Here is a 69,129-nt window from a genome sequence, read left to right on the forward strand (position 1 = left end):
GATCATGGAATCCAGCCCCTTGTGCTGAGACAGGATCAAGCAAACCTAGATTATATCCAACAGGTGTTTGTCCAACCTGTTCTTAAAAACCTCCAATGATGAGGGTTCCACTAAAGCTACACACCCTCCCCTGGAAGCTGCTCCAGAGTTTAGCTACTCTGATAGATAAAGAGTTTTTTCTAATATTCGATCTAAAGCTCCCTTGCTGCAATGAAGCCCTTCCCTTCTTGTCCTGCCTTCAGTGAACATGGAGAACAATTGATCCTCTTTAAAATAGCCCTTTGCACACTGGGAGTTCTCACGTCTCTTCAGTCTTCTGAAGACCGTAGTGTAGACATACCCTAAACATGCCCAGTTTTTAAACCTGTCCTCACTGCTCAGCTTTTCTAAACCTTTTGTCATTTTTGTTGTTCTCTTCTGGATTCTCTCCAGTTTGTTCACATCTTTCCTGAGCATGTGGTGCCCAGAACTGGATCCTGCCTATGAGCTGAGGCCTACCCAGGGCCGAGCAGAGCGGGACAATTATGTCTGGTGTCTTGCATACAACATTCCTGGTGATACACCCCAGAATGATATTAGCCTATTTCGCAACTGCATCCCATTGTTGGCTCATATTCACTTTTTATGATCCACTAGAACCCCTGGATCCTGTCCAGCAGCACGACCACCTCGCCAGGCCCAGGTGAACCCAGATCTGGGACTTTGCTGGCCTCAGACAAGTGGTGCATGGGATAAGGGAATGGGGAATGGTGTGTTGAAGGGACATTCTCCTGTTGGACTTTCATGCTGCAAGGTGGGAAACTGAGGCAAGGGGCACTGCCCAAGGTACTGAGGGTGGGAGTGGAGGGGTTACTTATTGTTTGTGTGCCTTTTGAATCTGTGTTGCTGTGTTTTCCCAGATGACTGCAGCATTCCCTCTACACGGACTCAGTGCTTGTGAGCGAGGACGTCTTATTTCTAGTTTTCCCAGATCTCTGGGTGACAGCTGGAGTTAAGAGGACCCCTTAGATTGAACCCAGCCCTGATTGCTGCCCACCCCACCTGGCAGGAGGGTCCCATGTAGGTGGCAGATGGACTTTTCCCCTGAATGATCTTACAGTGGGATCACACAGCCTCTCCAAGCCCCCCTGCAGTTACAGCAGAGTGGAACCACATGAGTGGGTTGCATTTGGTAGTAATTAAGCTAAGTAATTAGTGATTGTTGTACGGAATTGTCCTGTTATCGCCTGTCGGCAGGGCCAGTGCTGCCACCTCCAAGACACAAAAGAGCAGGACATCAGGACGATCCGGAGCCAGTACATCTGGCTAGCTGGGCACCCTCCCAGATTCCCCAGGGCAGCTGCCTCCAAAAAGGGGTGCTTGGGAAAGGCTGGACAGGTGACACCCTTGGGGGGGCCAGGGGCTCAGCTCAGGCAAAGCCCAACACCACCAGCGCTGGCAGAACGGTGAGCACCTTTGGTGCAAGGGCTTGTAGGGCTAATGGTCATTTTATTCTTATTTTTCATCATGGCAAGTTAGCAACAAGAAGAAGGTCAGGGAAAGTGTGGGCCCCTTACTGAATGGGGAGGGGGCAACCTAATGACATGTGATGTGGCAAAAGCTGAAGTACTCAATGCTTTTTTTGCCTCGGTCTTCACAGACGAGGTCAGGTCCCAGACCGCTGCGCTGGGCCGCACAGTATGGGGAGGAGGTGAGCAGCCCTCAGTGGTGAAAGAACAGGTTATGGACTATTTAGAAAAGCTGGACATGCACAAGTCCATGGGAGCGGATGTAATGCATCAGAGAGTGTTAAGGGAGTTGGTAGATGTGATTGCAGAGCCACTGGCCATTATCTTTGACAATTCGTGGCGATCGGGATTTTTCCAACCTGACATCTGCAGGAGCGTTGAATAGGGCCCAGACAGGGTGAGAGGAGGGGGAAAGCTCTGCTTACAAGTACATGTGAATCACTGGTCATCAATCCTTGGGAAATTAATGTAGGATTTAATCACCCCCAACCGCCTTTGAAAGCAAACACCTTTATTTAATAGAATGAATTTATAACTAGAACTGGACAAAATTTCTCAGACAGATCATTTTCACCGACGAATACAGCCTGGGGTCAACGAAACTGTTTGTAAATTCGGGTTGAATTTGGTGACTAGTTTCAGCCAAAAGAGAAATGAAAACAAAAAGTCAAAACATGGAGTTAATTTTGAAACAGGATGTTTTGAAACGATGTTTCATTTAGCCATTTAGCTGGATTTAGTTTTTTAAAATGCCCTTTTAAAAAAAGGTATAAAGACCATAACCTGGAAAAAACCGAACAAACATTGCAGTATCCGGTTGACTCGAGGCATTTTCCCCGGATCTTTCACTTGGCTCGTTGCCTAGTTGATGCTTCACTCAGCTCCCTTTGTAACAGATTCTGAGATTCGGCAGAGTGCTCAAGCACCCTGGACTCTTGGAATTTATCCAGAAAAGAAGAGGGACCGTGTGTGAAGAAGGAAGTCAGAGTGTCTGCCGTGGCAGGGGCATGCCCGGGGCTGAGCGAGAGACTCCCTCTCTGGAGCTGTTCAGAGGGAAAACTGATGGGACTAGCGCAGAGACTGTGCAAAGAGCAACCCAGGCTACAGAGGGACAGTGGAGCCCTGTTCTTGCCCTAAGAGAATCTGACTGTGTGTGAAGGATTCGGATTTAATAAATAAAACTAAGTTCGGTTTAAACCTTTGTCTTCACCTGCCTTGCAGAGCTGAAAAGCAGCCAGCAGGAAATAGGGCCTGACCGTCCCGTGGAAAGGGCTGGATAATGTCTCAGGGCAGGATGTCCCCGTGGGCGACGGGAGCAGGTGCTGCCTCATGGGCTGAGCAATGGGGATGAGCAGGGACCAAACCACAGTCGAGAACCTCCTCAAACCCAGGGCCGGCTCCAGCTTTTCTGCCACCCCAAGTGGCAAAAGAAAAGATGAGCAGCAGCACCTCTCTTCAGCGGCAATGCGACGACAGGTCAAAGAGCAAGAGAGGGAACGAGGGACCCGCCGCCTAAGACCCGGATGTGCTGCCTCGATACTGGACGGAGTGCCGGAGCCGCCCCTTTGAACTGGCCGCCCCAAGCACCTGCTTTCTATGCTGGTGCCGGAGCCAGCCCTGCTCAAACTAGCAACCCCATCTGAGCTCTGGGAAGCCGCTCCAGTCCCCTGGAGAGCCCCCAGCCCAGACTCGCCCCGGTGTCACTCCGCTGGGATATGTGTGGCCCAGGTGCCCTGGGATCACTGTTTGATGGGTGTCAATGGCTGTGAAGTCAGGGGGGTCCCCTCGTCTGAACCCAGAGCTGCGCTGGGACACATCAAGCCTCTTTTCCCATTGATGGGAGGTGGAGATCAGCGTCTGCTGCCATTGTAGAGGCTCTGCAGAGGAGCCTGGGCTCTGCAGAAGGGAACTGCTTTCGGCTCGTCGCCCCACCTGCCGCCGGGGCTGTGGACTGCCCCTGGAAAAGTGTCCGGAGGGATCTGATGGGCACCTGCAGTGTCACGCAGCCAAACCAGCTCACACACTCCGCGGTGGCAGGGCCTTCCCGGCACAGGGTCCAGGTGGCGGCGCTGGGCTCCCAGCAGTACACAGTGTTCAGCCAACGGGCCGAATCCTCGCCACCCACCACGTAGACCCTTCCCCGCCAGCAGACGGCCCCAGCAGACGCGATGGCTCGGGGAAGCGCCGGGATGGCCACCTCCTGCCTCACTTTGCCATCCTCACCAAGGAAGAAGCACGCCCGGGAGGCCTGGATGTTTCCCAGGCAAGAAGCCCCCTCTCCCTCCTCCCCGAGGTCTTCGTCTCTGCAGCCCCCCACAACACAGATCCCGCCAACCGTGGCAGCAGCGCCCGCGTGGCAGAGTCCCACGCCCAGCGGCACCTGAGCCCAGCTGTCCGAGCTGATGTGGTAGATCAGCAGCCCCCGGTGGGGGGCCAGGGCCCCCGCCACATGCTTCTTCCCACCTATCAGGTAGAGCTTGTTGTGGAGCGCGGCCGAGGCGAAGTAGCTGAGAGGAAAGGGCAGGCGGGCGGCAGGAGTCCATTGCTTCTGCTCCAGATCAAAGGTCTCTGCCGAATCCAGCTTGCCAGCTGCCTCCGTGCAGCCCCCCATGGCGTAGAACCGCCGGCTGCAGACCAGGAAGCCGTGGGGGTCCAGGGGCCAGGACATGGAGGGGAGCTGTGCCCACTGCCCAGAGCAGGCGTCGTATTCGTGCAGGCTGGTTGAAAAGCAGCCGTCCGGGCCGCAGCCCCCAGCCACATAGAGCTTGTGGCCCAGGGCAGCGAAACCGGGGAACCGCACCGGAACCGAGCCCAGTGGTGCCCCCCACCTCTCTGTGCGGGGGTCAAAACAGTCCAGGGGAGAATCCGAGTCCTCACCCTTGGCATGGCCCCTCCGCCCCACGCACACGATCACCTCCTCATACATGCCCCGCCGGAGGCCCCCGCTCTCCTGCAACATCCGCTCCCCAACCAGCTCCTTCCACCCCAGCCGAGCAGCCCCAGAGAGCTCTGCAACGTCTGCCTGCACCTCGGCCAGCTCCTCGGGGGTCAGCAAGGCCAGGCGGAGGTGCCCCAGCAGCTCTGGGAGAAGCGGCAGGCGGCCGGCGGGGTCAGCCCTCACCCAGCGCCCCACAGCCCAGTAGACAGTCTGTTCGGAAGCCACCGCAAGGCCGTCTGAGGTGATGATGTCGATCAAAGTGCCGGGGTCCAGGCGCAGGAAGGTGTCGTGCTCGCACAGGAACCTGAAGTGCAGGCTGACATAGCACCCGGCCGCACGGAGCAAACCTGGGTGCTGGTGGGTGTGAGCCAGCGCATACAGCCTGAGGCAGGTCTCCAGGGAAATGCTCTCCACGAGGAACCTGGCAGGGAGAGCCAAGGGGACACAGGCGCTGACTCCATGGGTGGTCCAGGGCTGGAGCACCCATGGAAAAAAACAAGTGGTTGCTCAGCACTCACAAGCCACCTGCTGATCAGATGTTTGGCAGAGGGTGGGAGGTCCTGGGAGGAGGGGGCAGAGCAGGGGCAGGAGTGGGGATGGGGCCTCAGGATGGAGTGGGTATGGAGCACCCACCCAGGTAGAAGAAAGTCAGCATCTGTGCAAGGGGACACCTGTCATGGGGAGCCCCGGACAGAGCCCAGTTAGCATTTTCCTTAACCTGGCCAGGCTGCTCAGCAGATCTGCAATGCAGTGAGGGCCCTTCCACAGGCCGGGGCTCTCAGGAGACCACCGGGTGTGATGGTGCACCCCATAAGGCTTTATGGAAATATACATGAATGTATATATGCCATAACTGGAATATGTTTTATGCTATATATGCCATGAAACCTCAATTCCACCTCCTTACAGAATATCAGGGTTAAAAGGGACCTCAGGAGGTTACCTAGTCTAACTTCCTGCTCAAAGCAGGACCAATTACCAGACAGATTTTTATCCCAGTTCCCTAAATGGGCCCCCTTGAGGACTGAGTTCACAACCCAGGGTTCAGCAGGCCAATGCACAAACCACTGAGCTATCCCTCCCCAGGGCAGGTGCAAACAGATTTTCAGTCTTAGACTGTGCCCAGATGTGGGCGGATTTTCAAAGGGCTCACCCCTGAGCCCAGGCAAGCTCCCTGTAAAACTGCAAGTCCCTGCTCCAGGCAGGCATTCGAGCTTCCCAGCAGAATGGTTTGAGAGCTTTAAGCAGATCTCATCCCAAGACAGATGACTGGCCTGGGACATCTCAGCCCAAAGGGTTAAAGTCTGGTAAAGTTACAAAGAGCTGAAAACTAGGGGCTTATAATGGAAAGTGTTGGGGGACCATTAACCCAGGGGGTGCTCCCATCTCTGCCTGTAGAACTAGGGCACTCTGGGGCTGTTTGGACAAGACCCAGTGCTGCGAGACTGTGCTGAGACACAGGGGCTCTCATTCATTTTGACGTTCCTTTTTTTATCCACAGACCACAAGAGTGGCCAGAATGGGTCAGACCAAAGATCCATCTAGCCCAGTATCCTGTCCCTGACAGTGGCCTTTGCCAGGTGCCCCAGAGGAAGTGAACAAAGCAGGGCAATTATCGAGTGATCCATCCCGTCGTCCAGTCCCAGGTTCTATCAGTCAGAGGTTTAGGGACACCCAGAGCTTGGGGTTGTGGCCCTGGCCATCTTGACTAACAGCCATCAATGGCCCTATCCTCCATGAACTTTTCTCATGCTTTTTTTGAACCCAGTTATGCTTTTGTCCCTCACAACATCCCCTGGCAGTGAGTTTCACAGGTTGACTGGGCATTGGCTACAGAAATACTTCCTTGTGTTTGTTTTAAACCTGCTGCATCTGCCCCGGCACTGCAAGATACCTCCCCCTCCCTGGCTGCCTGAGCCCACTCCTAGGTGTAACAGTAGGGTGAGTCTCCATGGGGGCAGGTGGTGGGGTGCACACATCTGTCCCACTCAGTGCTGGAATGAGCCCCCCCCCCCAGCCTCTTTCCCCAGAGGCCAACAAAGCGCTGCTGATGCGAGGACCCCGCCAGGGGAGCTGGAGGTTGATGGCCGGGGTTTCTCAGGTGACTGGGGTCCCCGTTTGGAACCCGTTACGAGCCTGATTCTCAGAGGGCGTGTTCCGAGCCAGGCCCCTTTGAGGTGTGTCAAATAGGACCCCAGAATTGCTAGTTGCTTTGGGTCCTGTCGGTCCCATTTCCAACTCCTCATGGCCCCCAGCCGTGTGGCCGCAGAGACCCTTTGTGCTTATGTGGCAGGTTCATGGAACCGATTGCGGCCTGGCTCTGGTGTGTTTCCTAGTAGCCAGGGAATACACCCAGCCCCTCGCCATAGCTCCCCCCACCCCACCCTCTGTCACCATAGGTCTGTGTCACCTGCCAACCGTCTCCAGGAGTGGGGGGATCTGGAGCCTGCTGGCCGTGATGAACAGCTCCTGGGCGCACTCGGCCGTCAGCGCCAGCTCCCCCGTGTACAGATAGTGCAGGATGCTCTGGAGGATGGAGGGCGACACATCCTGCAGCTGAACCTCCCCACCCTGGGACTCCGCGGAGGCCATCCGGTCCCGTAAGTAAGGGCTGACTGAGCCCAACACCAACCTGCAGGGAGAGAGGTGAGGGCAGCTCAGCTGGCTCCTGGCGTGGCACCATCCAGAGCCTCCGTGTGCTGGTCACCGCACATGCCGGCATGGCGTCCCCTGGAGAGCCTGCAATCCCACCGGGGCAGCTGGGGTGTGGCTGGGGGGCGGGAATAAAGGGCCATCTAGTGTGTAGTGAGATGGGTTCAAATCATCTCACAAAAATACACCAGTGTCCCCTTATCTCCCCAGCCACAGTGCCTTGATCAGTACTGTGATCCCGATGCACCTCTGGCCCAGGTGGCAGCAGGAGGGCCCTATGGAGTCATTCTGGGAGCGGCATCCCATACAGCGGGTCGGGACCAGTCTCAGCGAATGTCACTGTTTGGATGGGAGATGGTCAAAGGAAAGCCCAGGGGCTGGCTGTGGAGAGCAGGGCGTCCGCCGTACTGCAAGGAACCAGGTTCTCTCGGGAGACATCCAAGGCCCTGACCAGGTGTGGGCTCCACAGGCAACAGCCAGCAGGAACCAGCTTCGCTCTCCAACCCCAGTGCAGTTTGTGGCACCGGCAGATGGGGGGAAATGCTCCACATTTTCCCTTGGAAATGGGGCAGATCTCACCAGCAAAGAGCCAGAATTTCTGGGACCCCACAGGGCCAGCATGGCAGGTACTTTTCAGAAGCAAAATTTTGCTTTAAAACCTAAAGCCCCTTGTCTGCCTTGCACAGGTATCACAGATCCCAGGCGTCAGAGGGAACATTTTAGCCAAAGACACAGAGACAATCTGCTGTGGCAGGGCCGAGTGCTTTGCACCCGTCAGCTGCTGCCCTCCACCCCAGAGGTGGCTGCATTTCCGCTCTGGGTGAAGCAATCCCTGCAGAACCCTTGGGCCCCACCCCTGTGCTGCTCTGGGCTCTCTGCACCAGGCCAGTCAGTGTCAACTTCCCAGGCAAATAGCCCCTGCTGCCCCAGAGCCCACACGGGGTGTCTGGCTCTCCTGCCCAACTCCTTCTAGCAAAGGGGAGCGCGGAGCAGAAACCCACCTGTGAGAGATGAAGCGCCGTCCTGCAGCCACCAAGGCAACATCGCAGAGCTGCTGGGCCTGGTACAGCTCCTGGAAACCTGCAGGGATGAGGGGACAGAGCCCAGGCTCCTGTTAGACCTGGGGGGCGGGGGGCAGCAGGGAGACAGCGCCATCAAGAGGAGTTTAATGGGGTGGGGGCATTGTCTCAGGGAGAGAGATAGATGGTGCCACCACTGCCCCAGAGGAGCCAGGGGTGGTCGTTCCTGTCCAAAGGGCCGTGTATGTGATGACTTTGGGAGGCCAAGCCAGGAGAGGGTCACGTGGCTCATGCTGGTCTTCTCCTGTCTGTAGCAGAGCCCTCCAGACTCCAGGGCCACCAGCCCAGCTCCAGCACAAGGTCCAGGGGGGAAACAACCCCTGGAAATGCTGTTCCCCTCCCAGCAGCTCCAGCCTCTCCCCTGCCACGAAGGAGCCCACGGGGTACTACTGCAATGCTCCAGAGCAGGGACCCGTCCCCATTCCCGTTTCCCTGGACAGCAGCCAACCTACCCTGCCGCATGCAGTGCCCCAGGGACACAGGTGTCGCTCTGGGGTTGGCCTCCGGCCCAGCCATCGGGAATCCGGGATCTCAGCCACAGAACCAGGCTCCAGAGTTTCCAGGAACGAGATCAGCCTCAGGGGGATGCTCCGAATTGGGGCCAGTCCTGCAGAAGAGTCCCGTCACCCTGCCTGGCCCCAGGACAGACAGCTCCTTTGACACCCCCTGAAGGCAGGTGGACACGGCAGCAGGTGTCCTCAGTACCCCCCTTCCTTCCTCAGTCCCATCAACTCGTTCCCTGCGCCTGCCCATGGGCTCAGCCCCCGCCTGTCCCCAGGGATCTCGCACGGTAACGGGCAGCTCCTTTCATTCAGGACCGGACATCAACTCACATAGCAACTGGCCTGTGCCTGGGCCTTGCTCAGGTCAATCCCCGGCTCCACAACACTCTCGCCCAGTAGGCACCCCGACCCCTTTGGGCGCAGACCCCGCACCCGCACTCAGGTGTTGCTGAGGGGCGGTGCCCGAGCTGAGTCAGGTGCTCTGGGTTTGCCCATGGGGCTCTGGCGTCTGTGCCCATATCGCCCCTCAGGGCCACTCGAGTGATTGATTCTGGAGTTTGGGGTGAATTTGTCGGGCACCCACCACCTGTTCCCTTTGCACCCACACTTGCGCCGTCCCTGCTCGCTGGTACGAGGGCGTTGGGAGCCTGGACTGAATTTGCTTTCTGACGCTCCACCCCTGTCCTGCGGCAGGCGGGCAGCGTGTGCCCATGTGCGGCCCTGGCGGAAGACCCAGCGATCCAGCCGGTAGCAGGGATAGTCCCAAAGCGGGTGCCCCTGCACCCTGTCTGGGCCCCTCCGTCAGGATTGGGGGTGATGGGTGCTAGGCCTGACCCCAGACCTTGCCCCCTTACCCAGCCCCAGCAGTTGCCTGTCTCTGCTGGGCCCCCCGCACCACCTCCCTCTAGCGCAGGAGGGGACGTAACTGCCCGTCGCAGGCAGGTTCCAACTGCCCCCAGTGGAGCCCCCAGCCTCATGTTGCCTGGGCAGCTCTTAAAGCGACAGGACCTCCCCCATGACCCCCCCCACTGAGATCGCCAGGCACTGCCCAACCATCATAAGAGATGCCCCTGCCCCACACAGCCTGGACAGACATGGCAGAGAGAAGGGGGGAGCATGACCACCCCCTTTCCTCACAGCCCTTGGTGAAAGGGTTTGGGGGCCCTGAGGAGGGGATTGTTGCAGGGTGGGATGGCCCCAGGCCCTCACAACTCTACACACTTGCCGCTCCCCCCAGGGGGGCTTTTAATTCATGTTATCCCCCAGACATGGATCCATAGCCGCACACCAGCCACTGGGTCGGAGCAGTCCAGGGTACCCCAGGTGGCTCCAGCCCAGCAGATACCTGCCCCTAAGGAAAAGGAGAGCAAGGAGGGAGTGGCAGAGGGGGAAAGAGAGGGGAGATGCCTCTCCCACCATGCCCAGTGCAGGGGAGTGAGGGGAGATGATCCCCACCCATAGCAGGCCTAAATGATATCATGTTAGTTTGACAGGCTCTATTTTCCATATCCTCTGCTGACTGGCACTGATTATATCACCCTCCTTTAGTCCTTCATTAACTAAGTCCTGCATCGGCTGCTCCATTATCTTGCTCAGGATCAATGTCAGGTTGACAGGCCTATAATTACCCAGGCTACCCCATTTGCCTTTTCTAAATATTGGCACGAGATTCACTTTCTTCCAATCTCCTGGAATTTCCCCAGTGCGCCAAGACTCACTGCAAATCCACATTACTGGTCCAGGGAGCTCCTCAGCCAGCTCTTTTAAAACTCTTGGATGTAAGTTAGCTGGACTTTTTGATTTAAAGATGACTAATTATAGTAGCTGTTGCTTTAACACCCTCCAGAGATACAAGTGAAATGAGACTGTATCATCTGTTTCCCCCCCTGGATACAGAACAGAAACACTGATTGAACATGGGGTCTGCCTTTTCTGCATTATTACTGATATTTCTACCAGGTTCCCTCAATATTCCCCACCTCTCTCCCCGTCTCACCAACTCACTCACCACTCCCTTCTCTCCTACCCCCAAGTGGCTCAGTCCAGGGGTCGCAGCCACCTGGGCTAAAAACTCACTTGGTTTTACTAAACAAGAGCAGAGAATCCTAAGCCTGCGTGAGCTGCAGGGGCCACATAATTACAAAGCTGTTCGCTTCGTTAATATCTAGGTATAGAACTTCAAAGTGCAGTTCTGATTTTAGAAGTTTATTGGCAGGAGACACCTGTTGCACCATCTGTGTGGGAATGAAATATGATAAATAAAACCCTGCTGTTTAGGTTGTTTTCTTTTTAGGTCCACAGCATCACCAGAACCTTGAACAGCGCAGTGTGATAGTTATAGAACAAATATGGTTTAAACTCAATCGTTAATAGCATGGCTTATTGAGAAGGTTAATTGGTGACTTAAGTACGTGGAGAGAGAAATTCTGACAGTCGAAGACGGTTTAATCTGCAAGACAAAGATATAAGGAGATCCAGTGGCTGGAAGCAAAAGCAAAACAAGTTCTGATTAGGAATAAAGCCCTTGTTTAAAGCCAGGGTAATTAACCACCAGAACAACTTCCCAAGGGGCATAATTGATTCTCCATTCCTTGCAATGTTAAAGTCAACCTTGGGCTCCCCTTCAACCCTAAGTTAAGGACTTGGTGCAGGAATAAAGGTGAAATCCTACAGACTGCCCTGCAGTAGGTCAGATTAGATGGCCATATGCTCCCTTCCGGTGTTCAAATCTATGAAAAATACTATGAAAATCAGCTGTCGCGAGACTCCCAGGACCACAGGGAGTGGCAGCATGACACCCCCAGCAGTCATGGGCAGGGCTGGGTTGGGACTAGCCCCGTGCCCCAGAGGCAGATCGCCCCAAGAGAGTTGTGAAGCCAGGCACCAGCATTTTAGCAGCCAGGGGTTATTGCTGTTCTTTGGCAGCAAAGGAGGGAGGGGCCATTGGAGATCCTGGAGCTGCTGCTGCGGCTGTTTGTTGGCAGAAGAGAATCTATGTGCTGGGGAGAGGGGGTGAAACCCATAACAAATTCTCTAATTCCATTTACTGTGGGGAGCCTGGAGTCTCCAGCTGGACCCAGTGCCAGGCAAACCTCCAATGGTGTGCTGGGACATATTCAGCCAAGTATGCAATTGTACATTTTGCATGCAAAATAGCATCCTCTGCACAGCATGACCCCACATTCCCTATCCATGTGAGGTCATGTTGTGCAGAAGTGTCACAATGGGGTGCAATCCAGACTGGCGAAGATTGAGTCACTGCCTGCCCTGCAACCCTGGGTGCCTTAATTGCTCTGCTGGTGCAGCTCCCTGTCTGGATGCTCCCAGCCAGCAGATGAGCATGCACCGAGTGTCTGTATGATAAGTAACCTTGGACCAGCAACTTCGATACCAGCAGCCTGCTTGTTACATCCCAGCCACACTCTGGTATCCTCCAGCTTTTTGGTTATACCTGGCAAGGTGACCCCAGCACCACCTAGTCCTGATTGTTCCCCAAACCCTGTGTTCTGCAGTGTCCAGCCCTCTCCTGGACTAATCAGAGGAATAATTTGTTTCATTTGCTCCTCTAAAGAGACAAACTGCACAATTTAGCACTGTAACTGGAGTTCGCTATCATTCGCTTCAAACCCAGCACTGGGCTGGTTTCGATTAAAAATAAGATAGGATGTGAAGCGAGTTCAGGTATGAAGGGCAGAGTTCGAAATGGTCACGAGCATCATTAAAGTGAAAGACACTTTCTAGAGACTAAGACAGAACAAAACCACAGTCCTGGTTCAAGGTAAGATCCTTACCACATCTCCAGCAAGATGGCTGATCAGCCTCACAAAGTTCCTTTGTCAGCTGAGGTGAAAGATAACTTGGGGAGGGAGAGGGTTGTTGTCTCTCTCTTTTAGAACCCAGTGAAGCTCTGAAATGGATTCTTCGGAAGCTTATCCCTACACAAGAGTAAAGTTCATTCAAGCTGTGAGGGAGGAGACATGGAGTCTCCGGGTGAAGGAAGTTCCAGGCTGGTTTCCTTCTCGCTGGTGTTCATTAAAATGCAAAATGATTTGTTCCTGCAGTCTCCCTCTGCTGCTGTGATGCTGACTGGTGATCTCCTTCCCTTGTTAGCTTGATGATTTTGTTTGCCATTTCTGTAAATGCATCCCCATTGCCTCTTAATGTATCTTGAAAGGTACCTTCAAGGGGGCAGAACCAGAACCATATTTCTTTGTCTAGGGTGGGGTAACTTCAGCCCTGCCTGGCGGACTTACTGTAAGAACATAATTTCCACTATGTTTGTAATTTTGTATTGGTCCCTGGTGCCCACACCACACAAGAATAGTAATGATCAGTGTGATATTAGCTTGTTACCCGCACAAAATTCTCTGTTACTCACACATTCTAAGGGCAGTCACCTTTACCCAGTTCCTAGGGCTCAAGGCGTAACCCTCTTAATTTAGGGACCACCCTCACCCTTCTGTGGGCTCAGATGTAACCTTATACTCTAGGGCACCCACCCTTACCCAGTTTCTGGGACTCAGGTGTAACCCTGTCAATTTAGACACTCATTCCCTCCGGGCAAACACCCATTCTCTCCAGGCTCCAGGCAAACACTCATTGGCTCCAGGCTTAATCTTTTGCGGGTTTACAGGGTCTTTTACCAGTGAAAAAACCTTACACAGTAATATCCTACTTAACCTCTGTTTATTAACAATCACCAAAACAGACAGCACATGCTACACATACAGTGCTCACCACTCCCAGTAAGACAGATGAACTTTTTCCTGCTGGCCACTCAGGATCAGGTCCATCTGGGGGAACTCCAGTTTCTGCACCATGTCAGTGGCAGAGTGTTGAGGTCTGGCAGCTCTGTTCTTGGGCTGTGTCCTGGAGTTGGTTCCCAAAGAGCTGCCTTTTGGACCCCAGTTTATATAGTGAAACTTGAGGTCTGCTTAGCTATTCCTTAACCAATCATTATACTAAAATTTTACTAACCAACCCTAACACAGTGTAACAAAATTCTCTAACCAATCCTACCCCACCACCTTAATTCATTTACACCCTGCAAAATTAATTATGTAACTGATAGAAACAATCAAAAAACCGGACAGATCCCATACAGACAAACAATAGGGAAGTGGGGACCATAAAGACAAAACAATAAAGAAATGAGAATTTCACAACCACAGCTATTGATAAGTGATTTCTTACCGGACAGGATGTTATCAAACTAAGTTTCCTTTAACCATCTTAAGATCTGTTTCTTTATCTGGTGATAGTGGGTGCTATTAGGAGGGGGTGTCCTTCTTAACAGCCTGATATTACATTGTTTTATTGTAATTTAGATGGAATGTGAGGTTGTGACTTCCTGCTTCTCAGCTAATGGCTGCTGCTCTTGAAATCTGGCTGCAGACAAAGGCCTTAGGTTTAAGGCCTTACAACATGGCTACAGGAAAAGGCCGGATTCTTCTAAGCTTTCTATTGATTTTTTTACATGATACTGTTTAGATACAGGTTATGACATTATGTTGGGGTACACTGAACGGGTCAGGCCAGTTTAGACTCACTAGCCAATGGCAGAGAGCCCCTTGCCCTCTTGCATTAGGATGCTGCTAGGGTCACAGGAGGACACCATTTTGTTTGTGCATTCAGGGGCCAGACAGAATCGTCCTGTGGGCATGACCAGTCCTGGAGTGTGCAGCACATGCCTTGCATACGACAGCATCCCTGTTGTAGTTGAGGGCTCGTACACAGCTGGGGACACTGGCAGGGTTGGGTGTGTGGCAGCCTGCAGAACATAAAAGCACAACCCAAAGGCCACCCGTAGCTGTTGTAGTTTCCGATGTGGCAGAGAGCTCGCTGTGCTCCAGCGACACTCGCAGGCAGCACTGAGATGCCTTCCTAGAGATAATCTCTTCCTGTAGAGAATATCTGCCCTTCCTACCATGGGTCTGTTCCCTAGGCTGCATTTGAAATGGAGATATAGCCCATCGCATCTGCCAAGGATAAACCTATCCCCATGTGTTGATAGTGGTTTTATCTCCTCTAGAGCCTTTAATTAAAGGATCCAGGTTTGGTTTTCCTCTTCCAACCTCCCTACTTCCATTCTTCCTCCCCCCGTTTGACAGGACAAGAGGTAATGCATTAAATTCTCTCTGGCGTAACTGCCGTGAATCACCAGAGGTGAACTTAGCCCAGTGTTCCCTAGGAGATAGCTTTGCTTCCCCTTGTCAGTGTAATTCTGTCTCTTGAAATGATTGCTGATAGCATCTGCCAGCTGCTCCCTGCCGCACCTTGTAGCTCTTGGGCCAGGGCAATGTCTGCTCCCAAGTGCTGTTGAGGATTCTGCTGCCCTGAGATATAACGTCCTTCCTCATAACAGTCAGAGATAAGGGTCTGGCAGGACCTGCTGCTGCTGCAAGGAGGAAGCTGAATAAAGAACATTTTCAAACAAATCTAATGGCGGTGTCTTTATTTAAATCACAGCATTTTGGTAACAAGAGTTGGAGCCCTGCAGGACATACATCCTGTGTGTGCATGAATCACAAGGACTGAACTGGTCATAAAGGCCAAAACCTCTTTCCTGGCCTCTGCAGCATGCCCTGCAGGCTGGCTCCATGGGAATACGAGGTCCACCAAGCAACAGCACACCCCACAGTACCTCAGAAGGGGGATGGCCCGTGGCTGCAGGGCCACACCTACAGAGGCCCTGGGAAGAGACATGGCGGGTGCTGTCTACTCAGGGCTGGCCAGCAGCTTCATGGAGCACAGGGTCTGGGGGACCAGGAGAATTGGATGCATAGGGGACCAGGAGAGTTGGGTGCATAGGGGAAGTTGGAGTGTATAGGAGAGTTGGGGCATAGAGGAGAGTTGAGTGCATGGGGGAAGTTGGAGCATAGAGGAGAGTTGGGTGCATGGGGGAAGTTGGGGCATATAGGTGAGTTGGGTGCATGGGGGAAGTTGGGGTGTATAGGAGAGTTGGGGGTGCATGGGGGAAGTTGGGGTGTATAGGAGAGTTGGGTGAATGGGGGAAGTTGGGGTGTATAGGAGAGTTGGGGTGCATGGGGGAAGTTGGGGCGTATAGGAGAGTTGGGGGTGCATGGGGGAAGTTGGGGTGTATAGGAGAGTTGGGGGTGGGTGCCGGGTACTGGTCCTGGCAGAGGTGTAGGGGAGAGCTGGGGAAGGTGTGTGTGATCTTGGGGCTGTTGGGTATTTTGGGGATTCTGTGGGGGAGGGGCAATGTGGGGGGAGTTTCTGGGGTGCTGTGGGGAGGGAAATGCAGGAGGGACTGGGGGGGGTCTTGGGTGCGAGGGGGAGGGGCAGGGGGGTCCCTGGCCCCGCCGAACCCCTCCGAGCCTGGCGGACCCACTCCGCTACGGAGAGTGCGTCTGGCCCTTTAAGAGCCGGCGCAAAGGCCGGGCTAAGCCCCGCCCAGGCTGAGCCTGACTGGCAGCCGGTCGCTCCAATCGGGAGCTGGGATCCGAGCAACGCGTGGCCATTGGGGCCGAGGCGGGGAGGCCCCCCTGCCCCCAGCATGGAGCCGGCCGCCCGCGCGGGCCCTCGCGCAGGTGAGAGAGCGGCCGGGGGCTGCGCTGCGCGGCAGCGTGACGTCACGCACACGATAGAGTGACGTGCGGTGGGGAGGGGCGGGGCCGGGGTAGACAGGTAGTGACCCAGGGGCAGGTGTGGCTGGGGAGGGGCAGGCAGGGGCATGTGGGGATAGGACATAAGGGCTGGCAGGGGCTATGGGGCAGGAGTAGGTGGGGATAGGGGCAGGGGGGATTAGGGGCAGGCAGGGGCATGTGGGGATAGGACATAGGGGCTGGCAGGGGCTATGGGGTAGGAGTAGGTGGGGATAGGGGCAGGGGGGATTAGGGGCAGGCAGGGGCATGTGGGGATAGGACATAGGGGCTGGCAGGGGCTATGGGGTAGGAGTAGGTGGGGATGGGGCAGAGGGGATTAGGAGCAGGCAGGGGCATGTGGGGATAGGCTATAAGGGCTGGCAGGGGCTATGGGGTAGGAGTAGGTGGGGATAGGGGCAGGCAGGGGCATGTGGGGATAGGGGCTATGGGGTAGTACTCGAAGTAGGTGGGGATGGGGCAGGCAGGGGGAGGGGGAGGCATAGGCATTAGGGGATGGGGCTGGGGCTGGTATGGGGCTATGGGGTAGTACTTGGAGTAGGTGGGGATGGGGCAGGTAGGACATGAGGTTAGGGACAAGGGCATATGGGGCTAGGAGCTGGCAGAGGCTCAGGGGTAGCAGCAGGTGGGGATGGGGCAGGCATTGGTGGGGTTAGGGGCAGGGGTAGGTAGGGGCATGTGGGGATAGGATATAGGGGCTGGCAGGGGGTTTGGGGTAGGAGTAGGTGGGGATAGGGGCAGGCAGGGGCATGTGGGGATTGTGGATAGGGGCTATGGGGTAGTACTCGGAGTAGGTGGGGATGGGGCAGGTAGGACATGAGGTTAGGGACAGGGGCATATGGGGCTAGGAGCTGGCAGAGGCTCAGGGGTAGCAGCAGGTGGGGATGGGGCAGGCATTGGTGGGGTTAGGGGCAGGGGTAGGTAGGGGCATGTGGGGATAGGATATAGGGGCTGGCAGGGGCTTTGGGGTAGGAATAGGTGGGGATAGGGGCAGGAAGGAGATGAGGTTGGGGCAGAAGCCAGTGGGATTAGGGGCAGGCAGGGGCACATGGGAATAGAGGATAGGGCTGGCAGGGGCTATGGGGTAGGAGTAGGTGGGGGATAGGGGCAGGCAGGAGATGGGGTTAGGGGTAGGGACATGTGAGGATAAGGGCTAGCGGGGGCTCAGGGGTAGGAGCAGGTATGGATGGGGCAGGCAGGCGGTGGGGTTCAGGCAGGTGGTGACATGTGGGGATAGGGGTTGGCATGGGCTCGAGGGTAGGAGCAGGTAAGGATAGGGGCAGAAGGAATAGGGGCTGGACGGGGCCCCGCCCAGGAGTAGGGTTGGTGGGGGAGGAGGCAGGGGCCCAGGGGTAGGTCAGCATGGGGCAAGGCCCAGGGGGATACTGGTGGTCTCTGCAGTGGCTGTGCAGTGACCAAGGGGCGGCGCAGGGCTCCCTGCCAATGACCCAGGGATGGTGCTTCTCCCTGGGCTGAGTCTGTCCCCCTTGGAACACCAGCTCAGCACCGGCCTCTGTGTGTAGCCCTCTCTTAGTGAGCTCCGAATCTCTTGGACAGCAGCATCTGTAGGGGTTACATATGCCCTGTGCACTTCTGAGATCATAAAGGGTAAAGTGGCTGCAATTGTTCCTCAGTTCCCTCTTCCCATCTGTGGCAGCGAGAAAGAGCTGTTGAGTTCGCCTGCTACCCTGTAACAATTTTTCTCTGAGCTCTCTTTGGATCAAGACCTATCCTGTATTTTGTCTTATGTTAACTATTTGAATTTTGTTTTACTCTTTCTTTCTTTTTATTTAAAAAACAAAACAAACAAAAAAAGCCCTGTCCGCATCTAATGGCAGACTTGCAGGCTTTGGGCTACAAGGCCTGTCCATCCTGTGAGGGACTCATCCTGTTAGCTGACAGCCACAGCCTGTCTTTTTTGCCTCAGGGAAATACATATTCCTGGCTGGTGCTCAGTCTGAGTATGAAAATCCCATGACACCTGCCTCGAGTTTTACCTGCTGGAGAAATCCATATGGATCATCTCAGTTCCAGAAGAGAGAGGATCTTCCTCTAGATCGTACCAGGCTCCCATGAAGTCATCCTCTGCTAGTGCCCATACTAGCTGGTGCACCACTGCTAAAACCAATGTGGACAAGAAGTTGATACCAGAGGAAGACTCAGTACTAGTGACCTCTGCATTTGTGACCTGGTTTCAAATCCAGCGCCAAGAAACGAGGGATGTCAGAACACCGAGGCAGACACGGATCCAGGAACCACTCAGCGTCCTTCCATAAGGAGAGGTGGAGACAAGGATCAGCCCTCCAGGGAGAAGACTGCCTAAGCTCTCTACAGTTGCAAAGACTAGTGATCCTCTCTCAATCATGAGCTTGGCTCTGGAGAAACATGTCCCGGTACTGATCTTAACACCATCTGTAGGACTGGTACTGATGTCAGCAACACAGGTGTGAATGGAACCTGCGGACTCCTTATTAGAGGAACCAGTACTGACGATGTCCCAGGTACCACTGCCTCGATTGGCAGCAATGCATGTTCCCATCACAGCACTGAAATCGCCGTACAAGTTGGCACTAATCATTGAGGACATTTCTTCATCATCCCTATCTCCAGGGCACTCATTGCTGATCTCTAGCAGAGAACCCTTTCCTCTGAAAACAAGGGAAGATTCTGTAGAATGGATTAGAGGCTTGTCCCTCCAACCTCTCTGTGGGTGGCACTGGACTGGTCAACCACAAGCAAGCCAGCCATTTCTATATAACATGCTGCCATGGATATACTGGAGACCCCCATCCCATGCCTCTGGGAGCTGTTCTTCCCATCCTAGAAAGAGAAGATTACGGTTCGCCTATGCTTAGTCAGATTTCCATCATCTGTCTTGGGAAAACAGAAGCAGGGAGTTGAGGTGAGTGCATCTGAATGGGGGCACCCTCTCTTCATGTCCAGATGAAGCTGTCATCTCTGCCAGCCTCAGCTCTGGACAACTTCAGGGCTTTCCAGGGCCTGCTTTCCAGAATTGCAGAGACCTTGAATACAGAAACCTCTGTGGTAGAGGAAGAGGCACATATGCTGTTTGACAACCTGTGCTTAGCTACACCGGCCAGAGTCACTCTTCTGATTAACGATAGTATCCTAGAAGTCGCAAAGTCACTGCGACAACACTCGCCTACAGCCAAACAAGCAGAAAGGCACCACGAGGTGCCACAAAAGGGTTTTGAACGGTACTTTATGCACACAATGCAGTGACCTGGGCCTCAGCTAGACTGTGCCTACTGTGAGGTGAGCAGAGGCAAACCAACACGCTGGAGGTTACCTTAAATTTTAAACTGTCCAACTGAAAAATCCCAGAAAGTTGGCAGGAACACTAATAATATAATATAAATAATGTAAAATAGCATCAAATACTTGCTCAGGAAAATAATAAACTTTAAATTACCATCACAGTAAAAGAAGAGGTTTTTTTACAACACGCTGTGTCACCCCGAGAGGGAACTGATGACTCCTCTCCCTGGCTGCAAAGTCCAGCTTCACCCCAGCTGTCCCATCTTCTCCTCTCTCTGGCTTTTGATGCTCCATTACTTCGATGCTCCGATGACTGCATCTCTTTCCAACAGATGCACCTGCTCCTCAGCTAGAGGGCCATACCCCTTCCCAGGTGCCCAAACTGTATTCCTCTGTCAGTGTCTCAGTGATCACCTCACTGGCCATACGCTCTGTGCCCCTCGTGGCCAGGCTCCTTGTACACTGCCTTTCGTGGTCCAACTTCCTCAGCAGATCTCCTGTGTGGCTCAGTGTAGTCTCTTTTTACCTCCTCCTTCTTGAAGTGCTTTCCCACTACCTATTCTATGGCAGATTCCGAGCCCCCTATCCAGCTTGAGCTGCCCTCTCGTTGACTGTCTCTCCTCCTAGGACAGCACTCTATGCTGCTGCGTTACATATGCAGGCTCTAACATTACCCCTTTGGTCAAAACTGAAGCAGGTGCTAGTGCCAAGGCCAGGATTATTACATCCAGCACTAGGCTCACTGGTTGCATCTACTATTCGCGAAAAAATCAAAACAAACAAAAAGTACCCCCCAAGATGAGGATCCAAAACAACTAGACCTTTTTGGGAGGAAGGAGCATAGCTCTGCCTCACTCCAACTTCATATTTCAAACTGCCACGCTGTCAGGGGTTCCCTCCACACGCACTCTGAACTCTGGGATTCAGATGTGGGGACTCGCATGAAAGACCCCCTAAGATTATTTTCTACCAGCTTAGGTTAAAACTTCCTCCAGGCACAAATTCCTTTTCTTCTCCTTGGATGGTATTGCTGCTGCCACCAAGTGATTTGCACAAAAATTCAGGGAAGAGTCACATGGAATCCTTATCCCCCCAAAATATCCCCGCAAGTCCCTTCACCCCCTGTCCTGGGAAGGCTTGAAACTAATGTGAACACAGACCGGATCCTTTGTCTTCAGGACACTGAAAATCAATCAGGTTCTTAAAAGAAGAACTTTATTATAAAGAAAGAAGTAAAAGAATCGCACCTGCAAAATCAGAATGGAAGGTACCTTTACAGGGTAATAAAAAGATTTAAAACACAGAGCATTCCTCTCTAGACTCAGCTTCACAGTTACAAAAACAGGAATAAAACCACCTCTGTAGCATAGGAAAAATTTACAAGCTAAAACAAAAGATAACCTAATACATTTCCTTGCCCTACTTACAATTTCTGTGATTTTTTTAGATGGATTATTCTAGGTATATTTTCAGGAGATGTTGTACCTGTTTGGCTTCTCTCTCTGTCCAGAGATGGAACAAAACAAAGAGAACAACAAACAAATTCTTCCCCCCAGATTTGAAAGTATCTTCTTCCCTCATTGGTCCTTCTGATCAGGTGCCAGGTTATCTGAACTGTTTAATTCCTTGCAGCAGGGGTTCTAAGACTTTTATACTGGTGACCTCTTTCACATAGCAAACCTCTGAGTGCGACCCCCCCTTATACATTAAAAACACTTTTTTATATATATATTTAATGCCATTATAAATGTTGGAGGCAAAGCGGGGTTTGAGGTGGAGGCTGACAGCTCGCGACCCCCCATGTAATAACCTCACGACCCCCTGAGGGGTCCTGACCCCTAGTTTGAGAACCCCTGCTTTACAGGTAAGGCAATTCAGTACAGCTGCCAAGGAGGGATTTTAGCCTTCTTGGCAAAGTACAACTACCTAAGCTGGGAAAGGGTCACCCCATTTGTCTTGAATCTCCCAGGAGTTCAAGGATATTATTATTATGGTAGGTCAGCTCAGGCCAGATTGTCCCTCCAGGCCACTATAGACACATCAGACACAGCAGCTAGGTCCATGGCCACTGCTGGGACCATCAGGAGAACCTTGTGGTTGCAAGCTGCGGGCCTCCCTAAAGAGGTACTGCAGGTAATTGAAGATCTGCTGTTTGATGCCATGAATTATTTAATGTGTGTGCAGATGATGCTCTCCACTCCCTCAAGGACTAGAGGGCCACATTGCACTCACTACAAGTTTACACTCCAGTCTCAAACTTTAAACCTTATAAATACTTGGGGTAGCCTTGACAGAGGCCATCCTACTCAGAATAGACCCACCAAATATCTACCACAGAAGTGACCAGGATACTCCAGGTGGACACCCTCATGGCCATCTAGCATTGGTCACTCCACACTTGGTACCAGGCAACAGGTTTGAAATGAGAGTTGAGTGCCACATTCACACCAGTGGAGAGTTAACCCCTCCTTTGGATGTCACTTTTCCCCATTCCATTGAGTTTGGGCTGCCATAGCAACAGACAGATGGATACCAGATGTAATTGCCTGTGGCCACCCTGTCCAATTCCAACCTCTGTCCCTTTCCCTGTCCTTCAGGGACCCATCTCATAAGAATACTGGGGGAAAAAACCCAACAAGTTGCTTCCTGGTTTATCTAGAAGCCATAGAGGAAGTACCTCAGGAGTACAGGGGAAGAAGCTGCTATTCCTGGTATTTTCTTATCCTGAAGAAGAAAGGGGAGGTCTTTGTCCTACCCTAGGCTAGAGAAGATTCAGGATGGTGTAATACTTGCCTTCATCAGCCCATCCTTTGAGACTCAAGATTGGTTCATGGCTCTGTCACAGTGTGGTCTTGGTCCATGACTACAGCATCTAGGTGCTACCATAAAACAAATTTATTATAATACTTATGGGATTCGTACTTCATGCTGCCTTCCACCTGGCTCACAGGAAGTACCTAGGGAGCCTAGTCATTACATGTGAAAGGGGCCAATTTTATGGCTTTGCTGAGGTGGCAGGTAGGTGTTAAAGCTCAAGTCTAACCAATTAGATTTGCCAATTTGATAAATATTATAGCCAATATTTTAATGGAATTTAATAACGATAACCCCTTTTCATTGAGTCTGGGGTTTACTAAGTTACCATGTATGGTACTTTTCAATCAGGACACTTAGTTATTCTTAACCAATCAACAAGTTCATTAATTCACCAAGAACCACATAGATATGCAATCAGTAATTTTATAGATTAAGTTCAGATAGCAGACGTTCTAGGCAGGTACTGAATAAAATGGACTCTCCTGCAAATGATTTACATAAACAGCATTGAGGCCAAGCAGTTATAGTACAGAACAATACAAATGGCTAAGATTTCTTATCACATATATTTATCAGCAATCAGTTCTTTAGTATCTCTAATATGTTTATCACACTTAAAGTAGTTCTCCAAGGACTAAGGATGCACTTGTCTTAGGGCACTCTTATAAGTGAGGTCCTGGCTATTTCGAGTGTTTGGTTTGAAAGGGACTAGTATAAAACATCAAAAGCAATTACTTAAAGTTATTGTTTGTGTCTTTTGGTCCAATTTACTTGGTCTTACAGAGAAGATACATGTATAGCATTACTTAATTAAAATCAACATATGGTTCCTTAGGGTCTTACTTGAAAGAGAACTTATGGCAGCCTGCATATATGTGATGCTGCTTGGCAGTCTTCACTCGAGGCCGTTGCAGGCCTGGCTGAGATCTGCCTATTCTCCTACTAAGCACAGCATGAGCAAAAGTTGTTCCCCCACATGTCTTGAATTGGTGATTAGACCCCAGAATTGTTTGAAGAAGGCCATTCTCCTACACATACACCCTCTGGAGGTAATGCCAGTCATGGATGCCTCAGGAACTGGTTGGGGAGCCTGACTGAATCCCCTGTAGATTTAAGGGACCTGCTCCAAAAAGGACATGGCTCTTAGCTTGCATGGCATTCCAGCCTATTCTGTGCCATACCACAGTGCTGATACTAACAAACCACACATCTACAATGTACTTTATCTCCCAGCAGTCAGCAACAATCTGGCAGATTTCTCAAGCAGATGATTCATTCCCAACCAGGAGTGGTCAGTGATGGAGGTCTCCTTAACAGACAAGGCTGTTCTGGCTAGTGGGCCTGCTCCTGATGTGTGTTCAGTCTCCCACTTCCGGGTTGTCTGGACATTTTGTTGCAGGGTCACGGTCAGACATTCCCCCTAGATCTGAAATAATTGCATCTGCCAGCCTGGATGGTGGTTGGTTGAGTGGCATGGACACAGACTGCTCCCTACTGGTGCAAGAGTTGTGCAAAGCAAGGAAAACTTCCCTGAGAATTTGTTCCTCAAAATGGCAGTTCAAAAAGTTTTAAAAAATTCTCTTTGGGGAAAAAAGGTGTTTTGGAAAAATTCAGAATTTCACTTTGGAATTTAAAAATTTTATTTCTATTTTTTTTCATTTTTATATTTTGATTATTTTGACATGATTTCATGACCTGTCAGCAGTAATGTGTGCTATTGCTACTGACCTAGATTAATAGATGGGCAGGCCAGAAGGGACCATTGTTATCATTTATTCTGATCTCCTGTATAACATGGCCAGAGAACTTCCCCAAATAATTCCTAGAGCAGCTGTTTTAGAACAACATCCAATCTTGATTATAAAATTGCCAGTGGAGGAAGGGGTTGGAATAGGGGCGGAGCGTGAGCACCTACCAGCGCCAGGAGACATTGACGCCTGTGGGTCTTATAGTTAGGAAGTTTCACAGCTGGAGCCGTGAAATTGACAAGAATGACAGCCAACAGCCCATATAAGTAACGCAATGTCTACACGGACACTGCATCGCCCAAACTACACCGATATAAGCCTTACGCCTCTCGTGGAGGTGAAGTTATGATGTCAGTGGAGGAGGGCACTTACATCAGCAGGAGAAGGCTGTAGCATGGGCACTGACATAATTAGGTCAATGTAAATGACCTTACATCAACCTACCTGTAGTGTCGACCAAGCCTGAGTCTAAAACTGCTGTGCTGTAGTTTGAACCCAATGCTTCATCCTGCCCTCTAGCAAGAGAGAATAATTTTTCTGCATCTTTTTTATTGTAGCCTTTCAAATACTTGAAGACCGCTATCATGTCCCCTCTTAATCTCCTCTTTTCAAGACTAAACATACCCAGTTCCTTCAGTCTTTGCTGATCTGTTTTGCATTCCATCCCTCTGATCATCTTTGTTTCTCTGCATCCTTTCTATACATTGGTGACCAAAATTGGATACAGTACTGCAGCTGAGGCCTAACCAGCACCTAGTAGAGAGATACTATCACCTCCCATGACTTGCAGGCTATGCCTCTGTTAATGCAATTCAAAACTGCATTTGCTTTTTTTGCAACAGCTGACTCACGTTGAGATTGGGATCCACCACAACTCCCAGGTCCTTCTCAGCAGTGCTGCTGCCGCCAAACCAGTTATCCCCTATTCTGTATTTGTGCATTTGGTTTTTCTTCCCTAAGTGTAGCACCTTACAGTGGTCTTTGTTGAATTTCATTTTGTTGTCTGTAGCCCAGTTTCCAATTTATCAAGATCCCTTTGAATTTTAGCTCTATCCTCCAAAGTGTTTGCAACTCTCCTTAGCTTTGTGTCATCTGCAGATTTGATCAGTGTGCTCTTTAGTCCTACATCCAGGTCGTTAAGAAAGAAAAGATATTAAACAACATCAGGCCCAGAACAGATCCCTGTGGAACCCTGCTTGAGACCTCATAGAATATCAGGGTTGGAAGGGACCTCAGGAGGTCATCTAGTTCAACCCCCTGCTCAGACAGATTTTTGCCCCAGATCTCTAAATGGATTGAGTTCACAACCCTGGGTTTAGCAGGCTAATGCTGAAACCACTGAGCTATCCCTCCCCCTTTCAGTCTGATGTCATTCCAGTAATAGTTATTCTTTGTTTGTTATTGTTTAACCAATTAACTTAATGATAGTTCTACTGAGCCTGCATTTCTCCAGCTTACTTATCAGAATGTCATGTGGGACTGCATCAAAGGCCTTGCTAAATCCAGGTATATTATATCCACTGCATTCCCCATGTCCACCAAACCAGTTACGCTGTCGAAGAAGGAAATTAAGCTGGTTTGACATGATTTGTTCTTAGTAAATCCAGGCTGGTTGCTAGTCATCACCCCTTCAGCCTCTGGGTATTTGCAAATGAGATGTTTTATACATTGCTCTAGTAGATCCCAGCTATCCAGGTCAGGCTGAGTGGTCTGTAGTTCCCCGGCTCCTCCTTTCCCCCCATTTTAAAGATGGGGGAACCACATTAGCTCTTCTCCTGTTTTCAGGACCTCTCCTGTCATGAGTTTACAAATATTATTGCCAGTGGCTCCGAGATTTCTCCAGCTTTTTCCTTCAGCACCCTAGGGTGAATAACCTCAGGCCCTGCTGACTTGAATTCATTCAAATGAATCAGAAGATCTCTGACGTGTTCTTTACTTATCTCGACCTGCCTCTCTTTCTCTTTATTGTCTATGATAACTTCACTGGTCATCCAGTCACATTATGTTTTGTGTGACGACTGGAGAAAAGTAGGCATTGAGCAGCTGTGCCATCCTGTCCTCTTCCATTACCAGCTCACCTTTTCCATTGAGGAGTGGGCCCACACCATCACTGATCTTTCTTTCTGTCTGAGATAATTTGTAGAACCCCTTCTTGTTGTCGCTAATATTCCTTGCCAGCTGTAACTCATTCTTTGCCTTGGCTTTCCTGATTTTTTTCCCTATATGCTCATGCTGTTCCCATATATACATCCTTGGTGACATGCCCCTCCATTTCCTGTAAGCATCCCTTTTGGATTTCAGATAGCTAAAAAGCTCCTTGGGCAGCCACATTGGTCTCCTGTAGCTCTTCTTATCTTTCCTTTGCATTGGACTAGCTTGCTGTTGAGCCTTCAGGATTACATATTTTAGAAACTGCCAGCCCCCCTCTTTGACTCCTTTTTTTCCTAATTGATCTTTCCTATTTCTCTGAGTTGGTTGAAATCTGCCTTTCTGAAGTCCAGTATCCTTGTTTTGCTGTTTTCATGTCTTCCTTTCCTTGAGGATCTTGAATTCCATCAGATCATGATCACTTCCTCCCAAGTTCCTGACCACCTTTGCGTTCACAACTAATTCATCAATGTTGGTCAAAACCAGATCCAAAACGGATGACTCCCTAGTTGTGTTCTCAACTTTCTGAATCAGAAAGTTGTCTGCTATCTTCCTCTGCCAGATTGAAGAGCCCATTATCAAATACTCGTTCCTTGTTAGTTCTCTCATACTTTTGTTCCAGGGACTCGGTGGTTTTTACTGCTCAGTATGAGGTCAACATAGATTAGTTATGTTGCTGTCGTATCATGACATAATATAATTGAAATATTCTTGTTTATTTTAATTTTATTTTTTAAATTGTTATGGGCAACTCCTACTTATTACTGCTTGAAATGTTGTATCTTTTTTAAATCAAAAGGCCTCCTGTTTGTGTTGTAACAAAATAGTTTTACACTTAGACACAAATGCAACACAGTTGCAATAGATCTTGTACAGAGTAGGCCTTGTAAAGTATCAGTGGGAATATTATAGTCTGCTAAGTATTATTACCCTGTTTATATGAGTGTATTATCATTGTATATGAAGTTATGAATCTTTGCTATGTGTTTGTATCTCAAACATGTTGTGTTCCTGCGTAACACCCACAAGACAGATTTACATCAAGACCAGCCAGCCATGGTTGATGAGCCATCAAGAAGAATCAACTCTTCCAATGGGCCCCTCCTGAGTATGTCTTAGAGAGCACATGGACAATGGAGGCCCAGTGTTTCAACAGGGCACATAAGACATGTGATCCGTGACTCCATATTGGAGACAGTAACTTTCCACGTGCATGTGCTGAAGCTATAAATGGAGACTTTTTCCTACTCCACATCTGTGGACTATACATTCTAACAAAGGGAAGCTTTGAACAATTGACTGAGAACCCCCAGTCTTTTGCGTGATCAGGAGAGACTTACTGCAGGCCAGCAGATTTAACATCACTGCTATTATCCTGATCTACAAACTCTGAAATCAACTGTAATGTATATAATTCATTTGAACCTTTTAATAACTCTCTTCTTTTATTATAGTAATAAACATTTCGTTTTTAATTTACTAAAGGATTGGCTATCAGCATGGTTTTTGGGTAAGATCTGAAATAGATTTTAACCGGGGGTGAGTGTCTGTTTTTCTGGAACTGGAAGAATCTAATACCCGTGATTTCTGGTTTTAATCATAATTTATCACAGAAGTCTGATTTGTCTGGGTAGTGCACGAGGGCTAGAGGGCCTGAAGGGTCTGTCTGTGGCTCCATAGTAACTAGCAGAGTATTTGGAAGCGGATATTTGTTACTGGCTTGGTGAAATCTTACGATAGCATATCCACCAGTCTGGGGTCTATGCCCCGTATTCCAGCAGTCTGACCTGAGATAGGTGCTCTTAGCTGTGTCCCATGCGAGGCAGCATGATGTTGGATTTGTGTCAAAGAGTAAAACTATCGAATTACAACACAAAGAGGAGACATTTTAATTATGCACTACTTCTGTATGCGTATGTGAAATAATGTAGAAAGAAATTTCCCAATGAAAACCAAAAGTTATTGAAATTTTGTTACATGGGACGTTGCGTTGAAATTGGCATGTTTTAGCATAAATAAAATTGTTGAAGTAACTTTTTCTGGCAAAAAACTGACAAATGTCTAGCCAAGCTCTTATCTTCTGTGCTGTACCAGAGGACAGTCCAGACCAGTGGTCCCCAACCTTTTTCGTCTGGCGGGTGCCAGATGAAGGACCGTGGCCATTTCGGCGGCAAGCGGCATCATCCAGAGGCATCACCGCCGAAATGCCGCCAAATTTTGGCGTCATCCAGAGGCGTCACCGCCGAAATGCCACTGAATTTCCGTGGCATTTCAGCGGATGCTCATCCGCCGGCCAGTACACAGGCACATTTAGATGCCCCCGCGGGTGCCATGGCGTCCGCGGACACCGCGTTGGGGACCCCTGGTCCAGACTAATAAACAGCTCTGTCACTCCAGCCCAGTAATGTTGTGCGTCTTACAGTGCTTGACTGAAGTAGCCCCCACTTGGGCCGCTCTCAAACAGTCTTCCAGTAAGCAAGCCACGCCCTGGCTCTCAGCAGCCTGCAAGTGACCCCAACACACCCCCAGTCTTAAATTTCCCCCTAGAAATATATGTCCTGTACTGCCCTGCCTTCTCCTGGACAATACAAATTATATTAATCTGCTATTTCTTTAATAGAAATAATATGCGCATAATTTGCCACCCCAAATGCAGATTCCCAGACACTTCAATTTAAATACACTGGATTAGACAAAATGATAAAACAAGTTTATTAACTACAAAGAGTATAAGTAATGAGGCATAAAAGTCAGAAATGGTTATAAGAAAAATAAAGATAAAATGTTCACTAATATCTAAATTAACAAACTATCAGATTCAAGCAGTTTCTCACCATACGCTGTCCGCAATCTTACTGGCCAAATTCTGCAGGTTAGAACCCCTCCCCCAGACTCCAATGAAGGCTTCCTTTGTTGTTTCAGATGCATTGAATATGATGGGAAGGGAGAGAGAAAGGGGGGTGCCTTGGTGTATTTGACTCTTTTTTATAGTTTCAGCCCCTCTCTTGAGAGTCATTTCCAGCTGGGCTCCAGGAGCAGTGTTCCCTCTAAGCTGCGCAGCTGCCCAAGAATCAATCAAGTGCCGCACACTGATTAGTAGAGCCGCGCACATCCAGCATGTGAGTTCAAGTGCACCTCCCCTCGCTGCTCTGCAGCCGCGCTGCTCCTGACCTCTGCCTTGGAGCCCTGGCCAGCTGATCCCTGGGACCCTCTTGAGGGCTGTGCAGAACAGGGGCAGGGGGAGGGAGGCGCTGATGTCAGGGTGTTCCTCTCCCTCTGTCTATGTACCCCATCTCTGCAGAGTAGGGGAGGAGGGACAGGACTCAGGAGCAGGATGGAGCTCCTGTGATCTGAACTAGCCTTCTGGTGAGTGTCTCTGTGCTTAAAGACACAGTGCACAATCTCTCATAGACTTCCCCAGCAGCCAGTGCGCGTACCCACCCACCCACACACACACACACATAGTCTCTTGCTCTCTCTCTCTCTCTCTCTCTCTCTCTCACACACACACACACACACACACACACACACACACACACACACACACAGAGTCTGTGTCTCACACACACTGTCTCTCTCTCACACACAAACACAGTCTCTGTCTCTCTCACTCACACACAAACTCTGCCTCACACATACACACACACTCTGTCTCTGAATTAAGAACAAGAACATAAGAATGGCCGTACTGGATCAGACCAAAGGTCCGTGTAGCCCAGTATCCTGTTGACCGACAGTGGCCAATGCCAGGTGCCCCACTCTCTCTCTCTTTCTCTCACACACACACACTCTCTCTCTTTCACACTCACCTCCTAACACATACTTGTGTTGTTACTTCTTGGGTACTTCCTTCAGTGCATATATATTCTGTGTAATTTTATTCTTTCAAGGTGCTGTTGGTTTAGTTTTTTGATTGGTCTGTGCATTTCATAATTTTATTTCTCTCTTACGCTTAAATTTAATTCTTTGAGTAGTGAGTTCTAAAATGCCTCCTCTGTCCTGCCTGGAGTAATTATCCCTATCGGTAACTTTTTCAAAAATGTATATTATATCAAGGTTTTCTGTTTCTACTGGTGGCACGTAAACCAGGAGCGAAATAATCTATGTGGAAGGATGCTCCTTGCTGCATTTTTTCTCCTATTTGAGCTTTCTTTGTTTCCCTTCCTGCTTGATGACTCTGTTTACTGCTTAAATTCAAATTAAGCGGAACACCTGTTCCTTTGTTTGAGACAGACCTGTTTGCCAACCTCAGTTTGAGCAGGGCTGTGGGTTTGGAACATGTGTTGTTCACACCACACAGTGGAATCTTATAACTTCACATACAGTGTTGCCACATGCTTTTTATCAAGATGATGCTGACCAGCAAATTACAAGTTTTCAAATGATACCTTACAAGGCATACTTTGTACAAAGTTTATTACAGTAGAATGAATTAATACAGGGGTACATTCTGTCACACCTTTACACTGGCTAGAAGTACCAGTGATCTTCACTCTCTCATGGCTTACCCTCTTCACGCAGCCTGTCACAAGGATCAGGTGAAGCTGAGACCTCATCTGAAGTTAACCCCCAATGTAGTCTCAACGTTTCATCTGAACTAGTCTGTCGGCTCATGTGTGGTCCTTTCCCAAACCCACTCTCTGGACACTTCAGGGGCACTACACTGACAGAACAAAACCATCTATCTCCTTGTCTCTTCATAGCCATCTCCAGTGCTTTGAGAGGGCAGGCTCTTTTGTCCCAGAGGATAGCCATACCTCGAAGTAATGCCAGATGGCTGGTGGGCCTCTCCCTCCAGCCATTGAGGCTCACTCCGCCGCAGGACAAGCCACATCATCTGCTTGTATCTGAAATCTGCAAAGCAGTGACACGGGGTAACCACCTGAGCTTCGTTAAGCACTCTGCGCTTGACTTAGCTGCGGGTCAGATGCCACGGACTGGAGAACAGTTCAGCTAGATCAGCTGCCTTCCAGATGGAACACTGCTTGCCAGCCACCTCCAGCAGGATCCACACTGATGTGTTTTTGAAGCAGTGAGAATGGTCACTTACCCTACCGTAACTGGTTCTCTGGGATGTTATCAGTGTGGATCCACCCTCCAACCCTGCTTGTCTGGAGCCCTCCCCCTGCAGGATTCTGAATTAGGGGAACTAAGGGGCGGTTACCACCTTTCCACGCTTTATGGAGCTCTCAGATTGGAGCGCAAGGAAGTGCATGCTGCATGCATGGCCATGACGGCCATGGCCATTCAGGTCTCATCTTCTGCACACCTACACTCAAACCCACCTTGACAACAGCATCTCAAAGATCTGCAATTATGGTAAGGTAAGGAATGGTCCTTTGCATGGAGGGGGCCATTAGTGCCACGATTTGAGATTTTTTTTTTAAACTTCAAATGAGGAGGCAAAGAGTAGGAGCCCTGACAGCTGCTCCCCAGGCGTCTTCCTAGTGTTAAGGTGCTTTCTGTCTTTGTACTATCCCCTCCATGTATTCTCTTCCATCCAAGGAAGGATTGGGAGATTCACCGCTTCGGTTTAAACTCTTATGTGTAGTGATTTATTGGTTACAAATCTTTCCCAAATGTGTCTGTCTCCACAGCCCAGGGAATGACTTGTGTCTGGATTCTGTTTTTCTTGCAGATGAAAATGGGATGAGAGCTGACAATGAGGAGGCCGGGCTAGCTCAGAACACTCCTACAACAGTGGAATCGCTCATGGCATTAACAGAAAGGTTCAGAGAGCGTGATTCCCAGGGTCCCGGCAAAGAGGATTCCTTTGGGAGTCCGAGCGGGACACGGTGGCAGCAGGGAGACACTGTAGGGAAGAGACAGAGTAAATCTGACTGGGGCCAGCCAAAGAGCCAACCAAAAGAGAAGCTCCATCAGTGTCCTCAATGTGGGAAAAGTTTTGGGCACAGCTCACACCTTATTACACACTGGAGAGTTCATACAGGAGAGACACCCCATCAATGCGCCGAATGTGGGAAGAGGTTTAAGCACAGGTCCTCACTCAATACGCACCAGAGAGTGCACACAGGAGAGAAGCCCCACCAGTGTCTTGAGTGTGGGAAGAGCTTCCGGCACAGCTCCCACCTGATCACGCACCGGAGAGTCCACACAGGAGAGAAGCCCCATCAGTGCGCTGAGTGCGGGCGGAGATTCCGGCACAGCTCTTCCCTGAACACGCACCGGAGGGTGCACATGGGAGAGAAACCCCATCAGTGCACTGAGTGTGGGAGGAGATTCCGGCAGAGCTCGCACCTGATCACCCACCAGCGGGTCCACACTGGAGAGAGACCCTACCAGTGCGCCAAATGCGGGAAAACCTTTGCTGGCCTCTCCGCGTTCGCCACCCACCAGTGGATCCACACCGGAGAGAAGTCCCACGCGTGTGCCGAGTGCGGGAAGCGGTTCCGGCACAGCTCCTCCCTCCATGCCCATCACCGAGTGCACACTGGAGAGAAACCCCATCAATGCGCTGAGTGCGGGAGGCGATTCCGGCAGAACTCGCACCTGATCGCGCACCGGAGGGTCCACATGGGGGAAAGTCCCTTCCGCTGCCCGGGGTGTGGGAAAGGATTTAGCCATGGCACAGACCTCATTCGACACTGCAAGAAGGTGAGTCCCCAGGCTGCCAGGGCAGGGGCGGGATACAGGGACACTGTGACATTACCCAGGATACAATCTGGACTGATGAACATCTGTGTCACTTCAGTTCTCCAACCTGGGGTGCCTTTTATACTATTTGAGAGCTAGCACTCCTGGTCTGCTCACACACAGCCTGCCGAATGTACGTTGCCCCCACTTATAGTGTCTGAGTGCTGCAGCTGGCCACTTTTGATTTACACTGCAGAGCACCACCAGCAAACTCCCAGTCCTGGACTGTCCCAAGAAATGTATGTCTTGGACTGCCGAGCCCTCTCCTGGACAATGCAAGCTCACACAAAGCTCATCATTTTGTTAATAGAAAATGAGATGCTTAAGTCCTGTTATCTCACACGGAGTTTCCCAAACACCTCAGTTCGAACACACTGTTTTAGATAAAACAATAAACAAGTTTATTAACTGCAAAAAGATTTTAAGTGAATATAAGTAATGAGGCATAAAGGTCAGATTTGGTTACAAGAAAATAAAAGAAAAGCCCAACTACACCTCTACCCCGATATAACGCAACCTGATATAACACGGGTTCACATATAACACGGTGAAGCTCTGACACGCTGCTCTGAGCAGCGTGTTAAGGGTGCCGGACCAGGCTGGGGCCGAGGGGTTTGATAAGGGGCAGAGGGTCTTGGGGGCAGTCAGGGGCTTCCCCTCCACCCAGGGTCTGGGGGGAAGGAGCTGAGGGAGGGCACTTTTGGGGACCCCGCACTCTCGGAGTGGCCCAGGGGATTAGTGGAGGGCCGGGAGCAGCCCACTTTGCTTCCCTCACCCCGGCCCCAGACGTGTCACTTGGGGGAGGGGGTTTGGGGGAAGGGATCCCCCACACACTCACCAGCAGCAGCGGAAGCAGAGGAGCCCGGCCCCAGCCTGCTCCACTCCACCAGCTCCCAGCAGCAGCACTCCACTTCCCGCTGCAGGTGAGTACAAAGGGGGCGTCCTTTCCCCAACCTACCCGCACTCACCGGCGGCAGGAAGTGGAGCACCACATCTGGGAGCTGGCAGAGTGGAGCGGGCTGGGGCAGCCTCGCTCTGCTTCCTGCTGCCAGTGAGTGCGGGGGGTGTCCTTTCCCCAACCTCCTTGCACTCACCGGCGGTGGGAAGCGGAGCAGCCCAGCCCCAGCCAGCTCCACTCCGCCAGCCCCATCTCTCTCACCAGGTTACAGCAGTCGTACTTGCTGAATTTCTTCCCATCAGGATCCCTCCTCCAGTCCAAAGCTGTTTCCTTTGTTCTCCAGATGTTGTGGATGCCATGGGTAGAGAGAAAGGGAGGAATAATTTGGGTCATCTGCTCTCCCTTATCGTTCTTTCTCTTCTTTGAGAATCATCTCCAGCTAATGTTCAGAACAGAAAGTCTGTGTGGATGGGAACCCCCAGCTGTTTCTTTATCAAGATGTAGATTTCCTCCCCCCCCACACACAACCTCTTTCCTGCCAAAGAATGGCGACTTTACCAGGTGATGCTCTGTTTGATTTTTTTGACACCTGGCTGAAGTGTCGGGTAGCCTTTTCTCTCTGGGGAACTGGTTTGTGACTGCTCCCCAGACATTGAATATGTCTTAGTAACATCATAAAAGTAGAATCTTATAACTTTATATGCATACATATTTTACCAGGACGATAATTTTCAGTAAATTGTGAGTTTTCAAATGATACCTCACAAGGCATACTTTGTACAAAATTTGTCATAGTCCTGTAAAAGGGGTGAACGTAGTAGTACAGACTGTCACACACTCTCCTCCCCAAAGTGGTACAATCTGTTCCTGGGCCTTAGGGTTTGTCTACACATAAATGTTAATCCAGAATGAAGTAAGGTGTGAATTTAAATGAATTAACTATCTCAGATCAATTTGACATGTGGATGCTCTTATTCTGGAATAAATGTGCTTTATTCTGAATTAGCTTAATCCCAAAGTGAATTAACCTAATTTGGAATAAGGCATGCTTATTCTGGAATAAGAGCCGGAATAATCTGAGCCCTTAGAAAGGCAGCTTTCTCTGTTGCGGTAGAACTGTTTCTCTGCCTGTCTTGTCCACTTACAATAATAAATATTTAAACCCAAAGCAGGGTTTGGACAGGGCCAGAATCCTCCTGTCTCAGGGCATGAACTGCCTTCTAACTACTAGGGGAGAGGAGAAATTTCCCTGGGGGCAGGGCTCCCATAACTGTCTCTTGTAGGGTTTGGGGCACCTTCTTCCAAGCTGCTGTCAGAGACTGGATAGCAGGCACCGGGCTAGAGGGAGCCCCAGGTGCCTTGAATCCAAGGCCAGAGCCGCAAAGGCATCACTGCCTCTTGCCTTTTCCCTCTCAACAGAAAGCAAAGCTGCACAGAACACGCGGTGCAAGCCCCTGCTGCTCCGTGCGCGGATGAGCAGCGGGACATGCCTGGGAGAGGCAGGCACTGAGAAAGGGGCGTTTGTTCTTCCAGGTGCCAGTGACGTTTGCAGATGTGGCCGTGCACTTCACAGCGGCAGAGTGGGCCCTTCTGGGTGACAGCCAGCGGGAGCTCTACCGAGACACGATGCTGGAGAACTATGGGAACATGGCCTCTCTCGGTAAGGGATTTGCTTCTCTAGGCCTTGGCTCAGGTTTTCTCATCATCCCTTAGACTTCCTAGGGCTCAGCTGTAGTCCCCAGAATCTGTGTGAGAGGCTGTCACCCCCTACTCCCAGGGCCACACCAGCAGGAGAGGGGACAGGCCAGCTTTCCTAGGTTCGCAGCCTTTAAGGGCAGATGTGTTCATTAGATCATCCAGTCTGACTTCCTGTGTGTCACAGGCCCTGACATGTCACCCCAATACCCCTATTTTGAAACTGTGACTTGATCCACTGCACTGTTGTGAACCAAAGGCAGAGAACAGGAGAGATCCAGGCGTCACCAGCACCTGAGGCCCCTGCAATGGCAGGGAATTGGTTAGGGGTGATCCGAGCAGGCGACCCTCGTCCCATGCTGCAGCGGAAGGTGAACCCCCCCAACACACACACACAGTCCTTGCCTATCTGACCAAGGGGAAGATTCCTTCCCAACCCCAAATCCAGCATCGGTATGACCCCGAGTGTGTGAGTGAGGGAGAAGCCGGGCGTCTAGAGAGGATTCTCTGCATCACCTCAAACCACCAGCCCACCCCAACCAAGATCCTGTCTCTCGCTGTGGCCAGAACTCTGATGCTTCAGAGGAAGATGGAAAAATTCCCTAGATTACGATTGAGCATCAGTGGGAGGAAAATCCTTCCTGACCCCTTCAGGTGCCTGGCTGAAGCCATGCAGCTTGAGGGTGGATTACAGTCATTAGGATCTCCAGTATGTGTTCCCAGAGCACAGCATTGTGCTTGGAAGAGGAGGTTTCTGGGTGTATTGCCTACTACCCATATTCAGAAAGTCCCACTCCCTGCCTGGGCTCGACTGTGTGGGGAGAGTGGGGACTCTGGTTTGTTCACCTCTGTCCCTGGCAACTGGGGTGACAAGGGGCCGCCCTCTGTCCTTCTTCCTGCCCGTCTGCTAGGGAGAGTGGGTCGGACTTGCCTGGGGGAAGTGGGAGGCACAGGGAGAGAAGGGGCCACCCTCCATCCAGGCCATGCTGCAGAGACAGGGGCAAAGCGAGCCGGAGCCCTGCTCCCTCCCTCCGGCTGCCGAGCCCAGGCTGCCTCCCAGCCAAGCTCCCTCAGGCAGACGTGGCTCTGTCCTGCTCCCTGCCTGGCTGCCAGGGAGAGTGGGTCAGACTTGCCTGGGGGAAGGGGGAGGCACAGGGAGAGAAGGACAGAACCCCCGGGGTCGCTCCCTGCAGGAAACGTGGGGCGGGGAGAACACGGCGGCCCCAGACTGTGCAGCAGGAGGGTCACTTGGCAGGTGAAACATGTGGGGTGGTCACATGTCCTCCCTTTTAACTTGTGGCCCCCCCATCGTAACTTGCCCCCAGAGTGGGAAGGACAGTAGTGCCAATGCAGGGATTGGATTTACCTCTGAGTTGGAGATAGGGGGTCCATTGGTATTTAGCAGAGGCGTTGGTGTCTTAACAGGGGCACTTCAACTCCCCTCGCAGACACTTCGCCTCCCCAGAAGGTTTCCGTGGTATTTCCCCAGCTGTGCGGATCCCACGTCCTTGTGGGCATGGGAAGGGTGGCTGGGGCCAAAATAATGGAACAGTGACAGCTGAGACATTTGGCAGGCTGGGACCTTACCTGCGGACTTTCCCATGAGCAGGGATTTCTATTCACAAGCCCGACATCATCTCCTGCCTGGAGCGAGGAGAGGAGCCCTTTGTCCCCGCTGCCCAGGGCCTCGAGGAACCAGAGATCCTGAGAGGCATCTACACAGGTGAGGGATGAGATAAAACCGCTCCAAACACATGGATGAATGAAATGAAATGTTGGGACCCTGGGAAAGCGGCGTGAGGGCCCCCAGCTCTGCCACCTCTTGTGAGCTCTGCGGAGGCAGGTCTTGGCCGGAGAGGTGCAGTGTTTGCCTTGGCTCTGAGCAGCCCCTTTCTGCCTGGGGGGATTCACTGCCTGAGTACTAGAGAGTTCTGGAACCATAAATCAAAATATAAATGTGGAGTCCTGAGGCCAGAAGGGACCATTATACCCATCCAGTCTGGTCTCCTCAATCACCCAGGCCAGAGAACCTCCCCTGAAGAATCCTGACCCGGCCCCGGGGCTAGTGACTGAGCCAGAAAGGATCTTAGTGTTCGAAAGAGAGAGTCACCCCTGCAGCCCCCCACCACTCTGGCGCCTTCCCTTCACTGTTCCCTTTCTTAGCTCTCCTTGCCCATCTCCTCCCCTCGGCAGATGCATGTTGTGCGTTGGGCTCTGGGTTTCGTGCCCTGGGAGCAGTGGTTATCAGTGACACACCTGTGGGCAGTTCCTATTCACGATGTTCCCTGTCTCCCACCCCCAGGGGACGGTTCGCGCCCAGATGGCCTCTTTATCCCAGATGATGACGGGATTGTGTCTCCAACTCGAGAGTCCTCATCTGGGAATCCCGACTGGAGAGCGAGCAAAGCAGTGGGCACCCTCTGGAGCTGCATGGAGAGAAACCCCCTCCGTGCACTGACTGTGGGGGGCGTCACAGCTGGTGTTGCCTCAGAGACTCCCCGCCGGATAGAAACCAGCAGGGACATGTGCCCTGGGACCAGGGGGCCCCGTCCCACCAGACATGTTCTGCATCACACACCATTCGAGGCATGTGAGGTCAGCCGTGAGTTGTGGGCTCGGGGAAAGGGAGCACATTCATGGGGTGATTAATTGCTTGGGAATCCTATAATGGGGACATTGGGGTGGAAACCAGAGGAGAAAGATTCCTGGTTGACCTTGGGCAAGTCACTGCCCTGCTTTCTGCCTCAGTTTCCCTGTCAGTAAAATGGGGATAATGTTACTGACTTTTGTCAAACACTTTGCGGTCTAGTGATGAAAAGCACTAGACAAGAGCTAGGTCTTATTATTATTTTATTTGATTTTATTATTAAGGAAAAGCATCTTGGGCTTATTGATCATTGCTTAGGTGCCAGTGATTGTTACTTGATTACATTTGTCAGGTGCAAACAGAATTATGTCCAAACCAATATAATTAGATCTACACTTGTACTTTAAATTGGCCTGTTTCACAAAGCTGAAAACAGTGACGAGTCAATGAGCTGGGAGAAAGCATTTAATCAGAAAATTGTGAATGCTATTTTGGAGTTGTATAAGAACATTCTACTAGATGCCCCAAAAGCCCAAATTCCCCAAGCAAGAAAGAAGGCTATACTGGTGGGGGGAAAAACAACAACCTGGCTTAGAGGAGAAGTGAAAGAAGATATAAAAAAATACAATACGTAACATATGGGGGGAAATATAAATGAGACACTAGGAACTGTAGAAAATTGCTAAGGGAAGCAAAAGGACACAAGGAGATTATCTATGGCCAGCTGAGTTAAGAACAATAAAAACATATTTTAAGAATATTCAGAACAAAAGGAAACCTAAAAATGGTATTTGACCATTACTAGGTGGAAATGGTAGAGCTGACAATAATAACATAGAAAAGGAAAACGTGTTCAATAAATATTTCTGTTTTCCATTTGGGAAAATGCTAGATAAAATATGATAGTGAGAAATACTTTCTATTCCAACAGTGACTAAGCAGCAGCATGTTAACAGCAGCTACCTTTAAAGCAGCGAATCCACATAACTTGCATCCAGGAGTTTTAAAAGAGCTGGCCAAGGAGTTTGCTAGCCCATTAATGCTGTTTTTCGAAACGTCTTAATACACTGGGGAAGTCCCAAAGGACTGGAAGAAGGCTAATGTTGTGCCAGTATTTTAAAATGGTAAAGAGTTGACCCTGGGTAATTGTAGGCCTGTGAGACTGGCATTGATCCCAGGCAAAATAATAGAATGGTAGATGTCCAACTCAATCAATAAAGAATGAAAGGAGGGTAATAGAATTAATGGCAAAGCATGGGTTTATAGAAAATAGATCTGCTCAAACTAACTTGATATCTTTTTTTTGATGTGATTACAAGTTTGGTTGATAAAGGTAATAGCATTGATGTGGTATACTTAGAATTTTGTGAGGCATTTGACTTGTGAATGCAGCATTTTGATGAAGAAACTAGAACAGTATGAAATGAACATGGTGGCACCCATTAAATGGATTAAAAACTGGCTGGCTGACAGGTCTCAAAAGATAACTGTAAACAGGGAATCCTCGTGGATGCGTGTGTTTCCAGTGGGGTCCCACAGGGATCGGAGCTTGGCCCTACGCTGTGTAATATTTTTATCGATGACTTGGAAGAAGGCAAAAAATCATCACCGATAAAGTTTGCAGACGATACAGACACTGGAGGAAGGGTAAATAATGAAGGGGCCAGGTCACTGATACAGAGCGGTCTGGATCACTTGGTAAAGGGGACAATGTGTGTTTTAATAGGGCCAAACATAAATGTAATTGAGGAACAAAGAATGCAGGCCACACTTACGGGATTGCGGGGGCTCTGCTCTGGGAAGCAGTGACTCTGAAAAAGACTTGGAGATCATCTTGGTGAATCATCTTGGACAATCAGCTGAATGTAAACTGCCATGGAGGGAGGGATAGCTCAGTGGTTTGAGCATTAGCCTGCTAAACCCAGGGTTGTGAGTTTAATCCTTGAGGGGGCTATTTAGGGATCTAGGGCAAAAATCTGTCTGGGGATTGGTCCTGCTTTGAGAGAAGGTAGGACTAGATGACCTCCTGAGGTCCCTTCCAACCCTGCTATTCTATGATATTCAGTGTGACGCTGTGCCAAAAGGGCTAAGGTGATCTTTGGACATATAAACAGGGGAACCTTGAGTAGGAGCAGAGAGGTTATTTCCCCTCTGTGTTTGGCACTGGTGTGACTGCTGCTGTAATCCTGTGTCCAGTTCTGGTGCCCACAGTTCAAGAGGGCATAGAACCATTGGAGAGATTCAGAGAAGAGCTGCTAGAATGATGAAAGGACTGGAAAACCTGCCTTGCCTTAAGGAGCTCTGTCTGTTTAGCTTAGCAAAGAGAAGGTTATGGGGTGGCTTGATTATAGTTTCTAAGTACCTGCTTCAAAGCAGATATTTAATAATGGGCTCTTCAGTCTAGCAGGCAAAGGTCTAACAAGATCCAATCTTTGAAATTTGAAGCCAGACAAATTCACACTGGAAATAAGGCACAAAATTTTAACAGCCAACGATTGTGGCAGATTCCCCATAACCGGCCATTCTGAAACCAAGCCACTCGCTGAACTGTTTTGTAATGGATTGTGGGAGAACTTGTGTGTCCTCAGCCTGTGTGTGGAAGTGTTTTCAGCTCACCAAGTCAGTAAACAGGAGCCATGTGAGGAGCTTGCCCGACCCTTGAGCCCCAGAACTCAGGGAGACCAGACCAGTCCAGTCCAGAAATGGAGCACCAGTGTCATATGAAAGCCGGCTGCCCCAGACTGCTGCAGACCGGTGGCTGGTCAGTTTGGTGGTAACAAGCCAACCGTTGGTGTTGTGGTGATGGAAAGTTGGGAGGTGATTGTTCCTGTGGTTTGTCCCCGGGTGGTGGCGATTACTAAGGGCCCCGAAATAGTGACTGGCTTTGAACTGATGGCATTTCCGAGTCGTGTAGGACCGGGGTAGTCAGTTATTTTTTATCAAGGTCCAGAGTAAAAGTATAGTCGAGGTCCAAACTCCAGAGAAAAATTCAAACAATAATAACGATAATAAGTAAGTAGGAAGATTTCAGGGTCCATTCAAAAGCATCTGGCCATCTGGATTTGGACCATGGTCCACCTGTTGACTAACCCTGGTATAGGAGCCTTTGCTGGCACTCCTGTTCCCATGGTCTGCCTAGCACAAGGGGCCCAGGAATATGGCAGTTGGAAAAGAGCCTTTGGACGACCACAGAGGGGGATTCGTGGACCCAGCATGGGACGCACCGGCCAGGCACATGGTCCCAGAGCATTCCAAAGGTCTGGCATTTACCTGTTTCGACAATTAGGGGCTTTGGTCCCTTCCCCATGATATGGTTATCAATGGGGTGTTCGTGCCCACTGTTGCATGGATGGCCAGGCCCACCCCCTGCCCTGGCTTATGAAGCTGAACCCTGATGAGAGAGCACCTGGCAGCAGAAGGCTCAGTCACCCCAAAGCAGATGCCGGCTGGTGGGGGAGTGCGCCTGGGGCAGGCTGAAGGCCCATCACCCAGGCCCTCGCCTCCCTGGGGTTAGTGGCTGCCTAAAAACCCATTGCTTGTTCCCGGGGGGTGTTGCCACTGCACAACATACACCAGGACACAGGCGAGAGCTGTCACCAGGGGCAGGTCACAGATTCAATGCAGGATGCCTGACAATGGCCTCTGTTCAGTGGGGCTGGGTCTAGGACAGCAAGGGGCAAGAGGGACGCCCTGTGTGCCCCCAGCCATGTTCTGCAGAGGGAGATGAGATCCCGTGGAGACACTGGCTCACCTGGACTGTCCATAGCTATGTCTGTATCGTCTATCTGTGGCTCTGTTAAACTTCCCTCTTCGGGGGATATTGGAAAGGTCTGGGCCTGGGTCAGGTGCCATTTCTTCAAAAGGATGTTGGGCTGGGAGGCATCACCAGCCCATCACCCAGGCCCTCGCCTCCCTGGGGTTAGTGGCTCCTGCCAGGGGCACAACGAAATGGGACAGGGCATCCCCCTCACCTTAGCCCCAGACTTTAGTACCCATTCACAGTGCCAGTCCCTCTGGTAGGGGGAGACCAGTCCCAATCTCTCTGGTGGGAGAGGATGGGGGAAATATCCCACCTGGTTCTGGTCTCCCTGGTGGAAGGGAAGCGGGGAGACATCCCAGCCAGTTCTGGTCTCTCTGGTGGGAAGGGAGGGGGGAAACATCTTGGCCAGTTCTGGGGTCTCTGGTGGGAGGGAAGGGGGGAAACATCCTGGATGGTTCTGGTCTCCCTGGTGGGAGGGAAGTGGGGAGACATCCCAGCCAGGCTTAGTCTGTCTGATGGGAGGGTGTGACGAAGTGGGAATGTTTTTAATGTTTTGTTTGAATAGTGTGAATGCCTCAGTTTCCCCTGTGTGTTACTCAAGTATCTAGGTGGTAGGACAAGGGTGTGTGATGGTTGCAGAGACCCCCTAGTGGGCAGGTGTGAGTGCCGGCTAGCTGCCTGGGCACAGACAATTGCCGACACTCTGTAGCCTGGCAGCTGATGGCTTGGCTGCCCAATTCTACTCCCTTCCCCGAGTGTGTGCTGTGGGGGAGGAGATGGTGTGCGGGAGGTGCTAAGCACCAGTTTTTTCACTGGCTGCTAGTGAGTGCCCCAGCCCTGGAGCACCCGAGGAGTGAACGCCTGTGGTGGGAGCATGGGGGTCCCTAGATGGGGCTGGGGTGGCGCTGTCATCTGGATGGGAGGGGTCCTGTTGGGGCCAGGGCAGAGGTGGTGCCATCGTAGTCTTGGGCGGGGGTCTGGAGGAGTCCAGTTGGGGTGGGAGGGTGTCCTCTGGAGGGTGAGCTTGGGGGTGAGGGGCACCATAGTCTGGGCTGGGGCACACCCTCATCTGCAGAGGGAGTGGGGCTGTGGTTTTTAGTAGTTATCAGACCAATGCTAGTAATAAATCCTTTATTGGGATCCAAAATAGGGAAGGGACCATGTCCCTAACTGCATTGTGAGCTCCCTCGAAGGGACACTGCCCATAGCCAGGAATGATCAGCTCCCCTGTCTAGCCTGAACAAAACAACTTTGGTATCCTCCCTTGTCTGCACATAAAGAAATCTAGTGTCCTCGCTTGCGCATGGGTAGGATTTTTTGTAGAGAAACAACAGTGGCTCAAGGAAGTGGTCTGATCCCTGGATCCAAACTCTGCATCAGTTCCATGGGGACTTCATCTTCCCCTGACTGATCATGCTGGGGGCTCTGCCTGACTCCAGCACTCCGGACCCTCAGCTACCACCACCATCTGGGGCCACTGATCGATTCAAGCTTCATGGAGTGGTGAGAACCCAGCTCTTGCTCTCTTCCCTTTCTATACTCTGTTTTTTGGTTTCTTCGTTCGCTCTGCAGCGATGCTCCTCATACCTAAGCTAAAAGATCCCTGCCGTGCCCAAAAATCCTATGGGGTTTTCTCATCAAGTGGGTTACTACCAGAACAATTGTAACGTGAAAGTGGGGAGAGAAACGTGCTGAACCAGGGACATATGAAGGTGGCAGCTTGGAGGTGCTGTTTGACCCGGACTGCTGAGTTCAGGGACATAAGGGGTCAGCTTGGGAGCACTGATTAACACGGTGCTCTCAGAAGCACTCTGTTAATGTGTGTGTGTTTGTGTGTGTCTGATTCTGGGGCTGGAGGAACCCAGCCCAGGGGAACCGAGGTCCTGCAAGATAGCACGGGTGGGAGGGAACTTGCAGCAGGGGGTAGAGCTCTGTACGAGAACACACATGACACAGGCAGTACATTGATAGGATTACAGAACCTCCCCCCCCCCCCCGCGAAGAATAACCCTAATACATGAGTGTACCCCAAAGAAACAGGCAAAGCTGGTAACGGGACATTCTGCTCTAGCATGTGAAATTCAGGGAGCTGGGGGAGAACTTGCCCTAGACTCTCAGGCTGATTGGCTGCAAATGGGTCTGAGGACAAACTGCCCAGCCCTGAGAGGCCAGCAAGGTGGCATCATGCCATAGCACCAGGCCTGTGCTGGGGTCAAGCCAGAGCCCACGGCGTGGCCTGTACTGCATGGACCACACCTGCCTCCGAACACCACCAGCCCAGCCAAGTCCTGTCTTGTCCTTCGACAGCACAAGCAGTGTGTGCTGAGCCAGTAACGGTCAGTGCATTTTGGGTGTGCACATGTGCATGTTCCTTTGTGTGTATCCGTGTGAGTCTATCCCTCCATCTGTGTCCATGTCCACCTCCATGTCCCTCTGCATAGATTTATCTGTGTGTCGCTCTCTCTGTCTGCGTGTATCCTCTCGTCTCCCTCCCTCTGTCTCCCTCCATGTGGTCTGGTCTATAGTGAAAAATTAGACGGGGGCCTAAATCACTCAGGCCTGTGAAAAATGTCACGCCCTGAGCACCACAGTCAGGGTGACAAACCTCCCGAGCAGCCATGGCTAAGCCAAGGAAAGGATTCATCTAGTGATCTAGCTCCAGCGACGCACAAACCCCTTCCGTCAGTGGAGGAAGTGTGTTCACTGCAATGCTACCGCAGCAGCCTGACTGTGGCATTGTACAGGCGGCCACAGGGTGATGTAGGTGTGTCTGTCCGTCAGTCCATCCATGCCTCAGCTGCACCGTTCCAGGGGCTGCCCGCAGCAGCTGTGCACTCTCACTTGCACAGCCCCAGGCACCATTTCAGCTGGGTCGAAATGCCCCAATCGTCCCCCTGCCCCCAGAGCCCCTGGAGGCCTGTGTGGTGGGGCAGGGCCGCTATCCGCCCCCGACGCTGCTCCGTGGGGAGCGGTCAGCAGTTTGCTCAGGCACAGCACGACGCAGCCCCAGCAGCTGCATTGCGGCTCACCCCCTGGGTGCATGCGGTAGGGGGACAAGATCCTTCCCTCACCCCCTGCATCCTCCCGCTAGCCAGTGGAAGGGGTGGGTTGGAACAGGCTCAGTGGGCTGGTGCTGGGACCAGAGCAGCCATCTGAGCTGCCCCGTCGGTCTGCGTGGGCCAGGCACAGGGACTCAGAGGCTGGTGGCCTGGGCCGGCTGGTTCTCAGGGCACAGGGGCAGGAGCTGGTTTCGGGAGACCAGGAAGGGATTGAACCCCAAAACTGAGGCCACTCTGTGCTCTCTGCAGGGCCCCCCCACCAGCACTGAGCTCATCACGCTAGGGGGCAGCACGTGATTGTACAGCTGGGGGCTGGCCGGTGGGGCAGCCCCCTGACATGGATGGTGTTTAAAAAAAATGCTCTTAGGGTGTGAAACCAGGAACCCACACCTGTACTAACACAACCTAGCAACCCAAACCAAGTCCCCAACAGCCTCCACCTTTCCCCCAATGCCAGAGCAGGTACCTTCTCCCCTTGCCCAGCCTGCTGCCAGGAGCTGTGGGTCACATCACCCACTCGCAGGGCCCCTGGCACAGTGTCACAGGTGTGCTCATTCTGGGGGTCTCTGGGCTACTCCTCCATCGTGCACCGGCAGGGCTGGGGCATAAGCCAGGCGAGGAGACAATCACGACAGGGCGGGGAGGAGATGGGGTTTATTGTGGGTTCAGTATCTGTGCATGGGTTATACATGAGCAATCTGCAGCCTCAGAACAGGGGAGGCCAGGCTGGGCATTGCAGCCCCGTGGAATTCACCGGCTCACATCTTGCTTCGGGCTGCTCCTGCTCCCATCCAGGGGGACCTGGTTCCTATCTGAGGGGGAGGCTTCTAAAGCTGAGGGGGAGGGGGCTGGCTCCTGGGCTCCCATTGCTGGAAAGGGGGGTGGGACCAAACCCCCATCTACCCACTATCCGCTCCTGGCCCTGGGGCACCTGGCCTGAAGCTCCCTTTGCCAGTTCAGGTCCTCAATTCCCCATCCAGCTGCCTTCAGCCCCTGCCTACCCCTGACATCAACCTGGGAGCCCCTGGCCACCTGGCAGAACCCCCTGGAACAGCAACCTCTTCGGAGCAAGTCCCCTCCCCCTACTGCCCTAGAGGCATCACCCCATGCCCCTTTCATGTGGGGTCACCAGCCCCCCCAGCCTGGGTGCTGCACGTGGGCTCGTTCACTGGGTGCTGGAGGTGGTCCCAGCTCCAGTCTGCTTTGGGGGCTGCACCCTGGACCCCCACCTGGGTGCAGGACCGGTTCCTTCACCCCAGGTCTTGGCCTCGGCTGTGGCCTCAGCTCCTCAGCTCCCTCTGTGACGGGGGCTGGCACCTGGGGAGGGAACACAGACAACGGCCTCACGCAGCAGAACCAGACCGGAGGGGAGCATGGAGGGTGGAGCGTGACTAGGACAGAGCCTCCCTGGGATCCATCACCCACCCCCACCATCCACCCCTGTGCTGTGCCCAACCAGGGCCGGCTTTATGACCCACGGGCCCCAACTGGAATACTCGGCGGCGGTCCGGGGCCTTGGCAGCACTTTGGCGGCGTGGGGTGCAATTCCTGGGGAATCGGCTTAAAGCCGGCCCTGTGCCCAACCCCCATTGGAGAAACAGCCCCCTCTCTCCTGATCTGCTCACCCTGATTCCTGAGCCAGCTGGGACTCACCTGGAGCACCCCAGAGCACAGGGCCCAGGGAGAGCGGCTGGGCGCCTCGGCTGGTGTCCCCCTGTCCTGGCCAGACATCATGGGAGGGAGCGTGGGCGAAGGTCATGGGGGGCTGGAGCCCAGACCCCCTGAGACCACAGCAGTCTCTGCCCCTCCCTGCAACTCCCAGCAGCCTCTGCATTCCAAGGTGGCCCCACCTGCCCACACCATCATCCCCCACATCAGCCCCTCTGTCCCCCATGCCCTGATGTGTACATACAGGGGGGTGGGGAGGGGCACAGGGCCCGGCTCCCGAGGTCTCCTCTTGGCCCCTCTCTTGCTGTCTCTGGAAGAGGTGGGGGAGTTACTCTCTGCATGCCAGGCCCCCTGCCCTGCTCCAAGGGCTCCCTTCCCTCATCCTGCAGCTCTGCCATGCCCCACCCCCAAGGTTTTGGGCACCAGCCCAGGGAACTCAGGGCCCAGAGGAGGGGTGGCACCAAACGTACAGATCACAGCACCCACTTGGCACCAGCCAGAGCCTTGAGGTCCCAGACATGGCCCCAGCCCTGCACCAGAGCCCCCGGCCATGCTAAAGCGGGGGGTGGGGGGAGGGGGAATCTCCCCTCCCCCGCTACTTCCTGATTTGTGCTCACCCTCCCTCACCATGTCTGTCCATCTCTCCCCTCCCCCCACTGTGGCTGAGGGTCTTTCCCAATTCATCAAATTTTCTAGGGAACCTCCCCATCACCAGAGAGCCCAGTCCCCCCTGCTTCCCTCCCCAGCCCCACAAGGAACCCTCTGCGCCCCAGGGAACCACCCCCACTTCCCTCCCCAGCCCCCAGTGAACCCTGTGCACCACAGGGAGACCCCCATTTCCCTCTCCAGCCCCCACAAGAAACCCCCTGCACCCCAGGGAGCCCCCCTGCCCCCAGGCTCTCCCACCCCAGGCCAGCACCTACCTCTCGCTTTTCAATCGTTTCCTCCGAGGCCTGAAAGCAGAGACACACTGGTAAGGGGGCAAGGAGGGGGGAGTAGCTCAGCCAGGGACGTGTCTCGCTGTGCGGGATGGTGCGCAAGGTATGGAACCCGCACCTCTGGGGTCCTGGGGCTGGGACCCCGACTGAGCTCTGGTGGGGCTCAGGGCCAGTCCGGGAACCAACAGCGAGTCCCTGGCGGGGGCTGAATGAGCAGCACAGCTGCCCCCTACACCCACAGGCCAGCATTCCCCCCACTGGCTGTAACCCACCCCCAGCACATGTACCAGCCCTGTCCCCCTCACACAGACACTGTCCCCCACTGGCCACACTATCCTCTCCCCCAGACATAGGATCAGAGAATATCAGGGTTGGAAGAGACCTCAGGGGGTCACCTAGTCCAACCCCCTGCTCAAAACATGCACCAGCCACGTGCCCCAACCCCCTCACAAGCTGCACACCCCCCCCCCGCCACCTACCTGTGTTCCACCTATGCTTGTACCCGGCCACAGGCCCCCCCACACACACCTACATGATCTGACCATGCCCCCCTCACCTGCATGCACCGGCCATACCCCCTCCACCTGCACGTGCCGGCCGTACCCCCCACACACACCTGCATGCGCCAGCTATAACCCCCCACACACCTGCATGCGATGGCCATGCCCCGCCACCTGCAGGTGCTGGCCATGCCCCCCACCTGCACACGCTGACTGTGCCCCCGCAACCTGCATGCACCGGCTGTGCCCCCCCTCACCTGCACACGCTGGCTGTGCCCCCCTCACACCTGCATGCACTGGCCGTGCCCCGCCTCACCTGCATGCACCGGCTGTGCCCCCCTCACCTGCACACACTGGCTGTGCCCCTCTCACCTGCACACACTGGCTGTGCCCCCCTCACACCTGCATGCACTGGCCGTGCCCCGCCTCACCTGCATGCACCGGCTGTGCCCCCCTCACCTGCATACGCTGGCTGTGCCCCGCCTCACACCTGCATGCACCGGCCGTGCCCCGCCTCACACCTGCATGCACCGGCTGTGCCCCCCTCACCTGCACATGCTGGCTGTGCCCCCCTCACACCTGCATGTGCCGGCCGTGCCCCCCTACCTGCATGCGCAGCGGCTGTGCTCGGTGAACCTCATCTCTTCCTGCTGACTCTTCCCCTGGATCGGGCTGAGGCGGACGACCTGGCGGGAGGATGCAGCTCATTGGTATCCTGGCACCCAGCCCGCCTCATGCCGCCCCCCTCCTCTCCCGGGCCACTGCTTCGCTGGCCAAGCTCAGTTCTCCCAGGCAGCAGCAAAGCCAAGTACTGACCAGGCTGGGGGGCTACCAGCTGGCCAAATGGGAGGGAAGCCAGCGCCCAGGGGGCAGGAGACAGGGAGCTGGTGGGGGAAATGCTCCCCTGTCCCACGGGACACAGCCTGGACGTGCAGTCTGCCTGCGGCCCCTAGGCCCCGCCATAATATAGTACATACTGTACCATACCAGGGCACCAGCAGCCTGTAGGACTCACTGCCACATGGTCTCAGCCAGGCCAAGAGCCGAGCGGGAGCCAGAGCTGGCCAGATGTGTCTCTGGCCCAGGGAACAGCTGGTTACAGTCCACGGGGTCAGAGAATGAGCTGCCCCCGCCCTCCATCCCTGGCCAGATTATTCCAGAGTTAACCACCAGGGGGCTCTGTCCACCTTCCCCTAAGGCAGCTGGGACCAGCCACCGCAGGAGGCGGGATACCGGGCTAGATGGGCCTAGGGTGGCCAGATGTCCTGATTTTATGGTGGCCGAGGGAGCCAGGGCAGGAGCACAGGGGGCCGTTTGCCAGCCACAGCCCCACAGAGGACAGGCCAGAGCCCAGGGGCAGAGTGCCCCCACCCCCGGACCCACCTGCATGGCCACGGGGCGGGTCTCCACAGCGACACACTCCAGGTCCTCATCGCCGCAGCAGCCAGCGCAGCGCCGCAGCGGGACACAGGACGGCTTGAACACGTGCTCAGCCTCGTGGGGGAACTCGCCCAGCACGTCCACCAGGGTCTCCAGGGCACGGCAGTAACTGCGGCTCCACACCTCCTCGAAGGGGACCACTGTGGGGAGCGGGGCGGGGGTACACCAGAACTGGGCTGCAACTCAACCTTTCCCTGCTGAGCCACAGGGCCCCTCTCCCACCACCCGCTTGTGCTCAGCCCCTCCCCAACCCCCTCCCACTGCCCTGTCCTCCCCCTGCCCCTCCTCAAAGCCCCAGCACTGCCCTGTCCTCTACCACCCCCAGCCCCTCCTCAAAACCCCCCACCACTGCCCTGTCCTCTCCCAGACTGTCCTAAAAACCCCAGCACTGCCCTGTCCTCCACCACCCCCAGCCCCTCCTCAAAACCCCACACCACTGCCCTGTCCTCTCCCAGATTGTCCTCAAAACCCCAGCATTGCCCTGTCCTCCACCACCCCCAGCCCCTCCTCAAAACCCCACACCACTGCCCTGTCCTCTCCCAGATTGTCCTCAAAACCCCAGCATTGCCCTGTCCTCCACCACCCCCAGCCCCTCCTCAAAACCCCACACCACTGCCCTGTCCTCTCCCAGATTGTCCTCAAAACCCCAGCATTGCCCTGTCCTCCACCACCCCCAGCCCCTCCTCAAAAACCCCCACCACTGCCCTGTCCTCTCCCAGATTGTCCTCAAAACCCCAGCACTGCCCTATCCTCCCCCACCCTCAACCCATCCTCAACCCCCACCACCACTGCCCTATCCTCCCCTACCCGTCACCCCTAGCCCCTCCTCAAAACCCCTCACCACTGCCCTGTCCTCCTCCAGCCACAGCCTGTCCTCAAAACCTCCCACCACTGTCCTCCCCTCCTCTAGCCCCCCACCCTCTGCCCCTTCTCATCCCCCCACTCTGGGCCCCGAGTCCCCTGTCCCTCCCCAAACCCTCTCACAGCTCTTTCTCCGCCATCCCCTCTGGTTCCCCAGCCTTGCTGCCCCTTCCCAGGGCACTGCGAGTGCGGGGGGCAGCAAAGCTGGGACCAGGTGGGAGCCAACAGCTACAGCCAAGGGGCCGCGACACTCACCTGCTGCTGTCTGGCCCAGCAGGGGCGCCACCTGAAACACAACAGACCCGTTAGAAACTAGCACCCCTCAAGGACCCCTATTCCTGCCCCTCCCACAGCCACCCCCAGCTCTGGCCCCCTAGTCCCTGACCCCATCGCCCCAGCCCTAGCTCCCCACCAACACCACAGCCACCTCGAGTCCCTGTCCCCATCGCCCCAGCCCTAGCTCCCCACCAATACCACAGCCACCTCCAGTCCCTGCCCCCATCGCCCCAGCCCTAGCTCCCCACCAACACCACAGCCACCCCCTGCTCTGGCCCCCCAGTCCCTGCCCCCATCGCCCCAGCCCTAGCTCCCCACCAACACCACAGCCACCTCCAGTCCCTGCCCCCATCGCCCCAGCCCTAGCTCCCCACCAACACCACAGCCACCTCGAGTCCCTGTCCCCATCGCCCCAGCCCTAGCTCCCCACCAATACCACAGCCACCTCCAGTCCCTGCCCCCATCGCCCCAGCCCTAGCTCCGCACCAACACCACAGCCACCTCCAGTCCCTGTCCCCATCGCTCCAGCCCTAGCTCCCCACCAACACCACAGCCACCCCCAGCTCTGGCCCTCCAGCTCCGGCCCCAGCCCCTAGTCCCCCACCCCCATCACAGCCAAGTCTCGTGAACCCTCTCCTAAAAATGAATATTTCCAGGGATTTTTCTCCTTTACATGAGTATAAATTATAGAAGCCGCGATCTTGGCAAGATAACATTTGTTTTTATGACATGTTTATGACACACTATTTAGTATTAATTATTACGTATCGTGACAGTAGATTTATTACATTATGAAAACGGCACCACTCTGCCAAGCTCTCACTTTCCTAGCCTGTAGCACTTCGAATGAGCCTGGTCTCAGACAAGGCTCCCAGGTTTCATCAAGCAGCATCCGGATGGGATTTAAGAAGCCAGCTCAGAGTTCCCCCTACACAAGCATTTGGGCCTTGGGCAGTCCAGGCAAACAGGGCATGTTACAACAAAGCTTCAGCTTGTTCTTTCTAAACATTTAAGAAACAATCCTAGCTGCATATTTCATTTAAAAAACAGCAAAAAAAAAATCCCCCTCCCTTTCTATATCTTATAAGGAGTCTTGAAGTTTCAATCTCCTCAGTGTGATACAGATGCTTGCTTTGATCTGCTTCGCTCTTGGAAGTCCAGGGGCTCCGGGCTGCTGGCCCCGTGCTGCCTGGGGTCCCTAGGGACAGCTCTGGCCGGCGTTAGGGATTGTTTTCCCCAAGAACCCCCTGTAACATTTTGCGAACCCCCAGGGGTTCATGAACCCCAGGTTGGGAACCACTGCTCTAGCCCCTGTCGCTCCCCCACCTTCACCTCCTAGATATCCCACCTTCTGGCTCTGGAGGGGGCAAGCAGAGGTCTGCCCCCTCCATTGCTAGATGGTGCCCCAGGGGTCAGAGTTAAGGTGACTGATCCCTTATCTCCCTCCTATCATGGGATGTGGGGGTTGGGGCGTGTATGGCTTCCACCCCACTCCTCCCAGCTGCAGCCCCAGGCTCTCTCGCCAGCAGAGCGAGCTGCAGCAGCGGAGAAGCCCTGGGCTAGGGGAGAGGCCAAGGGGGCAGCACCCAGAGGGGTCATGGTGAAAACTCCAGGGCCTGCTGTTCCCATTCAGCCACCAGAGGGCGCCCCAGCTCCATGAGAGCAGGTGGGTGCCCAGCCTGGGGCCTTGGGGGTCACCCAAAGCGGTGGGCAGATCCGGAAGTTCCTGACTTGGGGTCCTGGGTTCTAACCCCAGACCAGGTGGCCCCAGTCACCTCTTCCCAGAGGGGCCAATTCCTACATGAAAAACAGCCACCTCCGGGCTGGGAGGTGGCAGCAACAGATTAGGACAAGAAGTGAGGAAGAATCAGGGTGAGGGGATTAGCAGACTGGGAATGGGGCTGAAGACTGGGACTACCTGCCATTCCTCCACACCACCTCCCCACACCACCAACTCCCTCTCCCCTCACACCACACCACCCTCCCCCTCACAAACACCCCCCCACACCACTCACCACACCCCACCCCCTGACCCTCCCCTCACAAACACCCCACCCTCCCATATATGAAACCTCCCCCCCTCCCCAATACCACCCTCACACTCACCCCTCCTCCATACTCACCTCTCCCCCTCACACACCCCCCATCCCAGCACCCACTCCCTGTCCCCTCCCCCACCCTCCCATACATACAACCTCCTCCCCCTTCCCCCGCACTCACCCCCTCCTCCCCAATACCATCCCTCCCCCATATTCACCTCTCTCCCTCACACACACCCTCATCCCACCACTCATTCCCCCCTCACCAAGGGCCAGGGAAGCTTGAATGATCTCAATGTGCCAATCTCATCCGCCTAGCTGGGGTGGGGCGGACTGGCGGCGCTATAACCCAGAGGGGTTAGGGTGCCAGACAGCACATGTGAAAAATCGGGATGGGGTGGGGGGTAATAGGAGCCTATATTAGAAAAAGACCCCAAATTCAGGACTGTCCCTATAAAATGGGGACATCTGGTCACCCTAAGAAGGGGGGGGGGGTCCTGAGTCTCCGAAGCACCCCGGTGGCTCGCCGGGGGGCGGGGACGCACTTTTAAAGGCAGCCCAGCTGCTGTGGGGGGCTTCTGGGCATATGCCCCAGAGCCCGGACTCAGGGTGGGAGCGGGGAACCGCTCACTTGAACCCGCGGGACATTGGGGGTGGGGGTGTCACACACGCCCCGCACCTCCGGGAGTGGGGGCTCAAGACCAGCGCTGGGCGCAGGAAAGGGAGGACACGGGCGCCGATGGGTCCCGGGCCGGTGTACCTGGAGCGGGAAGCCCCGCATGAGGCCCATGGGCCCCGAACCCGGGGGCGGGACGCGCCACAAGCCGGGCTGCTGGAGCAGGCTGCTGGGGGAAGCTGGATCGGAGGGGCTCGATCAGGCTGTGGGGAGGGGGCTGGATCAGTCTGCGGGGTGGGGGATGGATCCGGGGGGCTGCAGCAGCAGGCTGCGGGGAGCGGGATGGATCCGTAGGGGCTGGAACAGACTGCGGGAGGGGGCTGGAGCAGGCTGCGGGGAGGGGGCTGGATCTGGGGGGGCTGCAGCAGGCTGCGGGGAGGGGGCTGGATCCGGGGGGGCTGCAGCAGGCTGCGGGGAGGGGGCTGGATCAGGTGTGGGGAGAGGGCTGGAGCAGGCTGCGGGGAGGGGGCTGGATCTGGGGGGGCTGCAGCAGGCTGCGGGGAGGGGGCTGGAGCAGGCTGCGGGGAGGGGGCTGGAGCAGGTGTGGGGAGAGGGCTGGAGCAGGCTGCGGGGAGGAGGCTGGATCCGGGGGGCTGGAGCAGGCTGCGGGGAGGGGGCTGGATCTGGGGGGGCTGCAGCAGGCTGCGGGGAGGGGGCTGGATCCGGGGGGGCTGCAGCAGGCTGCGGGGAGGGGGCTGGATCAGGTGTGGGGAGAGGGCTGCAGCAGGCTGCGGGGAGGGGGCTGGATCTGGGGGGGCTGCAGCAGGCTGCGGGGAGGGGGTGGAGCAGGCTGCGGGGAGGGGGCTGGATCAGGTGTGGGGAGAGGGCTGGAGCAGGCTGCGGGGAGGAGGCTGGATCCGGGGGGCTGGAGCAGGCTGCGAGGATGGGGCTGGATCCGAGGGGCTGGAGCAGGCTGCGGGGAGGGAGCTGGATCCGGAGGGGCTGAATCAGGCTGCGGGGAGGGGGCTGGATCTGGGGGGGCTGCAGCAGGCTGTGAGGAGGGGGCTGGATCTGGGGGGCTGGAGCAGGCTGCGAGGAGGGGGCTGGATCCGGGGGGCTGCAGCAGGCTGCGGGGAGGTCTCTGCTGCCTGTGGGGCCGTGTCCCTCGGAGCCGGGCTGACCGCGACCCCCGCGCAGGGCCTGGCTCAGCAGCGCGGCGGGACAGTAGCATTGGGGGCGCCCCCAGGCGGAGGGGCCTTAGCTCCATGTACCCAGGGAACCGCGGCCACTTCAAACAGGGCCCGCCCCGTCTCCAGCGGGCTCAGACCGGGCCCAGCTCCAAGCCCCGGCCGCGCCAGCCCCTCCCCGGCGAGGAGCAACAGGTGCCCGGTGAGCCGAGCAGTTGGCCAGGCTAGGAAAGGCCGCGGTAGCCGCTCCCACCCCCGACCCAGCAGCTGGCAGGAAGCAGGGGGGAGCCGGCCACAAACCGGCCCGGGGCAGGGCGCTGCAGCCCCGCTCCGCTACCCAGCCGGGCAGGGCGCGGTGCCTCGCCGGGCGCGCTGGGCACAGGGCTGCGCAATCCCCCGGCGGCCGCCCCGTCCACCCAGGGCAGCAGGAGCGCCAGGCCCTCCCCGCAGCCCTTACCTGGCACAGCAGGGCGGCGCCCAGCAGCCACCGGCTTCCCGGGCCCATCCCGGGGGCGCGGCGGGGCGACTGCGGGGGAGCTGCGGCCCGGCCAGGCGTTTCTGCCCCCGGGCCCGCGGCGAGCTCTGCCTGCAGCCCGGACCGGAGCCCGGCGGCGTCTGACGCTGGGGCTGGGCTCAGCTGCGGGCTCCGGGCTGCGGGGGTGGGGGGGGCGATGGGCAGAGACAGGAACCAAGGACGTTACAGAGGGAGGGTCCAGCCCTAGAACCGGACCTGCGCTCCCGCCCCAGCCGCCAGCAAGGGGGAATCGGGGAGGGGTTATTCACCCCCAGCGCCCCATACATCACTCCGGCGCTCTCTCCCCCTGCACCACCCAAGCCCTCTGTGTACCCCGCAGTGCGCCCTGCACCACTCCAGTCTCCCATGCACCACCCCAGCCCCCCATGCACCACCCCCAGCGCTGTCTCCCTATGCATCACCGCAGCGTCCCTCCCCCTGCATCGCCCCACAGCACCCATGTACCCCCAGCGCCCCCTCCCCCTGCGCCACCCAGCCCCACATGTACCCCCAGCGCCTCCTCCCCCTGCACCACCCCAGCCCCCCATACATACACCGCAGAGCCCCCTTCACTACGAAGCCCCCTTCTGGAGCCCCTGGACTACATGCCCAGCTCGCTCTCCTTCCCCGTCCTCCTCCCGCACGCAGGCCCCCCCGGCACAGCCCCAGACCCGCCGCCTCTGGGTTCCCGGAGAACCTCGTAAAGGGGCAACTGGTGGGGGAGAGAAAGAGCAAAGTTAGTGGCGAGCGAGCGCTGGAAAGTGGGTCCCACAGGCTGGCCGCGCCGCGCCCTGAGCCAGGGGGCGCTGCTAGGGACAGCAGGCCAGGGGTGCTCCTGGCCTCTTAAGGTGGCATCTGCTCCGAGAGTGGGGAACCCCCTGCCCCCCACTCCTCCCCCGTCGGTGACTCAGTCAGGGGCTAACAGAGGCCGGGGGACGCTTCAGCGCAGCGGGGCGGGGGCGCTGTGCTGCAGGGAGGGGGTGGGGGGCTCACCAGGGGGCGCTGCAGGAGGAGGGGGGCTCAGCAGGGGGCGCTGTGCTGCAGGGAGCGGGGCGGGGGGCTGCAGTCAGGGAGGGGGGGCTCAGCAGGGGGCTGTGGTCTAACCCCTGGGGGTCAGTAGGGATCCAGTGGCGCTGAGCGCGGAGGTGACCCACCTTCAGCCAAACCCCAAAGGGGATGACAGACCGCCACGTTTGTCAGTTTCAGTTGGATCCAGCCCGGGCCTTTGCTTCCTTTCCCACCGTGCCGTGCTGTGTCACCCAGCCCTTGCGTTCCACCTCAGAGGTGGCTGCATTTCCATGGCAAACGATTGGCTCCCCAGCGCTTGGGTATCCCGGCTCTGCGTTGCTGACTCAGGGCTAGTCTACACTGGCCATTCACAGCGCTGCAACTTTCTCCCTCAGGGCTGTGAACAAACACCCTGGGAGCGCAGCAAGTTTCACCGCTGGAAAGCGCCAGTGTAGACAGTGCCCTGGCGCTGGGAGTCTGGCGCCCCTTCCGTCTTGCTGCGCGGTTATTTGATCCCGCTGCTGCGTTACTGCCCTGCCTGGGGTGCCTCGGGTCGGGATGTCAAGCCCCCCTCTAGGCTGAGAGCGGGAGGCTGCCCCCAGCAGCCGCTGCTCACTGGGCTCCTTCTCACGGCTTGTCTCGGCGGGTGCAAGAGCAAATAAACACGTCGGAGCTCCAGCAGAAGCGCGCGAGGGAGAGGCATTTCTCAGGCCTGGGGTCTGTTTCTTTGGTGATTAGTTTACAGCCTCACTCGGGGCCTGTCTACACACAAAAGCCCGGCTTAAGGGTGAATGTAAAGTGGCGCAGCCCTTCGGGACTCCAACTCTAAGGATCGCGGCTGGGAGTTCGCCGCCTTTCCCGAAGGCAGAGTCAGGACTCAAACCCACATCTCTGGCGTGCCAGCACTGTCCTTTTCCTCCATGACTGTAGTGAGACGCTTTCCACCGCGCCTCTCCTCTCTTGGAAGGTGCACCTGGTTCCAAGGGGGATGACTCCTCGCCCTGGGGCTTGGGAGGAGGAGGCTGGGGTGTTGGGGGTGGAAATAGGGAGGGGAGGGGAGGGGTTGCACCTGCAGGGGTGAGCTATGGGGCTGGAGAGTGGATGGTTGCCTGGGGGCGGGTGGTGGAGAGGGACTGAAGGGTTGGGATGGAGGAAGAGTCTGGCTGGGGAGGTATGGGGTGGGGTGGAGAGGGGGGCTGCAGCGGGCTATAGGGCTGGCAGTGAATGGTTGCTGGAGGGGAGGGGCAGCTGATGGAGTGAAGAGGAGAGAAGGGGACCAGTTTGGTGCTGGGATGGGTGGATAGGCTGGGGTGGGCGCTGCGGCGGGGGCTGAGGGGCATGGGGGCCGGCTGGGACCTGCTGTCTCTGGCTCACTCAGCACCCAGCCCAGGCTGCAGCTTCTGGGCCGGATCCTGCCCGGCTGCTCCCCAGGACAGAGGCCAGCAAACAGGAGGAAGAGCCGGGCCGCAGGGAGCCTGCAGGTGGCCGGGCATGCAGCGTTGCCCCCTTAAGGGCATGATTGCATCAGCGAGCTCAATTCCTGGATGCAGCTGCCGTGACACTTGCTGGGTTCAGTGCAGCGCACGGATACAGAGCCGACACTTGGCAAGGAAACGGCCTGAGCTGCTGGGTCATCGCCTGCCGTGTGAAGCTGGACGGCGCGGACAGCCCCAGCATGAAGATCAACGGTAAGTCAGCTCCTGGGATCCCAAAGCACCACAGACCAATGGACAGGCCATGTTATACACAGGGACCCCTCTCCTGGTGCTGAGATGCAGCCACCTCTGGGGTGGGGCGCAGGGGCTGCTCAGACATGGACCCCTCGCCCAGTGCCGAGATGCAAATGCCTACATAGATTCCTAGAGTTTCAGGCCAGAAGGGACCATTAAATCATAGTATGACACCCTGTGTAATAAGGCAGGGCAACAGGCCTCACCCTGCCGCTCTGTTAGTCAGAGCCCAGTCAGTGTGTTTGGCTGAAGCCTCTTCCTCAAAGGCAGCCAGGAGATGGAGCCTCCACTTCTGCGCTGGAGTTTTTCCCACCAGATAATCCCCCTCCCTGGTGAAGGTTTAGGCCTTAATCCCGGCTGGAAAGTGTCCGGCTACAGCTCCCAGCCCTGGGCTCGCTTCCTGCCTGTCTCGGGCGGATTGAAGAGCCCTGTCTCACCTGTATGTTCTCCCCTGAAAGGTGCTTAGACACTGGGATCGTCACCTCTGAACTGTTCCTTGGGTCAGCTGAGCAGGCTGAGCTCGGTCTGGCCCGGCCTAGCGGCCATTTCTCCAGCCTTTGAATCAGTTTTGTGGCTCTTTTCTGCCCCCTCAACCATTTTTCAACATCCTTTTAACACATGGCCTCCAGAGCTGGGCGGCAGGAGGGCTGGAGCTTGGCGGTTCAGTCTCGGAGACTGGGAGGCTGCATGGCTGGCCCTGGAGGACAAGTGAGACCCCTGGGAGGGCCTGACCCACTGACGGGTTCCTCCAACGGGCTATTCCAAAGCTGGGATGTAGCCCCGATCCTGGGGCTCCGTGACATTAGCTGAATATGCCTCCAGCGAGAATCGCCTGCTGTGGTGGTGCAGCTGTGTTGGTCCCAGGGCTTTCGAGAGACAAGGTGGGACAGGTCATAGCTTTTATTGGAGCCAACTCCTGCTGGGAAGAGAGCCAAGCTCTGTGTGGCTCAGGAGCTTATGTCACCAGCAGACGCTGTCCCAGTCACAGATGAGACCTCGCTCACATTGTCGCTTTGCACCAGCATCTGTGGAGCCGGGAGCCAAAGATCTCAAAACAAAGAGGGGTGAAGATCATTCTCCCCTGTTACAGAGAGGGAAAGTGATTTGCCCTAAACTCACTGAGCAGGGAAAGGGAACCCAGGAGTCCTGCCTTCCTTAACCATTAGGCCCCACTCCCCTTCCATGGCCAGGAATAGAACCTAGGAGTTCTATTGGCACATCACTAGACCACCCCCCTCTCCTGCCAAGGTGCCCCCTGGGCTGGGCTTGGCTCTGAGACGGACCCTTTGCAGTGAGAGACCCATAGCTCTTGCTGTGAGGCTGGCATGGCCCAGCCACGTGGCTCACATCCCAGGATGCCCCTGCTTGATACCCTCACAGCTGGTGTGAGGGGCACAAGTCCCCTGTGGCCATCACCACTCGCTGCCCTGGCCTCTCAGAACTGCCCCTGCTCTGCCTACCAGCATCGCCAGAGCAAGTAAGCCAGACAGTTACTGAGGGGATAGAGCCCCCCCCCAGTCCAAACTCATGGGCACCGGGCACATGTGCCAGTCACTGCCCAGGCCAAAGGTGATGCTAGTTACCACGTGCTGCAGCCAGAGCTCCCAGTGCTTCCGGGCCCAGCCCCATTTGATGGGATCTGGGGGGCCTGTGGACTAGGCAAGGCAGCCCTGGGCCATGCAAGGCACCTGAGTTCTCCAGGTTCTGGCACTGCCATGGGCCAAGATTCACCAAAATGGCCACTGGTTTGGGGAGCCCCATTGAACCCCACCACCACCACCACAGGACCTGCCTGCCAGAGCCACGAGCGTCTGCAGCTCCCACGTGGTCTGCTGCAGTTGGGTTGATTGGCCCTTCTGAAACTCAGCCCCCAGGGATAGACTATAGGCCCCAGAAACAGGCACCTGAAATCAACAGCCGTTGGCCTGGGGTGTGACTAGGGATGGGGGGGGGTGGTGCCTGTCTTGGTGCCTCAGTTTCTCCATGAGGGGGATGCTGTTGGCACTCAGATAACAGCGCTCGCTGTGCTCTGTGGTGGGCAGACAAGGCAGGGCGTGGGCAGAGCTGTAGGGGTGCATCAAGGTGCCCCCTGCCCCCCCAAATGAGCTGGAGGGGACTGCAGGCTGTTCTGGATGAGGGGCACAGTCCCAGCTGAGCCCCAGGCCAGGCCATGCTCTGTAAGGCTGAGAGACCAGGGAAGGGCAGGCTGGGCTCAGGGCTGGGAGCATCCAGGACAGGGAGGCTGGGGCTGGCAGCCCAGCACGGGGTTTGGGGGGGCAGCAAGACAGCGTAGAGGGGCCCTCAAAAGACCCCAGACTATGGGACTGAGCTCTGCTATGAGGCCAGCGTGCAATCACCCTGGCACACAGGCTTCAGGGGGAGGGCAGAGGGGCACCAGGGCTGAGGTGCCTCAGGGGGCAGTTCCCCAGTGCGCCTCTTGTGGGCACTCCCTGGGGCTGAGTTTAGCTCGGCCTTGCTTGGAAGACACATGCCACAGGGATCCCTGCCATGTTGACATCCTGTGGGAGCGTCTGGTGGGTGCCAGGCCCAGAGCTTGCAGACCCCAGGGACACTGCAAGGTGGTGCCCAGCGCAGGGGCTGAGGGGTATGACCAACCCCACCTGGTGGTTGGGGTTTTCCCTACCATTGTAAGCTGTCCCAGCTAGGGCTCTGGCCTGGGGGACCCCGGCTCGGTCCTCGCTGACTGGGACATGCGCTGGGCAGGGTCAATCGGTCCTGGGTCCTCGCTGCATGGACCTGCTAGCCCGAGGCTTGTGCCCTGCACCCCTCTCCTGTCCCGGTGTCCCTGCAACACAGGGCCAGCAGAACGCCCCAGGAACGTCTCCTTTCCCTGCTGGCTCCAGGATGGCCTGTTGTGAACTGCCTTGGCGGGGCACTGGCTCCCCTGCCCTCTTGCCTACAAATGCCACGGCCATGGGATCCAGCCTGTGGGTCCTGGGCCTTGGGGAAAGTGGCGTTCTCTGCTCTGAGCTCAGAGCCTGGGCTCCTGGGCAGGGAACGTCCACCCAGAGCCCGGACTGAGCTGTATGAATCTGAAACAGCATCAGAGCCTTGCAGGGCCCCCAGAGCTGCTACTGGCCAGGAAAGCAGCTGTGCTGGGGGGAGGAGGAGCACACAGATCCATACGTGTGTGCGTGCAGGGGTCTGCGCACACGTGTGTATGTGTGTGTGTACATGAGCGCTTGGGTGGAGCAGGGTTTGCTACGTTTTCCCCACACACAACAAGCAACCTTCAGCATTCAGCCTGAACAACTTTTATTTAAGCAAATGGACAAGAAAGAACAAAAGTAAAGTCTCTGTGGGAGCGAGAGCCCAGTGTGAACGAGTACATGTGACTGTGCGAGTGGGTGTGACTGTGCACACGGCTGTGATTGAATGCACGTGTGACTGTCCTGTGGGTGACGTTACTCCAGCCCCATCTCCCCAGTGCCAGTGCAGCTGCAGGCAGGAGGCTGCTGGAGCTGCCACGGTGCAGGACCCATGAAGACAAGCTGCCTCCGCTGCGCCGTGCGGGCTGAGTGGGCTGGGTTTAAAAGAGACAGGGTGGTCTAGCAGAGGGCTCTGTGTGGGGGGGGGGGGTAAGTCACTTCCTCTTGGGCTCAGCCGCTCGGGGCTGGCTCTGGCTCCAGGTCTGCGCAGCGATGGGGCCCTGACTCTGGGTGGAGCCACTGGCTGGCTCGTAACACACCCGATTAACACCTGTAATTAGATCAATTATGGGCTATTTTCCCAGCCCCTCATGCTCAGTGGCTGCGTCTCTGCCGTGCCACCAAACACCGAGGCAATGGCCCTCTTTGCCCATGTGGAGCCGGCAGGGGCAGCTCTAGGAATTTTGCCGCCCCAAGCACGGCAGACAGGCTGGCTCCGGTGGTTTGCCTGTGGAGGGTCTGCCGAAGCCGTGGGACCAACTGACCCTCCACAGGCAAGCCGCCGAGGGCAGCCTGCCTGCCGCCCTCACGGTGCCGGCAGAGCGACCCCCGCGGCTTGCTTGGTGTGCTGGGGCCTGGAGCCGCCCCTGGGAGCCAGCGAGGTGGCTGGGCCCCAGGCTGCCACTGCCTTTAGAAGTGAATCCTGTGTCCACATTCCACGGGAGCCAGCGTGGCACTGTGGGGAGGGGAGGGAGGAGATTGGACACCCCCACCCCACCCCCCTCAGCACCAGTCCATAATAGCCCATCACAGCCACAGCCGGGGCTGGGATCTCAGCCCACCAGCCACTCAGGCCCTCGCTTGGTGGCTCAGCTCACCCTGGACAAGCGCCTGGCATGGAGAGGCCTGAAGTAGGGTTGCTCTGGAGATGTGGGGCCGGGACCTGCGGGGGGGAAGACAAGGAGGGGAGGGCTGTGCAGGCCTTGGCCAGCTTGGGGATGGGCTGGGGCCGTGCACAGGGGCTGGGCGGAGGGCCCGGGTGACGGTTTCAGACGGGATGGGGCGGTGGAGTGCCCCGGTCACTAGGGAATGCCAGCTTTGTGAGATGCCGTGAGGGCAGAGAGGAGCTGGCTGGGTACCCTGGTGCCTCCACAGCCGCGGAAGGAGAGGAGGGGGCAGGGACAGGCCCGATCCCCCAGTCAGGGAGCCGAGTGAGGAGGGGGTAGCGCTGGGAGGGAGGCTTGGGGGCTCCAGCAGGGATGGAGAGGAAGGGGCAATTGGAGCAGGGGAGATAAGGAGGGGTCTGAGCAGGCTCTTCCCTCTCCTTAGTGCCCACCTCCTCTCACAGGCTCAACCCGGCCCTGCTCGGCCTGTCGTGTCTGCCAGGTCCCGGGCTGATGGATGCTACAGGGCGAGCGGCTCTACGGGCGGGCAGGGCCCAGCTGGCACATGCTTTTGGTGCCAGCTGGGAGGGCACAAGCAGAGGAGAGGGACGGGGCATCTCCTGCCCAGCACCCAGGTGGGCCCAGCAGGATGGGGAGAGCGCAGAGCAGGCTGGCAGCAGAACCTGCACCTGGACGGAGCTGTGGCCCCTTCCCCAGGGCAGGGCCCAGGCCAGGGGGACCTGCACTAGCCAGGGGTCAGGCAAGGCCCACTGAGTTCAGCCACACACACCCCCACGCCAGTGACACCTGTAGCTCCTGCTGGGGTCTAAGCCCCACGTTGCCCAGGACTGGCTGGGGCAGTTTGCTGCCCCTAGCACCAAGGCAGGTGCCACAGCCCAGGGAGTCAAGGAGGCAGCCAATCACTTACCAGCGCTATGTCAGTGCAGCCGAGTGCATAGCATGGGGGAGGGGTGAGCACCAGGACTCCTGGGTTCTGTCCCTGGTTCTGGGAGGGGAGTGGGGTCTAGTGGTTGGGGGGAGCAAGGGCCAGGACTCCTGGGTTCTGTCTCTGGGAGGGGAGTGGGGTCTAGTGGTTGGAGGAGGGGGAGCCGGAGCCAGGATTCCTGGGTTTTGTCCCAGGCTCTGGGAGGGGAGTGGGGTTAGGGTGACCAGATGTCCCAATTTTATAGGGACAGTCCCGATATTTGGGTCTTTTCCTTATATAGACTCCTATTACCCCCCTCAACCCCAGTTCCGATTTTTCACACTTGCTGTCTGGTCACCCTAAGTGGGGTCTAGTGGTTAGAGGAATGGAGGCTGGAGCCAGGACTCCTGGGTCCTGTCCCCAGCTCTGGGAGAGGAGTGGGGTCCAGGGGTGAGACAGGGGAATCAGGACTCCTGGATGCTATTCCTTGCTCTTCTGTGGACTTTGATTTCATCATTTGTCCCCTCTGCACCTTGCCCCTACCTGTGTAACGGGGATATGACACCTACTCACCTCTCAGAGGAGCTTGAGGACACACATGAAAGATGCCCAGCCACAGACACTGGTGGGGCAGAATCTCCCTGTTGGTGGATGAGCATCAACTGACCCCATTACCCATGAGCAGGGAAGCCGGGCACTCCAAACGAGTAGTGCCAATGACACGTGTCTGACCTGCCTGGGCCCATGTGACAAGTTTAACCCAGACTGTCCTGGTCCTGCACCGGTCACTTGGGCCAGGAGGGAGAGGCCAGCTTTTAAATCTCTGATCACAGCCCTGCGTGGCTGGGCCCTGCCTCCCTTGTCACAGCCCAGCAACTTAGGGGGTGGGGTGGGGGTGTCGGACGCAGGGTGGGGTCAATATTGTACATCCCATAACAACCCTCCACCCTGGGTCTTTTCCCCCTGGGAGTGCAGGTGTTTAATGGAGGTGGGTCGGTGTCATTGCCAAGATGGGGAAACTGAGGCACCAGGCGATGACGGAACTGGCCCAAGTCAGCAGGAAGGCCAGGGACTTTCTCCTCTTAGTCAGAGGCTCATTTCCCCAGTCCCTCTCCAGTGTCACATCACTGGAATTTGTGTCCCCAACCTGGGAGGGGACGAAGCTCTGTCTGTCTGTCCCTGGGGACCCCCCACTCACAGGATGTCGCACTTGGCTCCAGGCCCCAAGTCTCCAGGCTGACACCGGAGGGAGGGAGACACACAGATGGAGAAAAATCCGGTCAGGAGATGAGGACATGCCCGGCAGGGGCAGTCTGGAGCTTCTGCAGCCTCTCCTCTGCCACTGGCCACTCATCCAGCCCAGCTGTGTCCGGTGCCAGGCCTGACACCCCCACCCCTGTGGCTGCAACCGCCCCACCGCCCAGCCCAACGGTGAGGGGTGGAGTGAGTGTCATACCCCCACCTGGGCTGGGGGGAGAATCACCCAGGCACTGGGAGATGCTGATGGGGGGGGGTCAAAGGCTCGGCTGCTGGGAAAGGAGGGATGGGCTGAGACCCCTGGAATCCTTTGGGGACACCGTCCCCAGAGTAATCTGCCCCACAAGCTTGGCCTCTGTGGGGCGCCCCTTGCAGGAGATGGTGCCATGGCACGTTTCCAGAGGGCTACTCCCTTCCGGTCCAGCAGGCTGGCCCCTGGGGAGTGGGGCCGGCGTGGGAATGGCTGGGGAGAGCAGGGCTGTTCCCCTGGGAGGCCGCCTGGCTCTGAGAAATGCCGGAGGCAAAGGCTGATGTGACGTTAATGCAAAGGGTTGGGGTCACGCACAGTGTAAACAAGGCACAGGGTTATTCCTGGACGTCTGAATCCGTCCCTGTGCCTGGAAGCCCAGAGCAGCCCTGGCCCCAGGCCAGTCCCCTCACCCCACTCACCGTCTGTCCCAGCCCCCACAGAATGGGTGCTCCCAGTCCAGGCCCCAGGGGGTTGTGCTGGGACCAAGAAGCCAATGATGGCAAGGAGCCCCCAGGACGGGGCCACGCAGCAAGTGCAGAACCAGGGGATCCCTCAGCCTTAGTCAGGGTCACCCAGAGTCGTCCTTGTAATGGGTTGGGTCACAGAAACCCCCTTGGGAGCTGCCACCTGATGTGCTGAGTCTATCTCTGAGCCCATTTTCTCTGCCAGCTTGGGTCTTCAGAACCCTGCCTTGTGAAGCCAGACATGCTAGCCTGCTGCAACACAGAGCCAGGTCTGAACCACATCCCCCAAAGCTGCAAGCTTTAACTGAAAACCACTTAGCAGGTACTCCTGTCTCCAGCACCCAGATACCCAGTCCCCAATGGGGTCCAAACCCCAAATAAATCCATCTTACTTTGTATAAAGCTTATACAGGGTAAACTCATAAATTGTCCACCCTCTATAACACTGATAGAGAGCTATGCACAGTTGTCCCCACTCCCCAGTGTTAATTACTTTCTCTGGGTCAATTAATAAGCAAAAGTGATTTAATTAAGTATAGGATTTATTAAGGATTTAAGTGGTTCCAAGTAGTAACAGACAGAACAAAGTAAGTTACCAAGCAAAATAAAACAAAAACACTCAAGTCTAAGCCTAATACATTACGAAACTGATTACAGATGAAATCTCACCCTCAGATGATGCAACAAGCTTCTTTCCCAGACTAGACTCCTTCCTAGTCTGGGCCCAATCCTTTCCCCTGGTACAGCCCTTGCTCCATCTCAGATGGTAGCTAGGGGATTTCTCATGACTGCAGCCTCCTTTGTTCTGTTCCACGCGCGTATATAGCTTTGGCAACAAGGTGCAAATCTTTCGTCTTTCTGGGTCCCCACCAGGTTTGAGATGGATTCCAGTACCAGGGACATGGTCACAAGGTCCTGCGAGACCCCCAAGCCTCCCTAACTCACGGGAAGACTTGCAAGTAAAACAGAGCCATTTACAACCTATTGTCCCGGCTGATGGGAACCAGCAAGATTCCAAACCACCATTAATGGCCCACACTTTGCATAATTACATTAGGCCCTCGGAGCTAGATTTCAGATTTCTAGTTTCAGATACAAGAACGATACATACAAATAGCATGACCACACGCCATAGATGATAAGCTTTGGGGTGATATCTTACAAGAGACCTTTTGCATGAAGCATATTCCAGTTACATTACATTCACACTCATTAGCATATTGTCATAGACTGATACGGAGCGCAACGTCACAGGCCTCAGCAGCGCCTCCCCCTGGGCCCTCAGCGCCTCGCCCTCAGCAGTGCCACACCCGCCCGTGGCCAGGCTGCCTCAGCAGTGTGCCCCCTGTGGCTGAACGGCAGGCTGGCGAGTGGGTGGGGGGGCCGGGCCGGGCCGGGATTGGCCCTTTCCCCCACCTCCCCCCCAGCCCCTGGCCTTGCCAACTGGCTGCTTTGCCCAGAGGTGAAGCAGCTTCTCTCCTCAAAGTGGCAGCCTCATGCGGGGGAAGGGGGGGTGGCATTTCCCCTGGCCTGACCCCACACCAGGCTCACCCCTGCCCGGGGAATGGAAGGGCAGCCAGAGACCTGGGCCCTCCTTGCTTCCTCTCTGGCCTCAGCCCTGCTGTTTACAGGGGAAGCAACTCCCACCGGGGAGGCTGCGTTTTGCTCCAGGGCTACAGAGAGGGTAGCAGGGTGGGGGTGGGGGGAGGAGAGAGAGAGAGGGGAGGTTTGTGGGAATAGATAGATAGATAGATGTGTACAGGGATGGATGGAGGGGTGTGGGGGGGATGGATGGATGGAGGGGTGTTTCTAGGATGGAAGGAAGGAGGGGTGTGTACAGGGCTGGAGGGATTTGATAGAGGGATGTGTATGGGGATGGAAGGAGGGAGGGAGGGGTATGGATGGGGATGAATGGATGGACAGATAGGTAGAGGGGTGTGGGTGGATGGAGGGGTGTGTATGGGGATGTAGGGAGGGAAGGGTATGGATGGGGATGGATGGATGGACAGATAGGTAGAGGGGTGTGGGTGGATGGAGGTGTGTGTATGGGGATGTAGGGAGGGAAGGGTATGGATGGGGATGGATGGATGGACAGATAGGTAGAGTGGGTGGATGGAGGTGTGTGTATGGGGTTGTAGGGAGGGAAGGGTATGGATGGGGATGGATGGATGGACAGATAGGTAGAGTGGGTGGATGGAGGGGTGTGTACGGAGATGGAGGGTTAGAGGAGTGTGTATGGGGAGGGAGGGAGGGTTGTGGATGGGGTGGGGCCCTAGGGATTGCTGAGCTAATGTGGATCTGGGGCAGGGCAGGAGGCACCTGGTGCAGCCCAATCCTTCTGGTAGTGATACCCAGGCACCTTGGGAGAGAGGGGCAGCACTGGGGGCTCTGTATCAATGGCTGGATATGGGCAGCTTAGCTAGTCCCCCCCAGATGGGTTCCTGAGCTGGGGGGTGGCAGCACCCCCTGCTTCCTGGGGAGCCCAGCCCTGAGCCGCTCCCACAGCCCTGCTGTGTCTGTCTCCCTGCCTGTTGTGGACACGGCGGCCGCTGCCTGGGACACAGGAAAACGCCGACACCGCAGGCTCCAGCCTGGCTTCCTTCTGGGTAAACAACCCCCTGGGAGCCAGGGCAGCCTGGAGCCTGAGGCAGGCCTGGGACTAGGGGGCACCCCGGACACCTGGGTTCACATTGGAGGCCTGCCCCAGAAGCCCTACGACTGGCAGATGGGGAAACAGAACCACCACCCAGCTGACCCCCTGCTCACCCAAGGCTGTTTGAGGGGCTTTTTGCCCAGTTAAGCAGTAAGGATGTTAACCCTTCACTTGCCAGGTTCCATCCCAGCCTGCCGCCCCTCCCCCAGAGGCTCCCGAAGGCCAGGCTCTGTGCCCCTCAGGGCGCTGGGCCTGGCACAGGGGTGGGTGGGGTGAAATAGCCCCTGGACCTTGGCTGCTTGGCAGACTCCTGGACCCAGCATGTTCATTTCACATGCACAGCCCCATGTCACTCACAAGGATCTGGGTGTGGGTCCCCCCCCCCCCGAGCCAGGCCAGCCCCACTGCACAGGCCCCTGCCACGGGAGCTGAAGGAGAGACTCCACCCAGCAGGAGCTGTAGTAGGCTCTTATCCTCCCCATGCACTAGGCATTAGTGTCAAGCCTGGCTAGCATGTGCTGGGTGCATGACAGGAGCAAAGGCAGTGGGGGCAGGGCAGGAGTGGGGCATGCAGAGAAGCAGGAGGCAGCGGCAGTCAGCTTCTCAGGGCTGCAAGTTCCTGGACCAAGGCCAGGCAGCGGCCACCTGCCTGGGCCTGCAGTCAGAGACCACCTGACACAGCAGCAGAGGGTGCTTATGGGTTGTTCACTCTGAACCCTAGTGATGGCAGATCATCCTCAGTGTTCATCCAGGGCCAGGTGTTGGGGGCAGGGCTTGCAGCTGTGGCCGCAGCTAGAGTAAAGTCCCACCCTCTCACCCAGACCCTATGGCACTGCGAGCCACTGACTGTGTAAAGGGGCCGCACATTGAGTCTAGCTTTGCCCCATCAGAGCCAGGGGACGTGCTGGGGGCCTGACACCACCAAAGGCAGCAGGATGGGCCCAGGGCTGGGCCCTGGCAAGGGCGCTTGCATGGAGCCAAGGGCTCTTCACCCTGAGCCCGTGAACGGGAGCACGTCAAGGCCCTGGCACTGGCTCAGCCCAGCGTGGGCTGGAGCAGCAGGCCAGCTCTTGCCACTGGGTGGGGATGGGGGCTGTTTTCTGTCCCTGTCTGACCCCTCCTTGCTGAGGCTGAGGGTGCTCAGAGATGGGGGGAGGCCAGCTTGCCCCAGAGAGCTGGATGAGACTCAGGTCACGGATGGTTGTTTGCAAAGAACACAAAACCACAGAACAAACTGGCATTTGTGTCCATCTCCTCTCAGGAGAGACACCAGGGCTGGGCTAGCAGGGGGCAGCAGGTCAGGACTGAGGGGCCCTGGCAGAGCTGGCGGATGAGGGAGTCCAAGTCTCAGAGAGAAGAAGGCTGTGGGTCGGGAGTGAGGGGCACTGGCAGAGCCAGGGTGGAGGCTGGAGGCTGTTGTTTTGCTTGGCACAGGGGGTGGGATCAGCTCTGGCTTGTGCCCAGTGCCCAGCCAGTTGGGCGCTTCTCCAGATGGGTCTGTCCAGACTGCCTGGAGCCGCTGCAGGCTGGAATATCCAAAGCCCCACTCCAGCGCCCCCTCCTCCCCCTCCAAGCTGGGATCC

The 69,129-nt window shown here is 55.2% G+C and overlaps 3 protein-coding genes across 7 annotated transcripts; 1 reads left to right on the forward strand and 2 right to left on the reverse strand.

Moving 5' to 3' along the window:
- Nucleotides 1-1,788: 1,788 nt before the first annotated feature.
- On the reverse strand, nt 1,789-8,693 carry LOC127036956 (kelch-like protein 1). Its single transcript, XM_050928243.1, has 6 exons — nt 8,630-8,693; nt 8,100-8,178; nt 6,857-7,078; nt 3,441-4,867; nt 2,719-2,916; nt 1,789-1,874 (listed from the first exon to the last, which is right to left on the reverse strand). The coding sequence occupies exons 1-6, from the start codon at nt 8,691-8,693 to the stop codon at nt 1,789-1,791; spliced, it is 2,076 nt and encodes a 691-aa protein (XP_050784200.1).
- Nucleotides 8,694-16,170: 7,477 nt separating this feature from the next.
- On the forward strand, nt 16,171-39,589 carry LOC127036694 (zinc finger protein 664-like). 5 transcript variants are annotated; one of them, XM_050927821.1, is made up of 7 exons: nt 16,171-16,230; nt 29,286-29,413; nt 30,816-31,618; nt 31,933-32,909; nt 35,380-35,506; nt 37,151-37,264; nt 37,844-39,589. In XM_050927821.1, the coding sequence occupies exons 4-7, from the start codon at nt 31,944-31,946 to the stop codon at nt 38,188-38,190; spliced, it is 1,554 nt and encodes a 517-aa protein (XP_050783778.1). In that variant the 5' UTR covers nt 16,171-16,230; nt 29,286-29,413; nt 30,816-31,618; nt 31,933-31,943; the 3' UTR covers nt 38,191-39,589. The 5 variants fall into 5 exon arrangements, with proteins under 5 accessions (XP_050783778.1, XP_050783777.1, XP_050783776.1 ...); XM_050927820.1 differs by lacking the exon at nt 30,816-31,618; XM_050927819.1 differs by lacking the exons at nt 29,286-29,413; nt 30,816-31,618 and having other exon boundaries at nt 16,178-16,230.
- Nucleotides 39,590-45,568: 5,979 nt separating this feature from the next.
- LOC127036733 (vascular endothelial growth factor A-like) lies at nt 45,569-55,013 on the reverse strand. The gene is made up of 7 exons (XM_050927913.1): nt 54,930-55,013; nt 50,610-50,640; nt 49,437-49,633; nt 48,660-48,739; nt 47,539-47,568; nt 46,860-46,925; nt 45,569-46,264 (listed from the first exon to the last, which is right to left on the reverse strand). The coding sequence occupies exons 1-7, from the start codon at nt 54,975-54,977 to the stop codon at nt 46,228-46,230; spliced, it is 489 nt and encodes a 162-aa protein (XP_050783870.1). The 5' UTR covers nt 54,978-55,013; the 3' UTR covers nt 45,569-46,227.
- Between the last annotated feature and the right edge of the window lie 14,116 nt (nt 55,014-69,129).

The sequence above is a fragment of the Gopherus flavomarginatus genome, chromosome 18 (assembly GCF_025201925.1).
Source record: "Gopherus flavomarginatus isolate rGopFla2 chromosome 18, rGopFla2.mat.asm, whole genome shotgun sequence".
In the NCBI taxonomy this organism is placed as follows: Eukaryota; Metazoa; Chordata; order Testudines; family Testudinidae; genus Gopherus; species Gopherus flavomarginatus.

Bases quoted from the DNA above. Each gene is read 5' to 3' on its own strand.
- LOC127036956 (XM_050928243.1), bottom strand. From the start codon at position 8,693: ATGGCTGGGCCGGAGGCCAACCCCAGAGCGACACCTGTGTCCCTGGGG. The intron at 8,179-8,629 runs GTAGGTTGGCTG...TCATCCCTGCAG, and splicing joins GGGGCACTGCATGCGGCAGG to GTTTCCAGGAGCTGTACCAG. The intron at 7,079-8,099 runs GTGGGTTTCTGC...CTCTCCCTGCAG, and splicing joins CGGCGCTTCATCTCTCACAG to GTTGGTGTTGGGCTCAGTCA.
- LOC127036694 (XM_050927819.1), top strand. From the start codon at position 16,197: ATGGAGCCGGCCGCCCGCGCGGGCCCTCGCGCAG. The intron at 16,231-31,932 runs GTGAGAGAGCGG...TTTTTCTTGCAG, and splicing joins CCGCGCGGGCCCTCGCGCAG to ATGAAAATGGGATGAGAGCT. The intron at 32,910-35,379 runs GTGAGTCCCCAG...TTGTTCTTCCAG, and splicing joins TCATTCGACACTGCAAGAAG to GTGCCAGTGACGTTTGCAGA.
- LOC127036733 (XM_050927913.1), bottom strand. From the start codon at position 54,977: ATGGGCCCGGGAAGCCGGTGGCTGCTGGGCGCCGCCCTGCTGTGCCAG. The intron at 50,641-54,929 runs GTAAGGGCTGCG...GTTGTGTTTCAG, and splicing joins GCGCCGCCCTGCTGTGCCAG to GTGGCGCCCCTGCTGGGCCA. The intron at 48,740-49,436 runs GTGGGTCCGGGG...TCCTCCCGCCAG, and splicing joins CCCGCCCCGTGGCCATGCAG to GTCGTCCGCCTCAGCCCGAT.